Source organism: Salmo salar, chromosome ssa04, assembly GCF_905237065.1.
Source record: "Salmo salar chromosome ssa04, Ssal_v3.1, whole genome shotgun sequence".
Classification (NCBI taxonomy): domain Eukaryota; kingdom Metazoa; phylum Chordata; class Actinopteri; order Salmoniformes; family Salmonidae; genus Salmo; species Salmo salar.
This window is the reverse complement of record NC_059445.1, coordinates 3,700,916-3,773,004: the sequence shown is the minus strand read 5'-3', so window position 1 is coordinate 3,773,004 and position 72,089 is coordinate 3,700,916. Positions and strand designations below refer to the sequence as shown.

Genomic DNA, 72,089 nt, shown 5'->3' with positions numbered 1-72,089 from the left:
CTGAGATGCAGTGCCTCAGACACCTGCGCCACTTGGGAGCCCTCTGTTCACCACCGCTGACCTTCTAACTACAATGGGTTTTGAGAAGGAGGCTGGGAGAGAGAATGCGAGGAAACGCAATTGAGGTTCTCCAATTTACAAAACGATGAGTGTGGCGCCATCTAGCGGTCAAAACGGAGAAGTGTCGCTGTCAGATTAAATGCAGCCTGTAGTTCCACCGCTGGCCACTTGGTGGGAGTGTTTACCATGACTGTGGACTGGCCTCTTGACGTGGCAGCTGGGTTTCAGTCCTCAAATGGCTGTTTATTAATACAGTTGTAATCTGTGCCATCAGATTACACTAATTTCCTTAATACGTGTTCATAAAATATATATATATATATATGTGTGTTCCATTATTTATATTTGTTTTATTGAATTTGTGTAAAGATGAGATGAGAATAGCTACAATTGTGAAGAGATGAGGTTCAGTATACAGAGGGGAAGTTTTTCCATGAACGCTGTATAGGGTTAGAGTGTAGAGGGTTAAGGTTAGAGTGTAGAGGGTTAAGGTTAGAGTGTAGAGGGTTAGGGTTACGGTGTAGAGGGTTAAGGTTAGAGTGTAGAGGGTTAAGGTTAGAGTGTAGAGTGTAGAGGATTAAGGTTAGAGTGTAGAGGGTTAAGGTTAGAGTGGAGAGGGTTAAGGTTAGAGTGTAGAGGGTGAAGGTTAGAGTGTAGAGGGTTAAGGTTAGAGTGTAGAGGGTTAGGGTTACGGTGTAGAGGGTTAAGGTTAGAGTGTAGAGGGTTAAGTTTAGAGTGTAGAGGGTTAAGGTTAGAGTATAGAGGGTTAAACTGTAGAGGGTTACAGTGTAGAGGGTTACAGTGTTGAGGGTTACAGTGTAGAGGGTTACAGTGTAGAGGGTTACAGTGTTGAGGGTTACAGTGTTGAGGGTTACAGTGTAGAGGGTAATAGTGTAGAGGGTAACAGTGTATAGGGTTACAGTGTATAGGGTTAAGGTTAGAGTATAGAGGGTTACAGTGTTGAGGGTTACAGTGTAGAGGGTAATAGTGTAGAGGGTTACAGTGTATAGGGTTACAGTGTATAGGGTTAAGGTTAGAGTATAGAGGGTTACAGTGTAGAGGGTTACAGTGTAGAGGGTTTCAGTGTAGAGGGTTACAGTGTCAGTGTAGAGGGTTACAGTGTAGAGGGTTACAGTGTAGAGGGTAATTATGTAGAGGCTTACAGTGTATAGGGTTACAGTGTATAGGCTTACACTGTATAGGGTTAGGGTTACACTGTAGAGGGTAACAGTGTAGAGGGTAACAGTGTAGAGGGTTACACTGTAGAGGGTTAGGGTTACACTGTAGAGGGTAACAGTGTAGAGGGTAACAGTGTAGAGGGTTACAGTGTAGAGGGTAACAGTGTAGAGGGTTACACTGTAGAGGGTTAAAGTGTAGAGGGTTACAGTATAGAGGGTTACAGTGTAGAGGGTAACAGTATAGAGGGTTAGGGTTACACTGTAGAGGGTAACAGTGTACAGGGTTACAGTGTAGAGGGTTACACTGTAGAGGGTTACAGTGTAGAGGGTAACAGTGTAGAGGGTTACACTGTAGAGGGTTAAAGTGTAGAGGGTTACAGTATAGAGGGTTACAGTGTAGAGGGTAACAGTATAGAGGGTAACAGTGTATAGGGTTACAGTGTAGAGGGTTAAAGTGTAGAGGGTTACAGTGTAGAGGGTTACAGTGTAGAGGGTTACAGTGTTGAGGGTTACAGTGTTGAGGGTTACAGTGTTGAGGGTTACACTGTAGAGGGTTACAGTGTAGAGGGTTACAGTGTTGAGGGTTACAGTGTTGAGGGTTACAGTGTTGAGGGTTACAGTGTTGAGGGTTACACTGTAGAGGGTTACAGTGTAGAGGGTTACAGTGTTGAGGGTTACAGTGTTGAGGGTTACAGTGTTGAGGGTTACACTGTAGAGGGTTACAGTGTAGAGGGTAATAGTGTATAGGGTTACAGTGTTGAGGGTTACAGTGTAGAGGGTTACAGTGTTGAGGGTTACAGTGTAGAGGGTTACAGTGTAGAGGGTAACAGTGTATAGGGTTACAGTGTATAGGGTTACAGTGTAGAGGGTTACAGTGTATAGGGTTACAGTGTAGAGGGTTACAGTGTTGAGGGTTACAGTGTAGAGGGTTACAGTGTAGAGGGTAACAGTGTAGAGGGTTACAGTGTTGAGGGTAACAGTGTAGAGGGTAACAGTGTATAGGGTTACAGTGTAGAGGGTTACAGTGTTGAGGGTTACAGTGTAGAGGGTAATAGTGTAGAGGGTAACAGTATAGAGGGTTACAGTGTTGAGGGTTACAGTGTAGAGGGTTACAGTGTAGAGGGTTAGGGTTACACTGTAGAGGGTAACAGTGTAGAGGGTTTCAGTGTCAGTGTAGAGGGTTACAGTGTAGAGGGTTACAGTGTAGAGGGTTACAGTGTAGAGGGTTACAGTGTAGAGGGTAACAGTGTAGAGGGTAATAGTGTATAGGGTTACAGTGTAGAGGGTTACAGTGTAGAGGGTTAGGGTTACACTGTAGAGGGTAACAGTGTAGAGGGTTTCAGTGTCAGTGTAGAGGGTTACAGTGTAGAGGGTTACAGTGTAGAGGGTTACAGTGTAGAGGGTTACAGTGTAGAGGGTAATTATGTAGAGGCTTACAGTGTATAGGGTTACAGTGTATAGGCTTACACTGTATAGGGTTAGGGTTACACTGTAGAGGGTAACAGTGTAGAGGGTAACAGTGTAGAGGGTTACACTGTAGAGGGTTACAGTGTAGAGGGTTACAATGTAGAGGGTTAGGGTTACACTGTAGAGGGTAACAGTGTAGAGGGTTACAGTGTCAGTGTAGAGGGTTACAGTGTAGAGGGTTACAGTGTAGAGGGTTACAGTGTAGAGGGTTAAAGTTAGAGTATAGAGAGTTACACTGTAGAGGGTAACAGTGTAGAGGGTAACAGTATAGAGGGTTACAGTGTTGAGGGTTACAGTGTAGAGGGTTACAGTGTAGAGGGTTACAGTGTAGAGGGTAATTATGTAGAGGCTTACAGTGTATAGGGTTACAGTGTATAGGCTTACACTGTATAGGGTTAGGGTTACAGTGTAGAGGGTTACAGTGTAGAGGGTTACACTGTAGAGGGTTACAGTGTAGAGGGTTACAGTGTAGAGGGTTACAATGTAGAGGGTTACAGTGTAGAGGGTTACAATGTAGAGGGTTACAGTGTATAGGGTTACACTGTAGAGGGTTACAGTGTAGAGGGTTACAGTGTAGAGGTACAATGATTACAGTGTATGTTACACTGTAGAGGGTTACAGTGTAGAGGGTTACAGTGTAGAGGGTTACAGTGTAGAGGGTTACAGTGTAGAGTGTTACAATGTAGAGGGTTACAGTGTATAGGGTTACACTGTAGAGGGTTACAGTGTAGAGGGTTACAGTGTAGAGGGTTAAGGTTAGAGCATAGAGGGTTACACTGTAGAGGGTTACAGTGTTGAGGGTTACAGTGTAGAGGGTTAGGGTTACACTGTAGAGGGTTACAGTGTAGAGGGTTAGGGTTACACTGTAGAGGGTAACAGTGTACAGGGTTACAGTGTAGAGGGTTACAGTGTAGAGGGTTACAGTGTAGAGGGTAACAGTATAGAGGGTTACAGTGTTGAGGGTTACAGTGTAGAGGGTTACAGTGTAGAGGGTTACAGTATAGAGGGTTACAGTGTAGAGGGTTACACTGTAGAGGGTTACAGTGTAGAGGGTTACAGTGTAGAGGGTTACAGTTTGGAGGGTTACAGTATAGAGGGTTACAGTGTAGAGGGTAACAGTTTGGAGGGCTACAGTGTAGAGGGTTACAGTGTAGAGGGTAACAGTGTAGAGGGCTACAGTGTAGAGGGTTACAGTGTAGAGGGTTACAGTATAGAGGGTTACACTGTAGAGGGTTACACTGTAGAGGGTTACAGTGTAGAGGGTTACAGTGTAGAGGGTAATTATGTAGAGGCTTACAGTGTATAGGGTTACAGTGTATAGGCTTACACTGTATAGGGTTAGGGTTACACTGTAGAGGGTAACAGTGTAGAGGGTAACAGTGTAGAGGGTTACACTGTAGAGGGTTACAGTGTAGAGGGTTACAATGTAGAGGGTTACAGTGTAGAGGGTTACAGTGTAGAGGGTTACAGTGTAGAGTGTTACAATGTAGAGGGTTACAGTGTATAGGGTTACACTGTAGAGGGTTAGGGTTACACTGTAGAGGGTAACAGTGTAGAGGGTTACAGTGTCAGTGTAGAGGGTTACAGTGTAGAGGGTTACAGTGTAGAGGGTTACAGTGTAGAGGGTTAAAGTTAGAGTATAGAGAGTTACACTGTAGAGGGTAACAGTGTAGAGGGTAACAGTATAGAGGGTTACAGTGTTGAGGGTTACAGTGTAGAGGGTTACAGTGTAGAGGGTTACAGTGTAGAGGGTAATTATGTAGAGGCTTACAGTGTATAGGGTTACAGTGTATAGGCTTACACTGTATAGGGTTAGGGTTACAGTGTAGAGGGTTACAGTGTAGAGGGTTACACTGTAGAGGGTTACAGTGTATAGGGTTACAGTGTAGAGGGTTACAGTGTAGAGGGTTACAGTGTATAGGGTTACAGTGTAGAGGGTTACAGTGTAGAGGGTTACAGTGTAGAGGGTTACAGTGTAGAGGGTTACAGTGTGGAGGGTTACAGTGTAGAGGGTTACACTGTAGAGGGTTAGGGTTACTGGATGCAGCAGTTGTTAGTTAGAATGCTCACGCTCATTGAGATAATACTGTTTGGATATCAGTCTATGTCAGCAGCATAGCACCCTGCTTCCCACTGCTGGCTTGCTTCTGAAGCTAAGCAGGGTTGGTCCTGGTCAGTCCCTGGATGGGAGACCAGATGCTGCTGAAGTGGTGTTGGAGGGCCAGTAGGAGCCACTCTTTCCTCTGGTCTAAAAAATATGTATATTCCTGTGTAGGATGTTGTCTTTTGGATGAGACGTTAAACAGGAGTCCTGACTCTCTGTGGTCACTACAGATCCCAGGGTACTTATCATAGGGGTATTAACCCAGGAGTCCTGACTCTCTGTGGTCACTACAGATCCCAGGGTACTTATCATAGGGGTATTAACCCCGGAGTCCTGTCGCTCTGTGGTCACTACAGATCCCAGGGTACTTATCATAGGGGTATTAACCCCGGAGTCCTGTCTCTCTGTGGTCACTACAGATCCCAGGGTACTTATCATAGGGGTATTAACCCAGGAGTCCTGACTCTCTGTGGTCACCTCAGATCCCAGGGTACTTATCATAGGGGTATTAACCCAGGAGTCCCTACTCTCTGTGGTCACCTCAGATCCCAGGGTACTTATCATAGGGGTATTAACCCAGGAGTCCCTACTCTCTGTGGTCACCTCAGATCCCAGGGTACTTATCATAGGGGTATTAACCCAGGAGTCCTGTCTCTCTGTGGTCACTACAGATCCCAGGGTACTTATCATAGGGGTATTAACCCAGGAGTCCTGACTCTCTGTGGTCACTACAGATCCCAGGGTACTTATCATAGGGGTATTAACCCCAGAGTCCTGACTCTCTGTGGTCACTACAGATCCCAGGGTACTTATCATAGGGGTATTAACCCAGGAGTCCTGACTCTCTGTGGTCACTACAGATCCCAGGGTACTTATCATAGGGGTATTAACCCAGGAGTCCTGACTCTCTGTGGTCACTACAGATCCCAGGGTACTTATCATAGGGGTATTAACCCAGGAGTCCTGACTCTCTGTGGTCACTACAGATCCCAGGGTACTTATCATAGGGGTATTAACCCCAGAGTCCTGACTCTCTGTGGTCACTACAGAACCCAGGGTACTTATCATAGGGGTATTAACCCAGGAGTCCTGACTCTCTGTGGTCACTACAGATCCCAGGGTACTTATCATAGGGGTATTAACCCTGGTGTCCTGTCTCTCTGTGGTCACTACAGATCCCAGGGTACTTATCATAGGGGTATTAACCCAGGAGTCCTGACTCTCTGTGGTCACTACAGATCCCAGGGTACTTATCATAGGGGTATTAACCCTGGAGTCCTGACTCTCTGTGGTCACTACAGATCCCAGGGTACTTATCATAGGGGTATTAACCCAGGAGTCCTGTCTGGCCCTCATATTATCATGGTCACCTAGTGGTGGAAAATGGACCCAATTGTCATACTTGAGTAAAAGTAAAGATACCTTAATTGAAAACGACTAAAGTAAAAGTAAATATACCTTAATAGAAAATGACTCAAGTAAATGTAAAAGTCACCCAGATCAGAGGCAGTAGGGATGACCAGGGATGTTCTCTGTTTAGTGAGTCCACCAGATCAGAGGCAGTAGGGATGACCAGGGATGTTCTCTGTTTAGTGAGTCCTCCAGATCAGAGGCAGTAGGGATGACCAGGGATGTTCTCTGTTTAGTGAGTCTGCCAGATCAGAGGCAGTAGGGATGACCAGGGATGTTCTCTGTTTAGTGAGTCCTCCAGATCAGAGGCAGTAGGGATGACCAGGGATGTTCTCTGTTTAGTGAGTCCTCCAGATCAGAGGCAGTAGGGATGACCAGGGATGTTCTCTGTTTAGTGAGTCCACCAGATCAGAGGCAGTAGGGATGACCAGGGATGTTCTCTGTTTAGTGAGTCCTCCAGATCAGAGGCAGTAGGGATGACCAGGGATGTTCTCTGTTTAGTGAGTCCTCCAGATCAGAGGCAGTAGGGATGACCAGGGATGTTCTCTGTTTAGTGAGTCCTCCAGATCAGAGGCAGTAGGGATGACCAGGGATGTTCTCTGTTTAGTGAGTCCTCCAGATCAGAGGCAGTAGGGATGACCAGGGATGTTCTCTGTTTAGTGAGTCCACCAGATCAGAGGCAGTAGGGATGACCAGGGATGTTCTCTGTTTAGTGAGTCCTCCAGATCAGAGGCAGTAGGGATGACCAGGGATGTTCTCTGTTTAGTGAGTCCTCCAGATCAGAGGCAGTAGGGATGACCAGGGATGTTCTCTGTTTAGTGAGTCCTCCAGATCAGAGGCAGTAGGGAGGACCAGGGATGTTCTCTGTTTAGTGTGTGAACTAAACCATTTTCCTGTCTTGCTAAGCATTCAAAACGTGACAAGTACTTTTGGGTGTCAGGGAAAATGTAAGGAGGCCACCTAATCATCCCCAGCTTCCAATTGATCTCCTCTCCCCTGTTACTATTCCCCAGGTCATTGCTGGAAATGAGAACGTGTTCTCAGTCAATTTACCCGATTAAATAAAAAGCTAGCCGAAGAGCATTTTACTGGTTGAAGTGTTTAAAAAAAAGTATAATGCAGTCGATGATAACAAACATTACATTAAGCAGGACGTTCATACGAGTCTTACACTACATTAAGCAGGACATTCATACGAGTCTTATACTACATTAAGCAGGACATTCATACGAGTCTTACACTACATTAAGCAGGACGTTCATACGAGTCTTACACTACATTAAGCAGGACGTTCATACGAGTCTTATACTACATTAAGCAGGACATTCATACGAGTCTTACACTACAATAAGCAGGACGTTCATACGAGTCTTACATTACATTAAGCAGGACATTCATACGAGTCTTACACTACAATAAGCAGGACATTCATACGAGTCTTACACTACAATAAGCAGGACATTCATACGAGTCTTACACTACATTAAGCAGGACATTCATACGAGTCTTACATTACATTAAGCAGGACATTCATACGAGTCTTACATTACAATAAGCAGGACATTCATACGAGCCTTACACTACATTAAAACCTCTTTGGGCTAAGGGGCAGTATTTTCACATCCGGATGAAAAGCATGCCCAAAGTAAACTGCCTGCTACTCAGGCCCAGAAGCTAGGATATGCATATAATTAGTAGATTTGGATAGAAAACACTCTGAAGTTTCTAAAACTGTTAGAATAATGTCTGTGAGTATAACATAACTGATTTGGCAGGCACAACCCCGAGCACAATCCATCCAGGAAATTCTTTTTTTGAGGTCATTGTGTTTCCCAAAGGGTTTCTATTGAAAGACCTATTTATGAGGAACCTGGTTGCAGTTCCTATGGCTTCCAGTAGATGTGAACAGTCTTTAGAAATTGGTTGATGTTTTTCTTTTAAGAAATGAGGAAGTAGTGCTATTCATTGTAAGTGTCACTCCAGGTGGACTCCACTGTTTTGGTGCGCGTGAACTGGAACGCGCTTCACGTTGTTTTTATCCGGTATTAGAAACAGTTTATTCCGTCTTAAATTTGATCGATTATTTACGTTTTTACCTGAGGTTGGATTAGGAAAGTGATAAGAGAATTATCTAATAAAGGTAAATGAATCAATAAACCATTATGAATTATAAGTCATGTAGTATGGTTAATAAATAATCAATGTAATGATCGATTAGTCCCAGAAAGTCTAGTAGAGGCTGGAGAGGGAGAGAAATGTATGTGAGTATGTAGTGGGCCCAAGAGGGCAGGGGCCAGATGGTAAAGGGAGTAGAAACTTCAAGGGGTTCCTAACCTTGAGGGAAAGGAACAGGCTGAGCTGGATAGTGATAAACATTTTGGGAAGTCAATGGGGGATGTAGTTCACCAACAGTTTGTGTGTAAATGCATGTGCGTAAGTAAGCAAGAAACTATATAATGACTGTTTTGTTATCTTGACCTCAGAACGTTCTCTGAATAAAGCTACAGAAACCTTTTGCAGAAAGCTGAGTCCTTGCCTAATTATTTAACCCATTGTCTTACAAACCTTGGGCATTAGTCAAGGCGTATTGATTATTGATTATTATCATCAAGATATACAATTATTTGAACAGAAAGTTGTTTGAAATGTTTGGACTAAGTTTACAGGTAACTTATTAGATACTTTGTAGGCATGTTGGGCGAGTTGAAACTGGTGTATTTCTGAATGAAACGCGCCAAATAAATGAACATTTTTGGGACATAAAGAAGGACAATATCGAACAAAAGGACCATTTGTGATGTTTCTGGGACATTTTGGAGTGCCAACAGAAGAAGATCTTCAAAAGGTAAGGCATTAATTATATCACTATTTCTGACTTTTGTCGCGCACCTGCCTAGTTGAAATCTGATTTTCATGTGTTTGTATGCGGGGCACTGTCCTCAGATAATCGCGTGGTCTGCTTTCGCCATAAAGCCTTTTTTAAATCTGACACAGCGGCTGGATTAACAAGAAGTTAAGCTTTATTTTGATATATTACAAATATATATTTCGTGAATGTTGAATATTGATATTCCTGTAGTTTAAATTTGGCGCATTACAATTTCACTGGATGTTGTCAAATCAATCCCGCTAAAGGGAGGCGCATGAAGGGATCCATAAGAGTTAAGCAGGACATTCATACGAGCCTTACAGTCTAATTGTAACCCAGTAGTAGTGTGAGCTGCTCTCATAAAGCAACATGCAGGCTGTTTCTACAGTCTGAGAAGTCCCCTGTGTTTTCCCCCGCGGTGGAGAAATTGTGCATACCAACTTGGAATGTGTGTGTGTGTGTGTGCTCGGTGTGTGTGTGTGTGTGTGTGTTTCTATGTATGTTTCCTTAAGGTATCCCTCCATACCTCAGAAGGCTCCCTGAGTAACATACCTCACATTCCTGGCAACAATGGCTGTGTTTTTATTAGCCTGTTTAATAGAGGAGAGGGTCTTCAGAGCTGTTATCAATGGACACTAGTTTTACATTGAGTTGTATTGACAGTGACTGTGTTTGCAGGCAGAGTGAACTTTAGTATGATAAAGACATGATTGTAAAATTGTTTCAGTAGTTATTTATTAACCGTAAAAAGAATAATAATAATAATAATTTAGATGATATTCTGTGATGACTAAGGCAGCATCCCAAACGGAACACTAAACCCTACATATTCCCTATGGGCCCTGGTCAAAAGTAGTGCATCCTATTCCCTATGGGCCCTGGTCTAAAGTAGTGCACCCTATTCCCTATGGGCCCTGGTCTAAAGTAGTGCACTATATAGGACCAACAAGGTATCACGGTCCCACTTCAGAGTCAAACGTTTCAGACTGGAGGGGGCTAAACGTCTGTGTGTGAAGTGAAAGTAAACATAGATTTAAGTTTTATTCATTTAAATACCGAGTGGTTAAAACTACTACTTCTGGACGGTTGAGCTAACGTAGGCTAATGCGATTAGCATGAGGTTGTAAGAAACCAGAAAATGAAGAGGTTAAAAGTTAGTTTTTATTTAATGTTTTATTTAACCTGGCTGGTAGTGTCATTGGGGGATGCAGGGACAGACTTTTATTGTGGTTTTCCATTTTAAGTTCCGCTGTCTCCTGGACTGTCACGGGCTGGCTCGAGGAACAACAGGAGAGGTAGAGTCAGGCGCAGGAGACAGAGAGAGTTCGTGACCACCCTTCTTTATTTGAAGCACTGTACGTGGTCGACAAGGTATAGGGGCGCAGCCCCTGAACGATTCTGCGGTGGTGTACACAAAATAAAAGAAACCACTGGCAGAAGGAAAAACTAAATACACGTTCTTACGAACACACAAAACCCGGACAAGCAACACAATCACGTACAACCACATACATCCTACGCTAACCTAAATAACCCCCCCTTACTAATGACTAACCCAAAACAGGTGTGTGCCTACCTAGACCTAACCAAACGAAAGTGAAACAAAAAGGGATCGATGGTAGCTAGTAGGCCGGCGACGACGACCGCCGAGCTCCGCCCGGCCGAGGAGGGGCGCCACCATCCGTCACTGTCGTGACAGTACTCCCCCCCTGACGTGCGCCGACGCCGGCCTCGAAGACGCCCCGGAGGGCGAGGCGCAGGGCGATCCGGATGGAGGCTGTGGAACTCCCGGATGAGCGCTGGGTCCAGTATGTCCTCCACCGGTACCCAGCACCTCTCCTCCGGGCCGTACCCCTCCCAGTCCACGAGGTACTGCAGGCCCCTCGCCCGGCGTCTGGAGTCCAAGATGGACCGGACTGTGTACGCCGGGGGCCCCCCGATGTCCAGGGGGGGGTGGAGGGACCTCCCGTACCTCATTTTCCTGCAGCGGACCAGCTACCACCGGCCTGAGGAGAGACACATGAAACGAGGGGTTAATGCGATAATAAGAAGGAAGTTGTAATCTGTAACACACCTCGTTTATTCTCCTCAGGACTTTAAATGGCCCCACAAACCGCGGACCCAGCTTCCGGCAGGGCAGGCGGAGGGGCAGGTTCCGGGTCGAGAGCCAGACTCTCTCCCCTGGGGTGAACACCGGGGCCTCGCTGCGGTGCCGGTCAGCGCTCGCTTTTTGTCGTACCCTGGTTCGTTCCAGGGATTCCTGCACAGCGTTCCAGGTCTCCCTTGAGCGCTGAACCCATTCCTCCACCGCAGGGGCCTCCGTCTGGCTCTGATGCCATGGCCCCAGGACCGGCTGATAACCCAACACACATTGGAATGGTGATATGTTGGTGGAGGAGTGGCGCAAAGAGTTCTGAGCCATTTCGGCCCATGGCACGAACCTTGCCCACTCCCCTGGCCGGTCCTGGCAGTAGGACCGCAGGAACCTGCCCACCTCCTGGTTTACCCTTTCCACCTGCCCATTACTTTCGGGGTGAAACCCCGAGGTCAGACTGACCGAAACCCCCAGTCGCTCCATAAACGCCCGCCACACTCTGGACGTGAACTGGGGGCCTCGATCTGAGACGATATCCTCGGGCACCCCGTAGTGCCGGAAGACGTGGGTGAATAAGGCTTCTGCGGTCTGCAGGGCCGTAGGAAGACCGGGTAACGGAAGCAGACGGCAGGACTTAGAAAACCGGTCCACAACGACCAGGATCGTAGTGTTGCCCTGAGACGGCGGGAGATCGGTCAAGAAATCCACCGCCAGGTGGGACCATGGTCGTTGTGGAACCGGGAGGGGTTGTAATTTCCCTCTAGGCAGGTGCCTGGGAGCCTTACTCTGAGCGCACACCGAACAGGAGGAGACATAGTGCCTCACGTCCCTCACCAAGGTGGGCCACCAGTATCTCCCACTAAGACCACGCACTGTCCGCTCAACCCCTGGGTGACCCGAGGAGGGAAGCGTGTGAGCCCACCGAATCAGCCGATCGCGAACATCGAGCGGAACGTACTTACGACCCACTGGACACTGCGGAGGAGTAGGCTCCGTCCGTAACGCCCGCTCGATGTCCGCGTCCACCTCCCAGACCACCGGTGCCACCAGGCAGGAGGCTGGAAGTATGGGAGTGGGATCGGTGGACCGTTCCTCGGCGTCATGGAGACGAGACAGTGCGTCGGCCTTAGTGTTCCGGGAACCTGGGATATACGAGATGTTAAACCGAAATCTCGTAAAGAACATCGCCCACCTGGCTTGACGCGGGTTCAGTCTCCTCGCCGCCCGGATGTACTCCAGATTGCGGTGGTCAGTCCAGATGAGAAAAGGGTGACGTGCCCCCTCAAGCCAATGTCTCCACACCTTCAGGGCTCTGACCACAGCCAACAGCTCCCTGTCCCCCACATCATAGTTACGCTCCGCCGGACTCAACTTCCTAGAGAAGAAGGCGCAGGGGCGGAGCTTTGGGGGCGCCCGAGCGCTGGGACAGCACGGCCCCTACCCCAGCCTCGGACGCGTCCACCTCCACTATGAAGGGCAAAGAGGGGTCCGGGTGCGCCAGCACCGGAGCGTCGGTGAACAAAACCTTCAGACGACTAAAGGCCCTGTCCGCCTCCGCGGACCACTGCAACCGCACCGGGCCCCCCTTCAACAGTGAGGTAATGGGAGCCGCCACCTGACCAAAGCCCCGGATAAACCTCCGGTAGTAATTGGCAAATCCCAAAAACCGCTGCACCTCCTTCACCGTGGTGGGAGTCGGCCAATTACGCACGGCTGAAACGCGGTCACATTCCATCACTACCCCTGATGAGGAAATGCGATACCCCAAGAAAGAGACGGCTGGTTTGGAAAACTCACATTTCTCAGCCTTGACGTATAGGTCATGCTCCACCAGTCGCCCAAGCACTTTACGCACCAGAGACACATGCTCGGCGCGTGTAGTGGAGTAGACCAGAATGTCATCGATGTACACCACTACACCCTGACCGAGCAGGTCCCGTAGAATCTCATCCACAAAGGATTGAAAGACTGCGGGAGCATTCTTTAACCCATACGGCATGACGAGGTACTCATAATGGCCAGATGTGGTACTAAATGCCGTTTTCCACTCGTCCCCTCCTCGGATACGCACCAGATTATATGCGCTCCTGAGATCCAATTTCGTGAAGAAGCGCGCCCGTGAAATGACTCCATCGCCGAGGCGATGAGAGGTAGTGGGTAACTGAAACCCACTGTGATGGCATTTAGACCTCTATAGTCAATGCACGGGCGCAGACCTCCCTCCTTCTTCTTCACGAAAAAGAAGCTCGAGGAGACGGGTGAGTGAGATGGCCGAATGTATCCCTGCCTCAAGGACTCAGTGACGTATGTCTCCATAGCCGCTGTTTCCTCCTGAGACAGGGGATAAACGTGACTACGAGGAAGGGCAGCGCCCACCTGGAGGTTTATCGCACAGTCTCCTCGTCGATGAGGTGGTAATTGGGTCGCCTTCGTTTTACTGAAGGCGATAGCCAAATCGGCATACTCTGAGGGAATGTGCACGGTGGATACTTGGTCTGGACTCTCCACCGTAGTCGCACCGATGGAAACTCCTATGCACCTGCCCGAGCACTCATTTGACCACCCCTTAAGAGCCCTCTGTCCCCACGAAATCTTAGGGTTGTGAGTGGCTAGCCAGGGAATCCCTAGAACCACTGGAAATGCTGGGGAATCGATGAGGAAAAGACTAATCCATTCCTCATGACCCCCCCGCATTACCATGACCAGAGGCACAGTGACCTCCCTGACCAGCCCTGACCCTAGTGGTCGACTGTCTAGGGCGTGCACGGGGAAGGGTTGGTCCAACTGGACCAGGGGAATCCCTAACTTAGCCGCGACCCCACGGTCCATAAAACTCCCTGCTGCGCCTGAATCGACTAGCGCCTTAAACCGGGAGTGAGGGGAGAAACAAGGAAAGGACACTGACACATACATGTGACGGACAGGGGGCTCTGGGTGAGGCTGGTGCTGACTCACCTGAGGTGTCAAAGGAGCGCTCTGCCTGCCCTCTGGACTCCTAGGGAGTCTCCCCAGCACCGGTCCACAGTGTGCCCTCTGCGACCACATGAGGTGCAGGAGCGACCTCCCCCTCCAGTCTTCCTGGCTGCTGCCCCCCCTATCTCCATAGGCGTGGGAGCAGGAGGACTGGAGGGTGGAATGAGCAGGGCCCGGGTCGGACGTCCGCGGGCGGCCAGCAGATTGTCCAGTCGGATGGACAGATCCACCAGTTGGTCCAGTGTGTGGGTCGTGTCCCGACAGGCTAATTCCCGGCGGACGTCCTCCCTCAAACTACAACGGTAGTGATCTATAAGGGCCCTCTCATTCCACCCTGCTCCCGCGGCCAGGGTCCGGAACTCGAGAGCGAAGTCCTGCGCGCTCCTCGTCTCCTGCCTCAGGTGAAACAGCCGCTCACCCGCCGCTCTCCCCTCCGGGGGATGATCGAATACTGCCCGAAAGCGGCGGGTGAACTCTGGGTAGTTGTCCCTGGCTGAGTCCGGACTGTCCCACACGGCGTTTGCCCATTCCAGGGCCTTACCCGTGAGACAGGAGACGAGGACGCTGACGCTCTCCTCCCCCGAGGGAGAGGGACGAACGGTCGCCAGGTATAACTCCAACTGGAGCAAGAAGCCCTTACACCCAGCGGCCGTTCCATCGTACTCCCTGGGGGGAGCGAGTTTCACCCCACTGGTACTGGGTGCTGTGGGTGCTGGTGGGGGCGCAGGCTGTTGGCCTGCCGCGTTCAGGGGGCCGAGAGCGCGTCGGTCCCAGCTCTCCAGACGCGCCAACACCTGATCCATGGCGTTCCCCAGCCGGTGGAGCAGGGTGGAGTGTTGGTCTACGGTTTCCTCCATGGACATGGCTGGCGCTGAAGCTCCTGCTGACTCCATTTAGTTACGGTACGTGATTTCTGTCACGGGCTGGCTCGAGGAACAACAGGAGAGGTAGAGTCAGGCGCAGGAGACAGAGAGAGTTCGTGACCACCCTTCTTTATTTGAAGCACTGTACGTGGTCGACAAGGTATAGGGGCGCAGCCCCTGAACGATTCTGCGGTGGTGTACACAAAATAAAAGAAACCACTGGCAGAAGGAAAAACTAAATACACGTTCTTACGAACACACAAAACCCGGACAAGCAACACAATCACGTACAACCACATACATCCTACGCTAACCTAAATAACCCCCCCTTACTAATGACTAACCCAAAACAGGTGTGTGCCTACCTAGACCTAACCAAACGAAAGTGAAACAAAAAGGGATCGATGGTAGCTAGTAGGCCGGCGACGACGACCGCCGAGCTCCGCCCGGCCGAGGAGGGGCGCCACCATCCGTCACTGTCGTGACATGGACAAACTCTCTGGGGACTAGATATACTGCCAACACACTGAGATACACACCATGCACACACACACACACACACCATGCACACACACACACACACACACACACACACACACACACACACACACACACACACACCATGCACACACACACACACACACACACTATGCACACACACACACCATGCACAAACAGACCTGAAATTCCTCAGACAGCTTCCAGTAATAAGAGACGCTTCTCTCTGACGTCACAAAGTATAAACCAAGAGATCTTTACATTTAATCCACCCGTTCAACACACACAGTAAGGACATGTTCCTCTTTTGTCTTCCCGCCAACACACACACACACACACACACACACACACACACACACACACACACACACACACACACACACACACACACACACACACACACACACACACACACACACACACACACACACACACACACACACACACACACACACACACACACACACACACACACACACACACACACACACACACACACACACACACCCTGGATGTCTTCTGTAATATGATCTACTGGAAGAGTATTCTCTTGATTTTCCTGGCTGTGGGGGTTCAAGGGGAGAGGGAGAGAGGGAGAAAAGAAACGTTTTTCAACTGTGGAAGGTAGGAGAGAGACAGAGAGACAGAGAGAGAATGAGAGAGAGAGAGCGAATGAGAGCAAATGAGAGCGAATGAGAGAGAGAGAGAGAGAGAGAGAGAGAGAGAGAGAGAGAGAGAGAGAAGAAAACGTTTTCATCTGTGAGAGGTAGGAGAAAGAGAGAGAGAGAGAGAGAGAGAACTTTTTCATCTGTGGGAGGAAGGAGAGAGAGACAGAGGAATTTAATCTGTGGGAAGTAGTGTAGTGTAATTACAGAGTGTATAGCAGACCTGTTCCACTCTGTACCAATCCTGCCACATCACTATGGATGCAACGGAATACAAGACGTTTTTAACCGTTTTTACCCTCTTCAATGTCCTGTCGATATGCTGGTGTGCCCCTCAACAGTTCTGCGAGCCTGGAGAGGACGCTTCGGGTAAAGTATTCATTCATCATCTTCATGACTGGTTATGCATCATGGAGCTTTTGAAGTAAGCCACGAGGTCATTTCTGAGACAATTGTCTTTTTTTTTTTCTTCATGTGATTTTTTTATAAAAGTGGATAGTGTTTGTTTGCTACAGCCTCGCGATCTATCCAGATTAGCTACTCAGTGCTTCTACTTCTGCATGGCTTGCTGTTTGGGGTTTTATAGGCTGGGTTTCTGTATAGAAACGTTAATATGCACTGTCCCTTTAAAAATAAAACATTTACTCAAACTCAATATGAGTATTTCAAGGTTAATAGTATTTCATGTCAGGTTACTAGTATTTCAAGTCAGGTTAATAGTATTTCATGTCAGGTTACTAGTATTTCAAGTCAGGTTACTAGTATTTCAAGTCAGGTTACTAGAATTTAAAGTCAGGTTACTAGTATTTCAAGTCAGGTTACTAGTATTTCAAGTCAGGTTACTAGTATTTCAAGTCAGGTTACTAGTATTTCAAGTCAGGTTACTAGTATTTCAAGTCAGGTTAATAGTATTTCAAGTCAGGTTAATAGTATTTCAAGTCAGGTTAATAGTATTTCAAGTCAGGTTACTAGTATTTCAAGTCAGGTTACTAGTATTTCAAGTCAGGTTACTAGTATTTCAAGTCAGGTTAATAGTATTTCAAGTCAGGTTAATAGTATTTCAAGTCAGGTTAATAGTATTTCAAGTCAGGTTACTAGTATATCAAGTCAGGTTACTAGTATTTCAAGTCAGGTTAATAGTATTTCAAGTCAGGTTAATAGTATTTCAAGTCAGGTTAATAGTATTTCAAGTCAGGTTACTAGTATTTCAAGTCAGGTTACTAGTATATCAAGTCAGGTTACTAGTATTTCAAGTCAGGTTAATAGTATTTCAAGTCAGTTTAATAGTATTTCAAGTCATGTTACTAGTATTTCAAGTCAGGTTACAAGTATTTCAAGTCAGGTTAATAGTATTTCAAGTCAGGTTACTAGTATTTCAAGTCATGTTACTAGTATTTCAAGTCAGATTAATAGTATTTTGAGTCCAACCCACAGTATCCGATTATCAGTGCAATATAATTCTATAAAAAATGTCAAAGTAAATGTCACCACAGATGTCGATGCTTCGTCTGTGTTGGTGTCTGACGTTCTACAGTGGCTTGCGAAAGTATTCACCCCCCTTGGCATTTTTCCTATTTTGTTGCCTTACAACCTGGAATTAAAATAGATTTTTTGGGTGGTTTGTATCATTTGATTGACACAACATGCCTACCGCTTTGAAGATGCAACATATTTTTTTATTGTGAAACAAACAAAAAATAAGACAAAAAAACCAGAAAAATTTGGCGTGGATAACTATTCACCCTCCCAAAGTCAGTACTTTGTAGAGCCACGTTTTGCAGCAATTAGAGCTGCAAGTCTCTTGGGGTATTTCTCTATAAGCTTGGCACATCTAGCCACTGGGATTTTTGCCCATTCTTCAAGGCAAAACTGCTCCAACTCCTTCAAGTTGGATGGGTTTCGCTGGTGTACAGCAATCTTTAACTCATATCACAGATTCTCAATTGGATTGAGGTCTGGACTTTGACTAGGCCATTCTAAGACATTTAAATGTTTCCCCTTAAACTACTCGAGTGTTGCTTTAGCAGTATGCTTAGGGTCATTGTCCTGCTGGAACCTGAACCTACGTCCCAGTCTCAAGTCTCTGGAAGACTGAAACAGGTTTCCCTCAAGAATTTCCTTGTATTTAGCGCCATCCATCATTCCTTCAATTCTGACCAGTTTCCCAGTTCCTGCAGATTAAAAACATCCCCACAGCATGATGCTGCTGCCACCACCATGCTTCACTGTGGGGATGGTGTTCTCGGGGTGATGAGAGGTGTTGGGTTTGCGCCAGACATAGCGTTTTCCTTGATGGCCAAAAAGCTCAATTTTAGTCTCATCTGACCAGAGTACCTTCTTCCATATGTTTGGGGAATCTCCCACATGCCTTTTGGTGAACACCAAACGTGTTTGCTTATTTTTTTCTTTAAGCAATGGCTTTTTTCTGTCCACTCTTCCATAAAGCCCAGCTTTGTGTGGTGTACAGCTTAAAGTAGTCCCATGGACAGGTACTACAATCTCTGATGTGGAGCTTTGCAGCTCCTTCAGGGTTATCTTTGGTCTCTTTTTTGCCTCTCTGATTAATGCCCTCCTTGCTTGGTCCGTGAGTTTCGGTGGGCGGCCCTCTCTTGGCAGGTTTGTTGTGGTGCCATATTCTTTCCATTTTTTAATAATGGATTTAATGGTGCTCCGTGGGATGTTCAAAGTTTCTGATTTTTTTTTATAACCCAACTCTGATCTGTACTTCTCCACAACTTTGTCCCTGACCTGTTTGGAGAGCTCCTTGGTCTTCATGGTGCCGCTTGCTTGGTGGTGCCCCTTGCTTAGTGGTGTTGCAGACTCTGGGGCCTTTCAGAACAGGTGTACGTATACTGAGATCATGTGACACTTAGATTGAACACAGGTGGACTTTATTTAACTAAGTATGTGACTTCTGAAGGTAATAGGTTGTACCAGATCTTATTTAGGGGTTTCATAGCAAAGGGGGTGAATACAGTTGAAGCCGGAAGTTTACCTTAGCCAAATACAGTGGGCTCCAAAATGACTGGCACCCTTGACTGGCAATGCACAAACAATACTTAAACAAATATAAACAATATAATTATAGAGATAAACTCAAAATACCAACATGTGAGAAATACTGTACTTTATTAATGTTTCAATGGAACCAACCAAAATCATTTATTGATTTAATTAAAAATCAATGTCCTCCAAATCAAGGTTTCACAATTAATGGCACCCTTAAAGATTATTGTAAATAACATCTACCAAAATTAAACCACAAATTAAATTCCACTTATTTAAGTTTATCTAAGTCTTAAGGAACTATATTGAGCCATTACATCACTTCCTGTTTCACTAGGGTATAAAAATGAGGTCACACACATGCAATGTCCCGCTGTCATCCAACACCATGATGAAAACAAAAGATCTGGCAGTTCAAAAGAGACAGATGGTCGTAGACCTTCATGAATCTGGTAATGGCTACAAGAAGATCCACAAACGATTGAATATATCACTGAGCACTGTCAGGGCCATTATTAAAACATTCAAAAGATATGGAACAGTTGAAAACCTCACGGATAGAGGACGCAAATGCATTTTGCCCCCCCAGGATAGGGAGGAGGATGGTGAGAGAAGCAACAAAATCCCCAAGAATCACTGTGAAAGAATTGCAGGCCTTGGTGGCATCTTGAGGTCACCAGGTTTCAAAAAGCACCATCAGACGCCACCTCCACAACCACAGGCTCTTTGGAAGGGTTGCCAGAAGAAAGCCCTTTCAGACCCCAAGACACAGACGCAGCGCTTGGAGTTTGCCAAACGTCATTTAAATTATGACTGGAAGAATGTGCTCTGGTCAGATGAGACCAAAATGTAACGTTTTGGTCAGATACAGCATCGGCATGTTTGGAGTCGAAACAGAGATGCATACAAGGAGAGGCACCTCATACCCACGGTGAAATATGGAGGGGGTCAGTGATGTTTTGGGGCTGTTTTAATTCCAGAGGTCCAGAGGCACTGGTTAAGATTGATAGTATAATTAATTCCACCAAGTATCAGGCAATTTTGGCTGACAATCTGGTTGCCTCTGCCAGAAGGCTGGGACTTGGCCGTAGGTGGACTTTCCAACAAGACAATGACCCGAAACATACCTCAAGATCCACACAGAAATGATTCTGTGACAACAAAATCAATGTTCTGCCCTGGCCATCTCAGTCGCTGGACCTAAATCCAAACAAAAACCTGTGGGCTGAGTGGAAGAGGGCAGTTGATAAGCGCAAACCCAAGAATGTGAAGGATCTTGAAAGGATCTGCATAGAGGAATGGTACAAAATCCCTCCAAATGTGTTCCTTAACCTTGTCAAACATTACAGGAAAATACCATGCTGTTATCCATACCAGAGGTGGTGGCACTAAGTACTAAATGAGGAGTGCCAATAATTATGAAACCTTGATTTTGGTTAAATTTATTTTGTATTAAATAATTGTATGATTTTGGTTGGTTCCATTGAAACATTAATAAAGTCCAGTATTTCTCACATGTTGGTATTGAGTTAATCTCTATAATTATATTGTTTATATTTTTAAAAGTATTGTTTGTGCATTGCCAGTCAGGGGTGCCAGTAATTTTGGGGCCCACTGTACATGGTAAGTCTGGGGGTTCTCAAGGAGATGTTAGAGAACCACTGCAGTAAGCTAAGTAAAGTCTGGGGGTTCTCCAGGAGAGGTTATAGAACCACTGCAGTAGGTTACATAAAGTCTGGGGTTCTCCAGGAGAGGTTGGGGAACCACTGCAGTAGTCTACATAAAGTCTGGGGGTTCTTCAGGAGAGGTTATAGATCCACTGCAGTAGGTTACATAAAATCTGAGGGTTCTCCGGGAGAGGTTATAGAACCACTGCAGTAGGCTACATAAAGTCTGGGGGTTCTCCAGGAAATGCTGGATATCACTGCAGTAGGTTGCATAAAGTCTGGGGGTTCTTCAGGAGATGTTGGAGAACCACTGCAGTAGGCTAAATAAAGTCTGAGGGTTTTCGAGGAGAGGTTAGAGAACCACTGCAGTAGGCTGCATAAGGTCTGGGGGTTCTCCAGGAGAGGTTATAGAACCACTGCAGTCGGCTACATAACGTCTGGGGGTTCTTCAGGAGAGGTTATAGAACCACTGCAGTAGGTCACATAAAGTCTGGGGGTTCTCCAGGAGAGGTTATAGAACCACTGCAGTAGGTTACATAAAGTCTGGGGGTTCTTCAGGAGAGGTTATAGAACCACTGCAGTAGGTTACATAAAGTCTGGGGGTTCTCCAGGAGAGGTTGGAGAACCACTGCAGTAGTCTACATAAAGTCTGGGGTTCTCCAGGAGAGGTTGGAGAACCACTGCAGTAGTCTACATAAAGTCTGGGGGTTCTCCAGGAGAGGTTGGAGAACCACTGCAGTAGTCTACATAAAGTCTGGGGGTTCTCCAGGAGAGGTTGGAGAACCACTGCAATAGGTTACATAAAGTCTGGGGGTTCTCCAAGAGAGGTTATAGAACCACTGCAGTAGGCTGCATAAAGTCTGGGGGTTCTCCAGGAGAGGTTATAGAACCACTGCAGTAGGCTACATGTACTTCTGTTATGATGTGTTCTGTATTTTGTATTTTGCAGGAAGATGCAACAACGGTCCAGATGAAGAAAAACGTAAGTGGTTCACTGAAGTTTTTATTCTTATAAGAAAATAAATAAATGTAAATATGGATTGTAAAATATATCTTATGTATGATAGTCTATGTCAACCGTATAGCAGTGCACTGTAGCTTACAGTGTTTATAGTGTACATACCACATGTGGATTTGTGTCAATAGACCTACAGTTGGAGTCGGAAGTTTACATACACTGAGGTTGGAGTCATTAAAACTAGTTTTTCAACCACTCCACAAATTTCTTGTTAACAAACTATAGTTTTGGCAAGTTGGTTAGGACACCTACTTTGTGCATGACACAAGTAATTTTTCCAACAATTGTTTACAGACAGATTATTTCACTTATAATTCAATGTATCACAATTTCACTGGGTTAGACGTTTGCATACAGTAAGTTGACTGTGCCTTTAAACAGCTTGGAAAATTCCAGAAAATAATGTCATGGCTTTAGAAGCTTCTGATAGGCTAATTCACATAATTTGAGTCAATTGGAGGTGTACCTGTGGATGTATTTCAAGGCCTACTTTCAAACTCAGTGCCTCTTTGCTTGACATCATGGGAAAATCAAAAGAAATCAGCCAAGACCTCAGAAAAAAATTGTAGACATCACCAAGTCTGGTTCATCCTTGGGAGCAATTTCCAAATGCCTGAAGGTACCACGTTCATCCGTACAAACAGTAGTACGCATGTATAAACACCATGAGACCACGCAGCCGTCATACCGCTCAGGAAGGAGACGCATTCTGTCTCCTAGAGATGAACGTACTTTGGTGCGAAAAGTGCAAATCAATCCCAGAACAACAGCAAAGGACCTTGTGAAGATGCTGGAGGAAACAGGTACAAAAGTATCTATATCCACAGTAAAATTAGTCCTATATCGACATAACCTGAAAGGCCGCTCAGCAAGGAAGAAGCCGCTGCTCCAAAACTGCCATAAAAAAGCCAGACTACGGTTTGCAACTGCACATGGAGACAAAGATATTACTTTTTGGAGAAATGTCCTCTGGTTTGATGAAACAAAAATATAACTTTTTGGCCATAATGACCATCGTTATGTTTGGAGGAAAAAGAGGGAGGCTTGCAAGCCAAAGAACACCATCCCAACCATGAAGCACAGAGGGTGGCAGCATCATGTTGTGTGGGTGCTATGCGGCAGGAGAGACTGGTGCATTTCACAAAATAGATGGCATCATGAGGCAGGAAAATGATGTGGATATATTGAAGCAACATCTCGAGACATCAGTCAGGAAGTTGAAGCTTGGTCACAAGTGGGTCTTCCAAATGGACAATGACCCCAAGAATACTTCCAAAGTTGTGGCAAAATGGCTTAAAGACAACAAAGTCAAGGTATTAGAGTGGCCATCACAAAGCCCTGACCTCAATCCTATAGAAAGTGTGTGGGCAGAACTGAAAAAGCGTGTGCGAGCAAGGAGTCCTACAAACCTGACTCAGTTACACCAGCTCTGTCAGGAGGAATGGGCCAAAATTCACCCAACTTATTGTGGGGAAACTTGTGGAAGGATACCCGAAACGTTTGACCCAAGTTAAATAATTTAAAGGCAATGCTACCAAATACTAACTGAGTGTATGTAAACTTCTTACCCACTGGGAATGTGATGAATGAAATAAAATCTGAAACAAATCATTCTCTCTACTATTATTTTGACATTTCACATTCTTAAAATAAAGTGGTGATCCTAACTGACCTAAGAAGGGGAATTGTTACTCTGATTAAATGTCAGGAATTGTGAAAACTGAGTTTAAATGTATTTGGCTAAGGTGTATGTAAACTTCCCGACTTCAACTGTATATGTCTGTATATTCTGTTTATTGTCTGTGTATTCTGTTTGTTGTCTGTATATTCTGTATGTTGTCTGTATATTCTGTATGTTGTCTGTATATTCTGTATGTTGTCTGTATATTCTGTTAATTGTCTGTATGTTCTGTTTATTGTCTGTATATTCTGTATGTTGTCTGTATGTTCTGTATGTTCTGTTTATTGTCTGTATGTTCTGTTTATTGTCTGTATATTCTGTATATTCTGTTTGTTGTCTGTATATTCTGTATATTCTGTTTATTGTCTGTATGTTCTGTTTATTGTCTGTATGTTCTGTTTAATGTCTGTATATTCTGTTTATTGTCTGTATGTTCTGTATGTTCTGTTTATTGTCTGTATGTTCTGTTTATTGTCTGTATATTCTGTTTATTGTCTGTATATTCTGTTTATTGTCTGTATGTTCTGTATGTTCTGTTTATTGTCTGTATGTTCTGTTTATTGTCTGTATGTTCTGTTTATTGTCTGTATGTTCTGTTTATTGTCTGTATATTCTGTTAATTGTCTGTATGTTCTGTTTATTGTCTGTATATTCTGTTTATTGTCTGTATATTCTGTTTATTGTCTGTATATTCTGTATGTTGTCTGTATGTTCTGTATGTTCTGTTTATTGTCTGTATGTTCTGTTTATTGTCTGTATGTTCTGTTTATTGTCTGTATATTCTGTATGTTGTCTGTATTTTCTGTATGTTCTGTTTATTGTCTGTATATTCTGTATGTTGTCTGTATGTTCTGTATGTTCTGTTTATTGTCTGTATGTTCTGTTTATTGTCTGTATATTCTGTTTATTGTCTGTATGTTCTGTTTATTGTCTGTATGTTCTGTTTATTGTCTGTATATTCTGTTTATTGTCTGTATGTTCTGTTTATTGTCTGTATGTTCTGTTTATTGTCTGTATGTTCTGTTTATTGTCTATATATTCTGTTTATTGTCTGTATATTCTGTTTATTGTCTGTATATTCTGTTTGTTGTCTGTATGTTCTGTATAGTCTGTTTATTGTCTATATATTCTGTTTGTTGTCTGTATGTTCTGTTTATTGTCTATATATTCTGTTTATTGTCTGTATATTCTGTTTATTGTCTGTATATTCTGTTTGTTGTCTGTATGTTCTGTATAGTCTGTTTATTGTCTGTATATTCTGTTTGTTGTCTGTATGTTCTGTATAGTCTGTTTATTGTCTATATATTCTGTTTGTTGTCTGTATGTTCTGTTTATTGTCTGTATGTTCTGTTTATTGTCTGTATGTTCTGTTTATTGTCTGTATATTCTGTATATTCTGTTTATTGTCTATATAGTCTGTTTATTGTCTGTATGTTCTGTTTATTGTCTGTATGTTCTGTATAGTCTGTTTATTGTCTGTATGTTCTGTTTATTGTCTGTATGTTCTGTATATTCTGTTTATTGTCTGTATATTCTGTTTATTGTCTGTATGTTCTGTATGTTCTGTTTGTTGTCTGTATATTCTGTTTATTGTCTCTATATTCTGTTTGTTGTTTATTGGCAGTACCCTTTAACAGAGTCAAATTCCTTTACATGCAAATGTAGCAGGATGGAACAAGCTTGTACATAGATGTCTGTGTGCATCCCAAATGGCAGACTGTTGACCATATAGTGCACTACTTCTGCCCAGGGGCCATAGGGACTAGGGTGCCGTTTGGAACACCTCCGTAGTCTCAGAGAGGGCAGGAACATTAGTTAGGACCTGTGGGGGGGATGTTCTGTACGGTCACCTGTCTGTCTGGGATGATGTAAAATACAATTATATAGATATCACTTCAGGAGATAACAGAGATATGTACTGTTAATTTAAAAAAAAAAATTGTAACGTTCAGAGAATGATATTTAAAAACAAATTCATTCTAGGCAGAGTTGCAAATAAAAAAGCCATATCTCAGATTGGCCAATAAAAAGAAAACATTACGATGGGCAAAAGAACACAGGCACCGGACAGAGGAACTCTGCCTAGAAGGCCAGCATTCCGGAGTCGCCTCTTCACTGTTGACGTTGAGACTGGTGTTTTGCGGGTACTATTTAATGAAGCTGCCAGTTGAGGACCTGTGAGGTGTCTGTTTCTCAAACTAGACACTCAAATGTATTTGTCCTCATGCTCAGTTGTGCACCGGGGCCTCCCACTCCTCTTTCTATTCTGGTTAGAGCCAGTTTGCGCTGTTCTGTGAAGGGAGTAGTACACAGCGTTGTAAGAGATCTTCAGTTTCTTGGCAATTTCCCACATGGAATAGCCTTAATTTCTCAGAACAAGAATAGACCGACGAGTTTCAGAAGAAAGTTATTTGTTTCTGGCCATTTTGAGCCCGTAATCGAACTCCCAAATGCTGATGCTCCAGATACTCAACTAGTTTAAAGAAGGCCAGTTTTATTGCTTCTTTAAATAGGACAACAGTTTTCAGCTGGGCTAACTTAACTGCAAAAGGGGTTTCTAATGATCAATCAGCCTTTTAAAATGAACCTAACTGCAACGTTCTCAGAACCTCCCTGCAACGTTCTCAGAACCTCCCTGCAACGTTCTCAGAACCTCCCTGCAACGTTCTCAGAACCTCCCTGCAACCTAAAAATGTATGTTCCAAGAACAGGCAAAATGTTCCATTTTACATGTCAGGAAACCTATGTCTTCGTTCCCAGAACGAATGAGAAACCAAAAACGTACTTTCCCACAACTTCCAAGGATCCAAATGTGCTGCTAGCTGGGTAAAGTCCCTTAGGTCTTGAGTAAGTCCTATAACATCATTTAATCAACAAAGTAGACAGTAAAGTGTGACCAGGTTCAGTTGCCAAACGTTGTCCAACAATGCAGATAGAAATGCCATGACTACAGCCGACATGACTCCCAGTTCTACGTGTCAGATAAGCATGTTTGTTCTACATAACATATTTCTATCTGAACGTTCCAAAATGTTGTGTCCTCTTCTTACCCCTAACCCTCCTCCCTCCTCTCTCCACTGCAGCAGTGTGTTCAGAGATTAACCTGGGTTACTCCTTTTACCCCTAACCCTCCTCCCTCCTCTATCCACTGCAGCAGTGTGTTCAGAGATTAACCTGGGTTACTCCTCTTACCCCTAACCCTCCTCCCTCCTCTATCCACTGCAGCAGTGTGTTCAGAGATTAACCTGGGTTACTCCTTTTACCCCTAACCCTCCTCCCTCCTCTCTCCACTGCAGCAGTGTGTTCAGAGATTAACCTGGGTTACTGCAACGACCTGGACTACTCCAGGTGAGTCTTCAGGTTATCCTCCCTTACTATAGACAGAGTGTTGTTGTGAAAATGTAATACCGAGAGAGACTTGTTCTTGGTCATTTCTTCAAACGATCATCTTTATTTTAATATCGATTTAATTATTGCAGCAATGAGACCGTCAGCCCACCAGTCTTCACTGACTGTTAGACTGAGAGTCTAGCCTTTACAGACGATGCACAGTTTTTATATAGCTGATACCAAGATTGCTTAGTCAGTCACTTCTAACCTTCCCATAAGCCACCTTGGTTATCTACACAGGATGGTATTTTACTTAGTTTCCCAGATGCCTGGAGGATGAGACGATGAGGCATTGCTCTTAACTCTTCCAGGCTCTCTCTATCTGGAGTCACACACACCGCCTATTGTCTATAGAATGCTAACTTTTAGGTTTTTATCACCAACACAAATCATTTGTCAGCTTCAAGCTCTCTCTAGTAGAACCCATGTCCTCAACACCCAGACTAGCTGCAGGGTGCAGAGTGGAGACCATAAAACACAGCATTAGCAGGACAGAAATACCTTACTGTTCGTTAAGTAAATCATTGTTACATAGCAAACAAATAAGGTGAATACATAATTTTTCCCTCACAGTGTGCATCCCAAGTGGCACACTATTCCCTATGTAGTGCAGTACTTTTGACCAGGGCCCATAGGGGGTTCCCTCCCTTACCCTAGGGTGAAGATATTTCCCACATGGAAATGAAAGAGAATCACTTTGTTTGAGAAAAAACATGACCAATATGTCCTCATCTACTTGACTGATTCCCTGACTGATCGACAGACTGATTCACAGATTGATTGACTAACTGACTAATTGATTAATTAATTGATTGGTTGATTGACCTGATTGATTGACTGTTCAACAGACTGATCGTCAGATTGACAGATTAACAGACCACTCAAACGACGGACTGATCGACCGATCGACCAATCAACCAATTGATCAATTGCTCATCTCCTGTCTCCTAGGACCATCTTCCCTAACATTCTAGGTCAGCGGTCTCGTCATGAGGTGGAGTCTGGAGCTGAGTACCTCCTCCTCTCTGTGATCCATGGTCTCCTCAACGGGGAGTGTTCCCCTGACATCCGTCTGCTGGGGTGCTCCGTCCTCGCCCCGCGCTGCCAAGACCTACCCAACCCCGCACCCGTCAAGGTGTGTCCCAGCTAGCACATTTAGTTCCAGCCTCGCACCAGTCAAGGTGTGTCCCAGCTAGCACATTTAGTTCCAGCCTCTGACCGGTCAAGGTGTGTCCCAGCTAGCACATTTAGTTCCAGCCTCGCACCGGTCAAGGTGTGTCCCAGCTAGCACATTTAGTTCCAGCCTCGCACCGGTTAAGGTGTGTCCCAGCTAGCACATTTAGTTCCAGCCTCTCACCAGTCAAGGTGTGTCCCAGCTAGCACATTTAGTTCCAGCCTCGCACCCGTCAAGGTGTGTCCCAGCTAGCACATTTAGTTCCAGCCTCGCACCCGTCAAGGTGTGTCCCAGCTAGCACATTTAGTTCCAGCCTCGCACCCGTCAAGGTGTGTCCCAGCTAGCACATTTAGTTCCAGCCTCAAGGTGTGTCCCAGCTAACACATTTAGTTTCAGCCTCTGACCGGTCAAGGTGTGTCCCAGCTAGCACATTTAGTTCCAGCCTCTCACCAGTCAAGGTGTGTCCCAGCTAGCACATTTAGTTCCAGCCTCTGACCGGTCAAGGTGTGTCCCAGCTAGCACATTTAGTTCCAGCCTCGCACCGGTCAAGGTGTGTCCCAGATAGCACATTTAGTTCCAGCCTCTCACCAGTCAAGGTGTGTCCCAGCTAGCACATTTAGTTCCAGCCTCTGACCGGTCAAGGTGTGTCCCAGATAGCACATTTAGTTCCAGCCTCGCACCGGTCAAGGTGTGTCCCAGCTAGCACATTTAGTTCCAGCCTCGCACCCGTCAAGGTGTGTACCAGCTAGCACATTTAGTTCCAGCCTCTCACAGGTCAAGGTGTGTCCCAGCTAGCACATTTAGTTCCAGCATCGCACCGGTCAAGGTGTGTCCCAGCTAGCACATTTAGTTCCAGCCTCGCACCAGTCAAGGTGTGTCCCAGCTAGCACATTTAGTTCCAGCCTCAAGGTGTGTCCCAGCTAGCACATTTAGTTCCAGCCTCTCACCAGTCAAGGTGTGTCCCAGCTAGCACATTTAGTTCCAGCCTCTCACCGGTCAAGGTGTGTCCCAGCTAGCACATTTAGTTCCAGCCTCGCACCCGTCAAGGTGTGTCCCAGCTAGCACATTTAGTTCCAGCCTCTCACCAGTCAAGGTGTGTCCCAGCTAGCACATTTAGTTCCAGCCTCTCACCAGTCAAGGTGTGTCCCAGCTAGCACATTTAGTTCCAGCCTCTCACCGGTCAAGGTGTGTCCCAGCTAGCACATTTAGTTCCAGCCTCGCACCCGTCAAGGTGTGTCCCAGCTAACACATTTAGTTCCAGCCTCTCACAGGTCAAGGTGTGTGTGCTAGAGGGGTTGGAAACAGGATGGGTGTCCATTTCGTATGGATTAATACAGTATTCTGCTTCTCCTCCTCATATTCCCCGCTTCTTCTTCTTCTCCTTCTTCCCCCTTCTTCTTCTTCTTCTTCTTCTTCTAAAGTCATGCCGCAGTACATGTGAGGCGGTGAGGAAGGGGTGTGGCCACGCGTTCGAGGGCATCGACATGGCGTGGCCTTACTTCCTAGACTGTGACCGATTCTTCGCCAGCGAACAGGAAGGCTGTCACGACCCGCTGGCCCCGTTAAGAGGTAGCCCTACCGGAATTCTACATGTTAAAAAAAACTTGTTGAATATACAATAATTACACAATAAGAGTTTTTAATGTACTGTAACACAAATTGAATTTTAACATGTTAAACATGCATTCTACCCTGTCTTACAAAATAAGAGTTTTTACTGTACTGTAACACAAATATAATTTTTACACATTAAACATACATTCTACCTTGTCTTAGCATTCACAAATACCTGAAAAGCTAGTTTGGACGGAGTGCATTTTTAGTTCCTAAATACATTACAAATGTATTTGAAAGAGCTTATCAAGTAATTTAACATGACATGGACGAAACATCGGAGCAATCGTAATGTGTGTCCTCCCCTTTTTAAAATTTTCGCCTAAAATGACATACCCAAATCTACCTGCCTGTAGCTCAGGACCTGAAGCAAGGATATGCATATTATTGGTACCATTTGAAAGGAAACACTTTGAAGTTTGTGGAAATGTGATAGGATTGTAGGAGAGTATAACACATCAGATCTGGTAAAAGATAATACAAAGAAAAAACCAACCGTTCTTCTGTATCTTTTATGTATCATCATCTTTGAAATGCAAGAGAAAGGCCATAATGTATTATTCCAGCCCAGCTGCAATTTAGATTTTGGCCCCTAGATGGCAGCAGTGTATGTGCAAAGTTTTAGACTGATCCAATGAACATTGCATTTCTGTTTAAAATGTTGTATCAAGACTGCCCAATTGTGCCTAATTTGTTTATTAATAACTTTGCATGTTCAAAAAGGTGCACTCTCCTCAAACAATAGCATGGTATTATTTCACTGTAATAGCTACTGTAGATTAGACTGTGCAGTTAGATTAACAAGAATTTAAGCTTTCTGCCCATATCAGATATGTCTATGTTATGGGAGATGTTCTTGTTACTTACAACCTCATGCTAATCGCATTAGCCTACGTTAGCTCAACCGTCCCGTGGAAGGGACACCGATCCCGAATAAGTTTTAAAATGTGTTTCAGAAAACCAGTTATGATCAATTCAGCTAATCTCCCACCCCCTTCCTCCCTATCTCTCTCCCATCCCCTTCCTCCCTATCTCCCCCTCCCTCCTCCTTTGCCCTCCCCCTCTCAGCCAGACAGGAAGTGGCTTTCTCCAACCTGTCTCCAGACGAACCTTCCACCATCATTCAGTTCACATACCACTCCAACGCCCAGATGTACAGCGTTCTGAAGAGGACTGCTGCCAAGTGCTCTCACATCTCCCGCACCTACAGGTACTGCCTGTGTTCTGCTGCTGTTTACTTTGACAGGAAATATCCCCTCAGGGATGGATAAACTACTGATCTGTGTGTCTATATATCTACAGTATCGGACGCAGCACAGAGGGGAAAGACCTCCTGGCCATAGAGTTCACAGACAACCCCGGAGGGCACGAACTGCGTGAGTGTGTAATGATTTCTGGGGTTTGAAACGCACAGCAATGAGGCAAGTCAGCTAGGGAGCCCATTGGTTCAGGGCTAGTTGAGTATCTCCTGTGTTTTAAATCCTATTGGTACAGGGCTAGTTGAGTATCTCCTGTGTCTTAAATCCTATTGGTACAGGGCTAGTTGAGTATCTCCTGTGTCTTAAATCCTATTGGTACAGGGCTAGTTGAGTATCTCCTGTGTTTTAAATCCTATTGGTTCAGGGCTAGTTGAGTATCTCCTGTGTTTTAAATCCTATTGGTACAGGGCTAGTTGAGGATCTCCTGTGTTTTAAATCCTATTGGTACAGGGCTAGTTGAGGACCTCCTGTGTCTTAAATCCTATTGGTACAGGGCTAGTTGAGGACCTCCTGTGTCTTAAATCCTATTGGTACAGGGCTAGTTGAGTATCTCCTGTGTTTTAAATCCTATTGGTACAGGGCTAGTTGAGTACCTCCTGTGTCTTAAATCCTATTGGTACAGGGCTAGTTGAGTATCTCCTGTGTTTTAAATCCTATTGGTACAGGGCTAGTTGAGTACCTCCTGTGTCTTAAATCCTATTGGTACAGGGCTAGTTGAGTACCTCCTGTGTCTTAAATCCTATTGGTACAGGGCTAGTTGAGTACCTCCTGTGTCTTCTAACATGAACTTTGACACAGGTTTTGTCTTGAGCAATTCCTTTCCTGTGTTTCTCACCCCTCCTTACTCCCCCATCCCCCCCCCCCTCAGTGGAACCAGAGATCAAGTTGGTTGGCAACATGCATGGCAACGAGGTCCTGGGTCGTCAGTTGCTGCTCTACCTGGCCCAGTACCTGTGTTCCGAGTATCTCCTTGGCAACCAGCGTATCCAGACGCTCGTAAACACCACGCGCATCCACATCCTGGCATCCATGAACCCCGACGGTTACGAGCTGGCGGCCGCCGAGGTAGAGGATAGCAACGACCCGGAACAACAACCACACCACAACCAGGAAGTAAATCACAAATAAATAAAAAACGTCTAAGCCGGGTCCGACCAACCGCCGCGTAGAGATAGAAAGAGGCCACACCTCCTATCTTCTCCATTATATAGCGTCTGTGACAGCATGTGTTGGGGCACTCTCTTTCTAAGCCTGCCTCTTTTCCAACTGCCTATCATCTACCTGAGCTCTCCTATTGGTTCAGCCCCTCCCACTACCAGAGAGACAGAGTGATAGTGTCCTTAACCAATCAACAAAAAGCAGTCAGTAAGACTGTTGTCATGGAAATGCAGTGCCATTTATTTATTTTTGTAACTGTGTTTAACGTCGAAGAAATAACACTGATAGAAATCTCAAAAATGTTTTTCTTAAAATTACAAATAGTACGTGTTTAATAGATAGAACGTCTAGTTGTTGTTCTCCCCAACAGCTGGCAGTGGGAAGCTCTATTCTCTTCATCATCATGTTGTCAAACGAGGGATTTCTGGGCTATCTTCTTCACAGAAACAGCATGTCATGTCCTGTCCAACTACTGACAGGACTCCCGGGTGGCGCTGCCGTCTAAGGCGCTGCATCAAAGTCCCAGAAGTGTCACTACAGACACCCTGGTTCGAATCCAGGCCATATCACAACCGGCTGTGATGGGGAATCCCATAGGGCGGCGCACAATTGACCCAGCGTCGTCCAGGTTTGGCCAGTGTAGGCCGTCACTTTAAATAAGAATTTGTTCTTAACTGACTTGTCTAGTTAAGTAAAGGTTTAAATAAAAAAAAGTTTACTGGACAACTTGTTCTCTCCAGACGGATTACATAGTCTGTCCCTAAATGATGCCCTGTATAGGGAACGATCATGTGACTTGACTGGGAAAATCTCTGGGCCCTCTTCCGGGTCACATGGTCAATGAAACACTTCTGACCTCTTATATTCATCCTGTCCAATCACATTCTTCTCATCGACGTGTCTTCCATTACCCATGATGCTTCACTCTTCACTCCTCCCCGTCACGCTCCTGCAGGGTCGTGTGGTGTTGAACCATGTCTAGGGTCACGACCTTTACCCTCTGTGTGTGTTTCTACGTCTGTGTGTTTGTGTAGGGTCACGACCTTTACCCTCTGTGTGTGTCTGTGTGTTTGTGTAGGGTCACGACCTTTACCCTCTGTGTGTTTGTGTAGGGTCACGAGCTCAACGGTTGGACTGTGGGTCGCACCAACGCTCAGAACCTAGACTTGAACCGGAACTTTCCTGACCTGACGTCTATTCTCTACCGGAATCGTAGGATCAAACGGTTCCGCACCGACCACATCCCCATCCCAGACTCTTACTGGTTTGGTAAGGTATGTATCAACGTCTTGCTACATTGGTGTCGGTAGTGGGATGGCGCCAGTGAGGCCATTGGAGAGGTGTGTACACATGAGGGATCTAACTAGCATCTCTATAGCAAGTCCCTCAGGTGTAGGTACATCTCAGATCGAATGGGAAATTAGCTTTCTGTTGATGTTGGAAAGTATAGGACATTCGTACTGTTTTGGTAATCTATAGGACATTCCTACTGTTTTGGTAAGGTACAGGACATTCCTACTGTTTTGGTAATGTACAGGATATTCCTACTGTTTTGGTAAGGTACAGGACATTCCTACTGTTTTGGTAAGGTACAGGACATTCCTACTGTTTTGGTAATCTATAGGACATTCCTACTGTTTTGGTAAGGTACAGGACATTCCTACTGTTTTGGTAATCTATAGGACATTCCTACTGTTTTGGTAATGTACAGGATATTCCTACTGTTTTGGTAAGGTACAGGACATTCCTACTGTTTTGGAAAGGTACAGGGCATTCCTGCTGTTTTGGTAATGTACAGGATAATCCTACTGTTTCGGTAAGGTACAGGACATTCCTACTGTTTTGGTAAGGTACAGGACATTCCCACTGTTTTGGTAAGGTACAGGATAATCCTACTGTTTTGGTAATGTACAGGATAATCCTGCTGTTTTGGTAATGTACAGGATAATCCTACTGTTTTGGTAAGGTACAGGACATTCCTACTGTTTTGGTAATGTACAGGTAAGGTAAGGTACAGGTAAGGTAAGGTACAGGTAAGGTAAGGTACAGGACATTCCTACTGTTTTGGTAAGGTACAGGTAAGGTAAGGTACAGGACATTCCTACTGTTTTGGTAAGGTACAGGTAAGGGAAGGTACAGGTAAGGTAAGGTAAGGTAAGGGAAGGTACAGGTAAGGTACAGGACATTCCTACTGTTTTGGTAAGGTACAGGTAAGGTAAGGTACAGGTAAGGGAAGGTACAGGTAAGGTACAGGTAAGGGAAGGTACAGGTAAGGAAGGTACAGGTAAGGGAAGGTACAGGTAAGGTACAGGTAAGGGAAGGTACAGGTAAGGTAAGGTACAGGTAAGGTAAGGTACAGGTAAGGGAAGGTACAGGTAAGGGAAGGTACAGGTAAGGGAAGGTACAGGTAAGGTACAGGTAAGGGAAGGTACAGGTAAGGGAAGGTACAGGTAAGGGAAGGTACAGGTAAGGTACAGGTAAGGGAAGGTACAGGTAAGGTACAGGTAAGGGAAGGTACAGGTAAGGTAAGGTACAGGTAAGGAAGGTACAGGTAAGGGAATGTACAGGCAAGGTACAGGTAAGGGAAGGTACAGGTAAGGGAAGGTACAGGTAAGGGAAGGTACAGGTAAGGTACAGGTAAGGGAAGGTACAGGTAAGGGAAGGTACAGGTAAGGGAAGGTACAGGTAAGGGAAGGTACAGGTAAGGTACAGGTAAGGGAAGGTACAGGTAAGGGAAGGTACAGGTAAGTGATATGTGTAATTTGCCTGATCTGACAAATAATGTAAGTATTTTGGTCCTGATCTGTGAAGGGGAAAACACCCATCTCTCTCATGTCACTCAGACAGTGTGAGGTGGTCATCCTCTGAATAACTGTTGTCTGCTGTTTGTAAAGAAATAGACAGCTGATCCTGCTGCTTGGACAGGGAAAAACTCTCCTCTCTTCTCCTCTCTCATCTTCTACTCTCTCCTGTCATCTCTCAGGTAGCTTCAGAGACCTATGCAGTGATGAAGTGGATCAGGTCTGTGCCGTTTGTCCAGTCTGCTAGCCTCCATGGTGGAGAGCTGGTGATCTCTTATCCCTTTGACTTCTCTAGACACCTCTATGAAGAGAGGATGTTCTCCCCTACACCTGATGAACAGGTACCCTGTCCTGTCCTACACCTGACCAACAGGTACCCTGTCCTGTCCTCCACCTGACCAACAGGTACCCTGTCCTCCACCTGACCAACAGGTACCCTGTCCTACACCTGACCACCAGGTACCCTGTCCTGTCCTACACCTGACCAACAGGTACCCTGTCCTACACCTGACCAACAGGTACCCTGTCCTACACCTGACCAACAGGTACCCTGTCCTGTCCTACACCTGACCAACAGGTACCCTGTCCTGTCCTCCACCTGACCAACAGGTAACCTGTCCTACACCTGACCAACTGGTACCCTGTCCTGTCCTACACCTGACCAACTGGCACCCTGTCCTACACCTGACCAACAGGTACACTGTCCTACACCTGACCAACAGGTACCCTGTCCTGTCCTACACCTGACCAACAGGTACCCTGTCCTGTCCTCCACCTGACCAACAGGTAACCTGTCCTACACCTGACCAACTGGTACCCTGTCCTGTCCTACACCTGACCAACTGGCACCCTGTCCTACACCTGACCAACAGGTACACTGTCCTACACCTGACCAACAGGTACCCTGTCCTGTCCTACACCTGACCAACAGGTAACATGTCCTACACCTGACCAACAGGTACCCTGTCCTGTCCTACACCTGACCAACAGCTAACCTGTTCTATACTTGACCAACTGGTACCCTGTCCTGTCCTACACCTGACCACCAGGTACCCTGTCCTACACCTGACCACCAGGTACCCTGTCCTACACCTGACCACCAGGTACCCTGTCCTACACCTGACCAACAGGTACCCTGTCCTGTCCTGTCCTACACCTGACCACCAGGTACCCTGTCCTACACCTGACCAACAGGTACCCTGTCCTGTCCTGTCCTACACCTGACCACCAGGTACCCTGTCCTACACCTGACCAACAGGTACCCTGTCCTGTCCTACACCTGACCACCAGGTACCCTGTCCTACACCTGACCACCAGGTACCCTGTCCTACACCTGACCACCAGGTACCCTGTCCTACACCTGACCAACAGGTACCCTGTCCTGTCCTGTCCTACACCTGACCACCAGGTACCCTGTCCTACACCTGACCAACAGGTACCCTGTCCTGTCCTGTCCTACACCTGACCACCAGGTACCCTGTCCTACACCTGACCAACAGGTACCCTGTCCTGTCCTACACCTGACCAACAGGTACCCTGTCCTGTTCTACACCTGACCAACAGGTACCCTGTCCTGTCCTACACCTCACCAACAGGTACCCTGTCCTCCACCTGACCAACAGGTACCCTGTCCTCCACCTGACCAACAGGCACCCTGTCCTACACCTGACCAACAGGTACCCTGTCCTGTTCTACACCTGACCAACAGGTAACCTGTCCTACACCTGACCAACAGGCACCCTGTCCTACACCTGACCAACAGGTAACCTGTCTTTCACCTGACCAACTGGTACCCTGTCCTGTCCTACACCTGACCAACAGGTAACCTGTCCTACACCTGACCAACTGGTACCCTGTCCTACACCTGACCAACTGGTACCCTGTCCTGTCCTACACCTGACCAACAGGTAACCTGTCCTCCACCTGACCAACAGGTACCCTGTCCTGTCCTCCACCTGACCAACAGGTACCCTGTCCTGTCCTCCACCTGACCAACAGGTACCCTGTCCTGTCCTACACCTGACCAACAGGGACCCTGTCCTACACCTGACCAACAGGTACCCAGTCCTGTCCTACACCTGACCAACAGGTACCCTGTCCTACACCTGACCAACAGGTACCCTGTCCTACACCTGATGAACAGGTACCCTGTCCTACACCTCACCAACAGGTACCCTGTCTTTCAGCTGACCACCAGGTACCCTATTTCGTATTTAGTGCACTACTTTGGACCCATAGTGCTATTTGGGACGAACACATACTTTATGTCAGGTATGAAAACCTCTTCTGTTCCCAGGCCAGAAAATGCCATTCTGAAGAGTTTGACTGTGTCCCTCTCTGCAGGCGTTTAAGCAGCTGGCCCGGACGTACGCAGACTCTCACGCCAGCATGGCCGACAACAACACAGAGAGGTGATTATATTCCTAGCTATTTTTATGAATGATTATAATACCCCCTGTTACATTACCTATATATTTTATATTCTAGGTGTGGAGCGTCCTTCATCAGGAGCAGAGGTCTCCTCCTCCTCCTCCTCTCCTCCTCATAACATTACTGCTAGATGACATATATAGTGTATATTCTAGGTGTGGAGCGTCCTTCATCAGGAGCAGAGGTCTCCTCCTCCTCCTCCTCTCCTCCTCATAACATTACTGCTAGATGACATATATAGTGTATATTCTAGGTGTGGAGCGTCCTTCATCAGGAGCAGAGGTCTCCTCCTCCTCCTCCTCTCCTCCTCATAACATTACTGCTAGATGACATATATATTTTATATTCTAGGTGTGGAGCGTCCTTCATCAGGAGCAGAGGTCTCCTCCTCCTCCTCCTCTCCTCCTCATAACATTACTGCTAGATGACATATATAGTGTATATTCTAGGTGTGGAGCGTCCTTCATCAGGAGCAGAGGTCTCCTCCTCCTCCTCCTCTCCTCCTCATAACATTACTGCTAGATGACCTATATATTGTATATTCTAGTTGTGGAGCGTCCTTCATCAGGAGCGGAGGTCTCCTCCTCCTCCTCCTCTCCTCCTCATAACATTACTGCTAGATGACCTATATATTGTATATTCTAGGTGTGGAGCGTCCTTCATCAGGAGCAGAGGTCTCCTCCTCCTCCTCCTCTCCTCCTCATAACATTACTGCTAGATGACATATATATTGTATATTCTAGGTGTGGAGCGTCCTTCATCAGGAGCAGAGGTCTCCTCCTCCTCCTCCTCTCCTCCTCATAACATTACTGCTAGATGACCTATATATTGTATATTCTAGGTGTGGAGCGTCCTTCATCAGGAGCAGAGGTCTCCTCCTCCTCCTCCTCTCCTCCTCATAACATTACTGCTAGATGACATATATAGTGTATATTCTAGGTGTGGAGCGTCCTTCATCAGGAGCAGAGGTCTCCTCCTCCTCCTCCTCTCCTCCTCATAACATTACTGCTAGATGACCTATATATTGTATATTCTAGGTGTGGAGCGTCCTTCATCAGGAGCGGAGGTCTCCTCCTCCTCCTCTCCTCCTCATAACATTACTGCTAGATGACATATATATTGTATATTCTAGGTGTGGAGCGTCCTTCATCAGGAGCGGAGGTCTCCTCCTCCTCCTCTCCTCCTCGAAACATTACTGCTAGATGACCTATATATTGTATATTCTAGTTGTGGAGCGTCCTTCATCAGGTGCGGAGGTCTCCTCCTCCTCCTCCTCTCCTCCTCATAACATTACTGCTAGATGACATATATAGTGTATATTCTAGGTGTGGAGCGTCCTTCATCAGGAGCGGAGGTCTCCTCCTCCTCCTCCTCTCCTCCTCATAACATTACTGCTAGATGACATATATATTGTATATTCTAGTTGTGGAGCGTCCTTCATCAGGTGCGGAGGTCTCCTCCTCCTCCTCCTCTCCTCCTCGAAACATTACTGCTAGATGACCTATATATTGTATATTCTAGGTGTGGAGCGTCCTTCATCAGGAGCAGAGGTCTTCTCCTCCTCTCCTCCTCGAAACATTACTGCTAGATGACCTATATATTGTATATTCTAGGTGTGGAGCGTCCTTCATCAGGAGCGGAGGCATCATCAACGGAGCTCTGTGGTACAGCTTCCCAGGGGGTACGGAACCTTCTATATCTTCTCCTCTCCTCCTCAGAACATTCTGTCTCTCCTCTTCTCCTCTCCTCCTTTAACCCTCTCCTTCTCTCCTCCTCAGAACATTCTGTCTCTCCTCTTCATAACATTCTGTCTCTCCTCCTCATAACATTCTGTCTCTCCTCCTCTCCTCCTCATAACATTCTGTCTCTCCTCTTCTCCTCTCCTCCTTTAACCCTCTCCTCCTCCTCTCCTCCTCATAACATTCTGTCTCTCCTCTTCTCCTCTCCTCCTTTAACCCTCTCCTCCTCCTCTCCTCCTCATAACATTCTGTCTCTCCTCTTCTCCTCTCCTCCTTTAACCCTCTCCTTCTCTCCTCCTCATAACATTCTGTCTCTCCTCCTCTCCTCCTCTCCTCCTCATAACATTCTGTCTCTCCTCCTCTCCTCCTCCTCTCCTCCTCATAACATTCTGTCTCTCCTCCTCTCCTCCTCCTCTCCTCCTCAGAACATTCTGTCTCTCCTCTTCTCCTCTCCTCCTTTAACCCTCTCCTTCTCTCCTCCTCATAACATTCTGTCTCTCCTCCTCTCCTCCTCTCCTCCTCATAACATTCTGTCTCTCCTCCTCTCCTCCTCCTCTCCTCCTCATAACATTCTGTCTCTCCTCTTCTCCTCTCCTCCTTTAACCCTCTCCTCCTCTCTCCTCCTCCTCCTCCTCATAACATTCTGTCTCTCCTCCTCTCCTCTTCCTCTCCTTATCCTCCCCCTCTTATTCCTGCCTCGCTGTCTGTTAACTGTGTGTCTAGTCAGTACCTGTGTGTCTAGTGTATATATATATATATATATATATATATACACGGTGTGTGTGTGTGTGTGTATCCTAACTCTCTATTTCTCCGGTACCGTAAGGCATGTCAGACTTTAACTACCTCCACACTAACTGTCTGGAGATTACGGTGGAGCTGGGCTGTGACAAGTTTCCTTCTGAAGAGGAGCTCTACCCGGAGTGGCTCAGGAACAAGGAGGCCCTGCTCAGTTTCATGGAGTCGGTGGGTCTGCCTCTCTATAGCCCAGCGACCAGGCAGCCATTTTGTGCCGTAGTTATACCGTAGAAGGCTTATGTGTTATCTCATCATTTTTTTAACATGTTTGATGTCCTTATCAGTGGTGGCTGGTGGGCAGAGATATATGAGGACAGCTGGCTCTTTGTAATGGCTGGAATGGAATACATGGAACTGTACATTGAACACATGGAAAACATGTGATTGATGTGTCTGATACCATTCCATTCATTCCAATACAGTCATTATGTTAAAACCTCTTAATTAAAGATCTTCCCCTTTTTCCAATTTTCTCCTAAAATGACATACCCAAATCTAACTGCCTGCAGCTCAGGACCTGAAGCAAGGATATGCATATTATTGATACCATTTGAAAGGAAACACTTTGAGGTTTGTGAAAATGTGAAAAAAATGTAGGAGAATATAACACATTAGATCTGGTAAAAGATAATACAAAGAAAAAACAATCATTCTTTTGTACCATCATCTTTGAATTGCAAGAGAAAGGCCATAATGTATTATTCCAGCCCAACTGCAATTTAGATTTTGGCCACTAGATGGTAGCAGTGTATGTGAAAAGTTTTAGACTGATCCAATGAACCATTGCATTTCTGTTAAAAATGTTGTATCAAGAATGCCCAAATGTGGCTAATTTGTTTATTAACCTGTTTGGGCTAGGGGGCAGTATTGAGAATTTTGGAAAAAATATGTGCCCATTTTTAACTGCCTCCTACACCAACTCAGAAGCTAGAATATGCATATTATTGTTCAGGTTTGGATAGAAAACACCCTAAAGTTTCTAAAACTGTTTGAATGGTGTCTGTGAGTATAACAGAACTCCTATGGCAGGCAAAAACCTGACAAGGTTTCATGCAGGAAGTGGCCTGTCTGACAAGGAGTCGTGCGTCTTGCATCTGTTTATTGAAGAGTAAGGATCTTAGCTGTAACGTGACAATTCCCAGGGCTCCAATAGGCTCTCAGAACCCGGGAAAAACCTGAACGATGATGAGGCAGCCTCTGGCTGAAACAGATTATTGCCTTATCCAAGTGGCCGATCAGAGGACCATTGAATGAGGCGCGTGCACGATTCGCCCCCGTGGAGAAATTTCATTCGGCTGTTTAGCTTATTGCAGATTCCCGGTTGGAATATTATCGCTTTTCTACGAGATAAATGGCATAAAAATTGGTTTTAAACAGCGGTTGACATGCTTCGAAGTACGGTAATGGAATATTTAGACACTTTTTGTCACGCCATACGCCATGCGCCATGCGCACGACCGTTATTTACCATTCGTATAGTGTCTAGAACGCACGAACAAAACAGAGGATATTTGGATATAACGATGGATTATTTGGGACCAAACCTACATTTGTTATTGAAGTAGAAGTCCTGGGAGTGCATTCTGACGAAGAACAGGAAAGGTAAGAACATTTTTCTTATAGGAAATAGGATTTTGGTGAAGGCTAATCTTGCCGGGTGTCTAAATAGCTAGCCGTGATGGCTGGGCTATGTACTTAGAATATTGCAAAATGTGCTTCATCCGAAAAGCTATTTTAAAATCGGACATATCGAGTGCATAGAGGAGTAATGTATCTATAATTCTTAAAATAATTGTTATGCTTTTTGTGAACGTTTATCGTGAGTAATTTAGCAAACTGTTAGTAAATTCCCCGGAAGTTTGCGGGGGTATGCTTTTCTGAACGTCACATGCTAATGTAAAAAGCTGTTTTTTGATATAAATATGAACTTGATTGAACAGACATGCATGTATTGTATAACATAATGTCCTAGGTGTGTCATCTGATGAAGATCATAAAAGGTGAGTGCTGCATTTAGCTGTGGTTTGGGTTTTTGTGACATTATATGCTAGCTTGAAAAATGGGTGTCTGATTATTTCTGGCTGGGCACTCTCCTGACATAATCTAATGTTTTGCTTTCGTTGTAAAGCCTTTTTGAAATCGGACAGTGTGGTTAGATTAAGGAGAGTCTTGTCTTTAAATAGCTGTAAAATAGTCATATGTTTGAGAAATTGAAGTAATAGTATTTCAAACGATTCAAAAATCGCGCCACTGAATTCAGGTGGCTGTTACGTAGGTGGGACGAATTCGTCCCGCCTTGCCCATAGAGGTTAATAACTTTTCATATTCATAACTGTGCACTCTCCGAAAAACAATAGCATGGTATTATTTCACTGTAATAGCTACTGTAAATTGGACAGTGCAGTTAGATGAACAATAATTTTTAAGCCTTCTGCCAATATCAGATATGTCTATGTCCTGGGAAATTTTCTTGGTTACTTACAACCACATGCTAATCGCATTAGCCTACGTTAGCTCAACCGTCCCGTGGAAGGGACACCGATCCTGAATACGTTTTAAGCTGCCATCCTACTATATATTTCTCCGGCCCACCGGCCTCCACTGACCTTAGCATTCCCTGACATTCACTGATAGGGTTGCAAATTACGGAAACTTCCCCAAAACTTCCTGGATTTCCAGAAATCCTGGTTGGGAGAATCCTGGAATCGGGGGGAATAAGCAGTAAATCCAGGAATCCTGGAGATTCCTGGAAAACCAGGGAGTGTTGTTAAAATAACCCTATGTCATTCCCCAAGCCTGATATTCCCTGGTGTTATTCCCTGGTGTCGTTCCTTCTCTTCTCCAGGTCCACAGAGGTATTAAGGGAGTGGTGAAGGATGAGGAGGGCTATGGAATAAAGGGAGCGTCCATATCTGTCAGGGGAATACGTAAAGATGTCACCACAGGTAACCCCCGTAATAACTGATAGCCATAGTTCCGCATAATGTCTGCAACCCAAATGGCTACTTCTGAGCAGGGCCCTCTGTTAGAGCTCTATGGAGGGAGAAAGGAGCCCAAATGGCTACTTCTGAGCAGGGCCCTCTGTTAGAGCTCTATGGAGGGAGAAAGGAGCCCAAATGGCTACTTCTGAGCAGGGCCCTCTGTTAGAGCTCTATGGAGGGAGAAAGGGCCAAATGGCTCGAGGGCCCTCTGTTGACTCTATGGAGAGAAAGGAGCCATTTGGGACATAGATCATAACTGGTTTCATAACAGAGCTTTTACAGACACTCCAAGCGGTTTACATTCTATGGTGGAAATGTAGAGATGTTGTCAGTATACACGCAAGGAAAAGCAACATAAGAGCCTTTTCATTTCTCTATTTGGTTAGGTCAGGGTGTGATTTGGGTGGGCATTCTAGTTTTTCTATTTCTTTGTTGGCCGGGTATGGTTCCCAATCAGAGGCAGCTGTATATCGTTGTCTCTGATTAGGGATCATACTTAGGCAGCATTTTTTCCCACCTTAGTTTGCGGGATCTTGTTTTTGGTACTGCGCTGTGTAGCCCTACTGAACGTTACGTTTTCGTTTGTATTTGTTTTGTTTTCGGTGTTCATTTAAAAATGTAAAATGTACGCCTACCACGCTGCACCTTGGTCCGATCCTTCCATCGACGTGCGTAACACTGTCTCCTTCCTTCACTGTCTCCTTTCCTGTCTCCCTCCTGCCCTGTTTCCTTCCCTGTCTCCTTCCCTTCCCCTCCCTCCCCCTCTTCATCCCTCTCTCCCTCCATCCTAACTCCCTCCCTCTCGCACTCTCTCTCTCTCTCTCAATTCAATTCAACGGCTTTATTGGCATGGGAAACATTTGTTAACATTGCCAAAGCAAATGAAATAGATAATAAACAAAAGTGAAATAAACAGTAAAAATTACTCTCGCAGAAGTTCCAAAAGAATAAAGACATTACAAATGTCATGTTATGTCTATATACAGTGTTGTAGCGATGTGCAAATAGTTAAAGTACAAAAGGGAAAATAAGTAAACATAAATATGGGTTATATTTACAATGGTGTTTGTTCTTCACTGGTTGACCTTGTTGCATTTGCTCAGTACATTGTTTTCACTGAGGAAATGTACGAGTCTGCTGTTAATGATAATGCAGATATGCTGTTGACGCATATCCCACGGTAGTTATTGGGGTCAAATTTGTCTCCACTTTTGTGGATTGGGGTGATCAGTCCTTGGTTCCAAATATTGTGGAAGATGCCAGAGCTATGGATGATGTTAAAGAGTTTAAGAATAGCCCATTTTTCTTGTCTGTATATTTTATCATTTCATTGTGGATACCATCAACACCACAGGCCTTTTGGGTTGGAGGGTTGGTATTTTGTACTGTAGTTCATTTAATGTAATTGGAGAATCCAATGGGTTCTGGTAGTCTTTAATAGTTGATGCTAAGATTTGTATTTGATCTCTCTCTCTCTCTCTCTCTCTCTCTCTCTCTCTCCCTCCCTCCCTGTCTCCTTCCTCCCTCCCTCCATCTCTCCATCCCTCTCCCTCTCCCTGCCTCTCTCTATAGCGGAGGATGGTGATTACTGGAGGTTAATGAACTCAGGAACACACATCATAACAGCATCAGCTAAAGGTTACTCCAAGGTCAGCAAGAGAATTTACCTGCCTGCTCACCTGGAAAAAGCTGGGCGGGTCGACTTCCTGCTCAAAAAGGTACCTGTAAAGTTAGAGGTTTATCTGTGATCTGTGATGTTTCTGTGCCAGGATCAGAGTTTGAGAAATATGATGTTGATGTCAATGTCATGATATCTGAGGTGTTGACGTCAGTGTCAGGATATCTGTGATGTTGATATCTGAGGTGTTGATGTCAGTGTCGTGATATCTGAGGTGTTGATGTTAGTGTCATGATATCTGTGATGTTGATGTCAGTGTCATGATATCTGAGATGTTGATATCTGAGGTGTTGATGTCAGTGTCATGATATCTGAGGTGTTGATGTCAGTGTCGTGATTTTTGAGGTGTTGATATCAGTGTCATGATATCTGAGGTGTTGATGTTAGTGTCGTGATATCTGAGGTGTTGATATCAGTGTCATGATATCTGAGGTGTTGATGTCAGTGTCATGATATCTGAGGTGTTGATATCCGTGTCATGATATCTGAGGTGTTGATATCAGTGTCATGATATCTGAGGTGTTGATGTCAGTGTCGTGATGTCAGTGTCGTGATATCTGAGGTGTTGATATCAGTGTCATGATATCTGAGGTGTTGATGTCAGTGTCATGATATCTGAGGTGTTGATATCAGTGTCATGATATCTGAGGTGTTGATATCCGTGTCATGATATCTGAGGTGTTGATATCAGTGTCATGATATCTGAGGTGTTGATGTCAGTGTCGTGATGTCAGTGTCGTGATATCTGAGGTGTTGATATCAGTGTCATGATATCTGAGGTGTTGATGTCAGTGTCATGATATCTGAGGTGTTGATATCCGTGTCATGATATCTGAGGTGTTGATGTCAGTGTCGTGATATCTGAGGTGTTGATATCAGTGTCATGATATCTGAGGTGTTGATGTCAGTGTCATGATATCTGAGGTGTTGATGTCAGTGTCGTGATATCTGAGGTGTTGATATCAGTGTCGTGATATCTGAGGTGTTGATGTCAGTGTCATGATATCTGAGGTGTTGATATCAGTGTCATGATATCTGAGGTGTTTTATTTTTTTCACATTTCTCTTCTTCTTTCTGTATTCCACTTTTTCTGTTTCCGTTATCCTGTTTCTGCCTTCCTCTTCCCATCTTCTCCTCCTTCTCCTCACCCTGCTGTCTCCTCCCCCTCATCATCGTATTTTTCCACCCCTCCCTCTCTCCCTCCCGGTCGGAGTAGAGCAGTAGAACCTGACCTGTTATTCCCCAGCTCCTCCCTGAACGTCTGTCAGCTCCACCCATCATCATCATCATCACATTCGTCCTCTTCTCTTCCCCCTCTCCCCTCTCATCCATCCTCGTCCTCCTCGTCCTCGTCTTTCTCCCCCTCCTCGTCCTCCAAATCTGAGAACAGTAGAACCAGACTACCACCTGTTGTTCACCAGTTCCTATCTCCTCCCTCCTCCCCTCCCCTCTCCTCCCTCTCCCTCTCCTCCCTCCTCCCCTCCCCTCTCCTCCCTCTCCCTCTCCCTCTCCTCCCTCACCCCTCACCCCTCTCCCTCTCCCTCTCCTCCCTCTTCCCCTCTCTCCTCCTCCCTCTCCTCCCTCTCCTCCCTCACCCCTCTTCTCCTCCCCCCTCTCCTCCCCCTCTCCCTCTCCTCCCCCTCTCCTCCCTCTCCCTCTCCTCCCTCTCCTCCCTCTTATCCCTCTCCTCCCTCACCCTCTCCTCCCTCCTCCCCTCTCCTCCCTCCTCCCCTCTCCCTCTCCCTCTCCCTCTCCTCGCTCTTCCCCTCTCCCTCTCCCTCTCCTCCCTCCCCCCCTCTCCCTCTCCTCCCTCCTCCCGTACCTCTCATTAAAGAAAGGTATTTCTCTCCTCTCCTCTAGGTCCCTGTACAGCCAGTACGACCAGACTACCACCTGTTCCTCAGCTCCTCCCTGGACACTTACGAGCGCTTCGACCCTTACAACCAGTTCCAGAGCTACGGCCGCTCCGAGCCGGGAGAACCGAGAGAACCCAGGGAACCGGGGATGGGAGGAGAACCGGGGATGGGAGGAGAGTGGCAGGAGAAGCCCTGGTGGTGGAACTACTTTACTCAGGCAGGGGTCTCTGCTCCCACCTGGCTGCTACGGAACATCTAGAAGACTGGACAGGATAAAGACTGAAATGGCACACTATTCCCTTATTTTGTGCACTACATTTGACCAAAGCCCATAGAGCAGGAGGCCTTCTTTGTAGTTTGCATCCCAAATGGCACCCTATTCTCTATATAGTGGACCCTATTCCCTATATAGTGGACCCTATTCCCTATATAGTGCACCCTATTCCCTATATAGTGCACCCTATTCCCTATATAGTGCACCCTATTCCCTATATAGTGCACCCTGTTCCCTATATAGTCAAAAGTAGTGCGCTATAAAGGGAATGGGTGCCATGTGGAATGTCTCCTACAAGCAGAGGCATGAATTGGTTCTCAATATTTTTTGGTTTCTGTCCCCCATCGCATTTAGCTCTGGCTTTCATGTTACCAGAAGGCCTATGTTCTGATTAGTCTTCCTGTGTAGATAGGACAGGTACCCCGTCCACCAGGGGAACACCTACCTCCACTATGGACAGGAATCTGATCAAGACTCTGGGACCCCATTAACATATTGGGTGTTCTATTTAGAATGTTTCATTAAGACGTTCTGATCACAACATTCCTCCTCTGAGTTCTGTCTTCCTCAGTGTTCTATTTAGAATGTTTCATTAAGACGTTCTGATCACAACATTCCTCCTCTGAGTTCTGTCTTCCTCAGTGTTCTATTTAGAATGTTTCATTAAGACGTTCTGATCACAACATTCCTCCTCTGAGTTCTGTCTTCCCCAGTGTTCTATTTAGAATGTTTCATTAAGACGTTCTGATCACAACATTCCTCCTCTGAGTTCTGTCTTCCTCAGTGTTCTATTTAGAATGTTTCATTAAGACGTTCTGATCACAACATTCCTCCTCTGAGTTCTGTCTTCCCCAGTGTTCTATTTAGAATGTTTCATTAAGACGTTCTGATCACAACATTCCTCCTCTGAGTTCTGTCTTCCCCAGTGTTCTATTTAGAATGTTTCATTAAGACGTTCTGATCACAACATTCCTCCTCTGAGTTCTGTCTTCCTCAGTGTTCTATTTAGAATGTTTCATTAAGACGTTCTGATCACAACATTCCTCCTCTGAGTTCTGTCTTCCTCAGTGTTCTATTTAGAATGTTTCATTAAGACGTTCTGATCACAACATTCCTCCTCTGAGTTCTGTCTTCCTCAGTGTTCTATTTAGAATGTTTCATTAAGACGTTCTGATCACAACATTCCTCCTCTGAGTTCTGTCTTCCTCAGTGTTCTATTTAGAATGTTTCATTAAGACGTTCTGATCACAACATTCCTCCTCTGAGTTCTGTCTTCCTCAGTGTTCTATTTAGAATGTTTCATTAAGACGTTCTGATCACAACATTCCTCCTCTGAGTTCTGTCTTCCTCAGTGTTCTATTTAGAATGTTTCATTAAGACGTTCTGATCACAACATTCCTCCTCTGAGTTCTGTCTTCCTCAGTGTTCTATTTAGAATGTTTCATTAAGACGTTCTGATCACAACATTCCTCCTCTGAGTTCTGTCTTCCTCAGTGTTCTATTAACTCTTCTGTTTCAATGTCTTTCTGTTACAGCAAGTGGACTTGAGGATCTGACAGGTTGGGACACACACACAAACCCTAGCACACACACACACACACACACACACACACACACACACACACACACACACACACACACACACACACACACACACACACACACACACACACACACACACACACACACACACACACACACACACACACACACACACCCACACACACACACACACACACACACACACACACACACACTCCTCTTTGCCTCTTAGTGGTGGTCATTTGTCATTTTTAAGGATTGGGGGCAAATTCTAAAGACACAGGCAGCTTGTGATGACTTACTGCCTTCAAGACTCAGCATGTCTAAAGATACTCCCCTCCCCCCTACTCTCCTCCTCCTCTCCTCTCCTCTCCCCCCTCCTTTACTCTCCCCCTCTCCTCTCCTCCTCCCCCTCCTCTCCCCTCCTCTCCCCTCCTCTCCCCCTCCCCTCCTCCTCTCCTCTCCCCCCTACTCTCCTCTCCTCTCCCCCTACTCTCCTCTCCCCTCCCCCTACTCTCCTCCTCTCCTCTCCCCCCTTCTCTCCTCTCCTCTCCTCTCCTCTCCTCTCCTCTCCTCTCCTCTCCTCTCCTCTCCTCTCCTCTCCTCTCCTCTCCTCTCCTCTCCTCTCCTCTCCTCTCCTCTCCTCTCCTCTCCTCTCCTCTCCTCTCCTCTCCCCTTCCCTCTCCCCTCTCTCCTCTCCTCTACCCCTTCCCTAGTCTGCTCCTCCTCTCCTCTCCCCCTCCCCCTCCCATACTCTCCTCTCTCTTGCTCAAACTTTCTATGTCCCCTATCTATTTCCTTCACTAATGTTGACCAGGGTCTATAGGTCATGACAGAGATGTTGACCAGGGTCTATAGGTCATGACAGAGATGTTGACCAGGGTCTATAGGTCCTGAACAGAGATGTTGACCAGGGTCTATAGGTCCTGATGTTGACCAGGGTCTATAGGTCCTGATGTTGACCAGGGTCTATAGGTCCTGACAGAGATGTTTGTATACTATATGAAACAAGTCATTAGGAGAGTTAAAGTCAGCTGTGTCGGTGTTTAGCCTACCAGAATCACAACCCTCTTCATAAATCACTATTACATGTTTTTCCCTACTGATGATTATCATTTCAGATTGGATAAAAAATGTATAAAGAGATGAAGAATCCACTGGTCTTGCTATTTTCATGATTTAGGGTGTCATTACCACTGCTGGCCGCTAGACGGCGCCACAGTACACTAAATGAACCGCCAGGCTTTCACACTGTTTTGATGGGAGATGTCATTAGTTATTTTAACCACAAGAGGGCGCAACCTTACATTAAATGAAGACCAGGCCACCTTTCACCCACAGGGGTAGAAATTAAACTATTGACGGAAAATGAAAAACAAGAGAGTAGATAGATGAGAAAAAGTCCAGGCTTTCGGATTTAGAGAGAGAGATGTTATTCAAGTCTATGTGCTATAACCCAGTTATCTCTCCTTCCTCCTGAAGTGTGCACTCGATCACTAGGCCTACTGCCCACAAATGATCTTTCCTACCTCCTGAAGTGTACACTCATTCACTAGGCCTACTGCCCACATGTCTAAAATGATTGGATTGGTGTTGTGGAGACATGGGCTAGAGAGATTTTCCATATACCAGTCATTCCCTTTCAAATCTATGAAGGCAAGTGAACAAATGCTCACTTGGAGAGATAATTGGGATGCAGCCATTGTGCCAAAGTCCTGTAGACAGTCTACAGTTAGTTATTCTCCTAGCGACACAAAGGGAGGCAAGAGAATTCACTAGCTATAAAGTAGAGAGTAGCCTTATAGGCTATCTTTTCCTGGCTGTTAAATCATACTGAACACAAATATATAAAGGGGTCTCCCGAGTGGGGCAGTGGTCTAAGGCTGTGCCGCTAGGGATTCTGGGATTGAGTCCAGGCCCTGTCTCAGTGGTCTAAGGCTGTGCCGCTAGGGATTCTGGGATTGAGTCCAGGCCCTGTCTCAGTGGTCTAAGGCTGTGCCGCTAGGGATTCTGGGATTGAGTCCAGGCTCTGTCTCAGTGGTCTAAGGCTGTGCCGCTAGGGATTCTGGGATTGAGTCCAGGCCTTGTCTCAGTGGTCTAAGGCTGTGCCGCTATGGATTCTGGGATTGAGTCCAGGCCCTGTCTCAGTGGTCTAAGGCTGTGCCGCCATGGATTCTGGGATTGAGTCCAGGCCCTGTCTCAGTGGTCTAAGGCTGTGCCGCTCGGGATTCTGGGATTGAGTCCAGGCCCTGTCTCAGTGGTCTAAGGCTGTGCCGCTATGGATTCTGGGATTGAGTCCAGGCCCTGTCTCAGTGGTCTAAGGCTGTGCCGCTAGGGATTCTGGGATTGAGTCCAGGCCCTGTCTCAGTGGTCTAAGGCTGTGCCGCTAGGGATTCTGGGATTGAGTCCAGGCCCTGTCTCAGTGGTCTAAGGCTGTGCCGCTAGGGATTCTGGGATTGAGTCCAGGCCCTGTCTCAAGGCTGTGCCGCTAGGGATTCTGGGATTGAGTCCAGGCCCTGTCTCAGTGGTCTAAGGCTGTGCCGCTAGGGATTCTGGGATTGAGTCCAGGCCCTGTCTCAGTGGTCTAATGCTGTGCCGCTCGGGATTCTGGGATTGAGTCCAGGCCCTGTCTCAGTGGTCTAAGGCTGTGCCGCTAGGGATTCTGGGATTGAGTCCAGGCTCTGTCTCAGTGGTCTAATGCTGTGCCGCTCGGGATTCTGGGATTGAGTCCAGGCCCTGTCTCAGTGGTCTAAGGCTGTGCCGCTAGGGATTCTGGGATTGAGTCCAGGCCTTGTCTCAGTGGTCTAAGGCTGTGCCGCTAGGGATTCTGGGTTAGAGTCCAGGCTCTGTCACAGCCGACCGGGAGACCCATGGGGCGGCGCACAATTGGCCCAGCGTCGTCCGGGTTAGTGGAGGGTTTGGCCGGCAGGGATATCCTTGTCCCATCGTGCACTAGCAATCCTGTGGCGGGCCGGGCACAGTGCACGCTGACACGGTCACCAAGTGTACGGTGTTTCCTCCAACACATTGGTGCTGCTGGCTTCCGGGTTAAGTGGGCATTGGTTGGGTTGTGTTCTTCTTTTAAAGGAAAGAACCCCTCTTAATGGATCCTCAAATAACCCTTTGAAGAACATTTTGGGGTTCATTGTTATTATTAATAATAATCAGCGTAACAATAATATTTTTAGTAACACAACAATAACAACAACAACACATTTTAGGTGACATTTTAGGTGACAGTGTTTATTATGATTTTAGTGGCAAAGCAGAATTCAAAAATCTAAATATGAGGTAAACTCCCAGCAGAGCCCTAAGTCCAACGGGTTTATCTTCTGGTCTGTTACTGTTACTGTTCTCTATATCCTCTGTTACTGTTCTCTATATCCTCTCTTACTGTTCTCTATATCCCCTGGCGTGTTGATGTTACTGTTCTCTGTATCCATAGCCAGAATGATTTTACAGTGCACGGATCAAATAGGTTTCCTGTTATAATGATCAGAGGTGTTTGGAGGGTGAAGTCTGATAACTATACAGATAATTAACAAATATGCACATGAAAGTATTCATACCTTGTATGAAAACTGTTATACCTTGGGTAGGTATACCTGGTCCGTAATGAAGAGGCCTCTGGGATCTTCATTAAACAGGGAGGAGGAAGATGGCTGCTGTGACTGAGTCCTGGAAGGTTCTAGAGAAACCGTTCATTACAATCAACTGTAGTTGACATGTGAATATGAAATCAAATCAAATCAAATATTTGTAACATGCTGCCGAACACAACAGATGTAGACCTTACAGTGAAATGCTGAATAAAACATGTGTAGAACCTTACAGTGAAATGCTGAATACAACAGGTGTAGAACCTTACAGTGAAATGCTGAATACAACAGGTGTAGAACCTTACAGTGAAATGCTGAATACAACAGGTGTAGTAGACCTTACAGTGAAATGCTGAATACAACAGGTGTAGAACCTTACAGTGAAATGCTGAATACAACAGGTGTATAACCTGACAGTGAAATGCTGAATACAACAGGTGTAGAACCTTACAGTGAAATGCTGAATACAACAGGTGTAGAACCTTACAGTGAAATGCTGAATACAACAGGTGTAGAACCTTACAGTGAAATGCTGAATACAACAGGTGTAGAACCTTACAGTGAAATGCTTACTTACAAGCCCTTAACCAACAATGTTTTAAGAAGCTAAGAAAAATAAAATTAAAATAAATGTTAAGTAAAAAATAGAAAATAAAAGTAACAAATAATTAAACAGCAGCAATGTGGAGGCTATATACAGGGTGTTACGGTACAGAGTCAATGTGGAGGCTATATACAGGGTGTTACGGTACAGAGTCAATGTGGAGGCTATATACAGGGGGTACCGGTACAGAGTCAATGTGGAGGCTATATACAGGGGTACCGGTACAGAGTCAATGTGGAGGCTATATACAGGGGGTACTGGTACAGAGTCAATGTGGAGGCTATATACAGGGTGTTACGGTACAGAATCAATGTGGAGGCTATATACAGGGGGTACCAGTACAGAGTCAATGTGGAGGCTATATACAGGGGGTACAGAGTCAATGTGGAGGCTATATACAGGGGGTACAGAGTCAATGTGGAGGCTATATACAGGGTGTTACGGTACAGAGTCAATGTGGAGGCTATATACAGGGTGTACAGAGTCAATGTGGAGGCTATATACAGGGTGTTACGGTACAGAGTCAATGTGGAGGCTATATACAGGAAGTACCGGTACAGAGTCAATGTGGAGGCTATATACAGGGTGTTACAGTACAGAGTCAATGTGGAGGCTATATACAGTGGGTACCGGTACAGAGTCAATGTGGAGGCTATACACAGGGGGTATCGGTACAGAGTCAATGTGGAGGCTATATACAGGGTGTTACAGTACAGAGTCAATGTGGAGGCTATATACAGTGGGTACCGGTACAGAGTCAATGTGGAGGCTATATGCAGGGGGTGCCGGTACAGAGTCAATGTGGAGGCTATATACAGGGGGTACAGAGTCAATGTGGAGGCTATATACAGGGTGTTACGGTACAGAGTCAATGTGGAGGCTTTATACAGGGGGTACCAGTACAGAGTCAATGTGGAGGCTATATACAGGGGGTACCGGTACAGAGTCAATGTGGAGGCTCTATACAGGGGGTATCGGTACAGAGTCAATGTGGAGGCTATATACAGGGGGTACCAGTACAGAGTCAATGTGGAGGCTATATACAGGGGGTACCGGTACAGAGTCAATGTGGAGGCTATATACAGTGGGTACCGGTACAGAGTCAATGTGGAGGCTCTATACAGGGGGTATCGGTACAGAGTCAATGTGGAGGCTATATACAGGGTGATACGGTACAGAGTCAATGTGGAGGCTATATACAGGGGGTACCGGTACAGAGTCAATGTGGAGGCTATATACAGGGGTACCGGTACAGAGTCAATGTGGAGGCTATATACAGGGGGTACAGAGTCAATGTGGAGGCTATATACAGGGGGTACAGAGTCAATGTGGAGGCTATATACAGGGTGTTACGGTACAGAGTCAATGTGGAGGCTATATACAGGGTGTACAGAGTCAATGTGGAGGCTATATACAGGGTGTTACGGTACAGAGTCAATGTGGAGGCTATATACAGGAAGTACCGGTACAGAGTCAATGTGGAGGCTATATACAGGGTGTTACAGTACAGAGTCAATGTGGAGGCTATATACAGTGGGTACCGGTACAGAGTCAATGTGGAGGCTATACACAGGGGGTATCGGTACAGAGTCAATGTGGAGGCTATATACAGGGTGTTACAGTACAGAGTCAATGTGGAGGCTATATACAGTGGGTACCGGTACAGAGTCAATGTGGAGGCTATATGCAGGGGGTGCCGGTACAGAGTCAATGTGGAGGCTATATACAGGGGGTACAGAGCCAATGTGGAGGCTATATACAGGGTGTTACGGTACAGAGTCAATGTGGAGGCTTTATACAGGGGGTACCAGTACAGAGTCAATGTGGAGGCTATATACAGGGGGGTACCGGTACAGAGTCAATGTGGAGGCTATATACAGGGTGTTACGGTACAGAGTCAATGTGGAGGCTATATACAGGGGGTACCAGTACAGAGTCAATGTGGAGGCTATATACAGGGGGTACCGGTACAGAGTCAATGTGGAGGCTATATACAGTGGGTACCGGTACAGAGTCAATGTGGAGGCTCTATACAGGGGGTATCGGTACAGAGTCAATGTGGAGGCTATATACAGGGGGTACCAGTACAGAGTCAATGTGGAGGCTATATACAGGGGGTACCGGTACAGAGTCAATGTGGAGGCTATATACAGTGGGTACCGGTACAGAGTCAATGTGGAGGCTCTATACAGGGGGTAACGGTACAGAGTCAATGTGGAGGCTATATACAGGGGGTATCGGTACAGAGTCAATGTGGAGGCTATATACAGGGGGTACCAGTACAGAGTCAATGTGGAGGCTCTATACAGGGGGTACCAGTACAGAGTCAATGTGGAGGCTATATACAGCGGGTACCGGTACAGAGTCAATGTGGAGGCTCTATACAGTGGGGTATCGGTACAGAGTCAATGTGCAGGGGCTCTAAGGGTCGGGTAATTGAGGTAATGTGTAGCATGTATGTAGAGTTAACGACTGCATAATCATTGTGGAGGCTATATACACCAATAGTCCGTAGTACAAAATCAATGTATACAATATAGTACATAGTACAGTACATAGTACAATAGTGTACATAGTACAGTACATAGTTCAATAGTGTAGGCTATAGTACAGGGTACATAGTTCAATGTAAACATAGTACATAGTGGTGTGTGTCTGCTGAGTCAATACCTGTGAGCTATAGACAGTGATCAGTTCTGTCATCGGGGCCCAATGCAGATAACCTTCAACATATTCTTACCTCTTCGGTGATTCATATCCACTGAACTGGCTCCATTTTCTGTTTTATAATCATTTTTTAAAGGGAGAACGTGTTAAACAACACAGACATTTGCACAAATATGAAAAGATGGTTGGCGTCATAAAACAATATCAATGTAGATCATACAAGGGACAAATCTCACCTTAAATTGAGGAGATATTTTCAGTTAAGTGCCAGTTAAGTGCTGTTGTCTCAAATTCAAATCCACATTTTTCAGTTTGGCAGTTAGGTTTGTTAAGCTGCACTCGAAAAATTAGGGGTTCAACAAGGGTAAATTAGGGTTCAACAAGGGTGATTTTGGGGTTCAACAAGGGTTAATTAGGGGTTCAACAAGGTGATTTTGGGGTTCAACAAGGGTAAATTAGGGGTTCAACAAGGGTAAATTAGGGGTTCAACAAGGGTAAATTAGGGGTTCAACAAGGGTAAATTAGGGGTTCAACAAGGGTAAATTAGGGGTTCAACAAGGGTAAATTAGGGGTTCAACAAGAGTGAATTAGGGGTTCAACAAGGGTAAATTAGAGGTTCAACAAGGGTAAATTAGGGGTTCAACAAGGGTGAATTAGGGGTTCAACAAGGGTAAATTAGGGGTTCAACAATGGTAAATTAGGGGTTCAACAAGGGTGAATTAGGGGTTCAACAAGGGTATTTTAGGGGTTCAACAAGGGTAAATTAGGGTTTGGATTCTATTTGTCCCCTGAAGTTGTGTAGCTTGCTCTAATTAAACCAAGGACTTTACAAACTCTATTTCATGTCCCCAATTCTGTTTTGTCCTCCCTGAGTCAGGTCTTAGAAAGGGACATGGGTGGATCAATCCTGTTCTGCCCTCCTGAGTTCCCCATAAACACTACAGTGAATACTCCTGTAAAGTCCCTGAAAACACTACAGTAAATACTACTGTAAAGTCCCTGAAAACACTACAGTAAATACTACTGGCCTGCTCAATGTGGCAGAGATCATTTGTTTGCTTTGCAATTATTTTCCGCCAGTGGACACAAATTGATTCATACGGTACAGACAAAAACACAGTGTGTTTCACAGAGAGGGAGAGAGACCAAGAGAGAGGGAGACACAGAGGGAGAAAGAGAGAGACACAGAGAGAGAGAGGAACACAGAGAGAGAGAGGGACACAGAGAGAGAGAGAGAGGGCCGCAGAGAGAGAGGGAGACAGATGGAGAGCAAGATACACAGACGGAGAGAAAGATACACAGAGGGAGAGAGGTAGACAAAGAGGGAGAGAGAGACACACAGGGAGAAAGATGGAGACAGAGGGAGAGAGGGAGACACAGACGGAGAGAGAGAGATACACAGAGGGAGAGAGGGAGACAAAGGGAGAGAGGGAGGCACAGAGGGAGAGAGAGGGAGAGAGAGAAAGATGGAGACAATGAAAGAGGGAGAAACAGAGGGCGAGATGGAGAGAGGGAAGCTGCATTCCTGAAGAGTAGAGTAGAGAGATAAAAGCTTGACAGATCAGTACTGGGGAAGTGTACACACTATGGGACAGTTTCCTGAAGACAGATTAATGCTAATGTAAAAAGCAGTCCCCCAACAGTACACATGTTTAATGGAGATGCTCTATTGTAGTCCTCCAGTCCCCCTACACATTTTTATTGATGCCCTGGGAAAACAAACCTGATTCAAATCATCGAGGGCTTGATAATTAGTGGACAAGTAGAATGAGGTGTGCTTGTCAGTGGAGACACATTGTATATCACAGATAACAGAGAGAGAGAGACAGATAGAGACAGAGGGATGGGATGGAGAGAGACAGAGAGACACAGAGGGATGGGATGGAGAGAGACAGAGAGAGACAGAGGGATGGGATGAGAGAGAGAGAGATTGGGAGAGATGGAGAGAGACAGAGAGAGACAAAGGGATGGGATTGAGAGAGAGAGATTGAGAGAGAGAGATGGGGAGAGATTGAGAGAGCGAGATGGAGAGAGACAGAGAGAGAGAGACTGAGGGATGGGTGTGTTAGTCCAGGACCAGTCTCATTCTGTCTGGATAACACCCCTCAGTGTGTTAGTCCAGGACCAGTCTCATTCTGTCTGGATAACACCCCCTCAGTGTGTTAGTCCAGGACCAGTCTCATTCTGTCTGGATAACACCCCCTCAGTGTGTTAGTCCAGGACCAGTCTCATTCTGTCTGGATAACACCCCCTCGGTGTGTTAGTCCAGGACCAGTCTCATTCTGTCTGGATAACACCCCTCGGTGTGTTAGTCCAGGACCAGTCTCATTCTGTCTGGATAACACCCCCTCGGTGTGTTAGTCCAGGACCAGTCTCATTCTGTCTGGATAACACCCCTCGGTGTGTTGTCAACAGTCTCCTCGGTGTGTTAGTCCAGGACCAGTCTCATTCTGTCTGGATAACACCCCCTCGGTGTGTTAGTCCAGGACCAGTCTCATTCTGTCTGGATAACACCCCCTCGGTGTGTTAGTCCAGGACCAGTCTCATTCTGTCTGGATAACACCCCCTCGGTGTGTTAGTCCAGGACCAGTCTCATTCTGTCTGGATAACACCCCCTCGGTGTGTTAGTCCAGGACCAGTCTCATTCTGTCTGGATAACACCCCTCGGTGTGTTAGTCCAGGACCAGTCTCATTCTGTCTGGATAACACCCCCTCGGTGTGTTGGTCCAGGACCAGTCTCATTCTGTCTGGATAACACCCCCTCGGTGTGTTAGTCCAGGACCAGTCTCATTCTGTCTGGATAACACCCCTCAGTGTGTTAGTCCAGGACCAGTCTCATTCTGTCTGGATAACACCCCCTCGGTGTGTTAGTCCAGGACCAGTCTCATTCTGTCTGGATAACACCCCCTCAGTGTGTTAGTCCAGGACCAGTCTCATTCTGTCTGGATAACACCCCTCAGTGTGTTAGTCCAGGACCAGTCTCATTCTGTCTGGATAACACCCCCTCAGTGTGTTAGTCCAGGACCAGTCTCATTCATGAATGTCACTTCCTTCCAAAACACACATACACATTCAAACTTACCCATCTGTCCAACTCCCTCCCTCACCCATCTGTCCCCCTCCCTCCCTCACCCATCCGTCCCCCTCCCTCCCTCACCCATCTGTCCCACTCCCTTCCTCACCCATCTGCCCCCCCTCCCTCCCTCCCTCCCTCACCCATCTGTCCCCCTCCCTTCCTCACCCACCCGTCCCCCTCCCTCCCTCCTCACCCATCCGTTCCTCTCCTCACCCCCATCCTCTCTCCATGGCCGTCACAGGAGCTTATTGAAAATGTCCTGTGATGTCTCTATCCTTGGTATTGTTTTAAGGCCTCGTCCCAAATTAAACCCTATTCCATTCATAGTGCACTACATTATTCCCAGGGCACAAAGCGATGGGATCGCAAGGTTTCATAGGGTTTTGGTCAAAAGTACGGCACTATATAGGGAATAGGGTTCCATTTGGGATGCAGATGGAGATTTGTCTCCTGGGAGGCGCGATGGTGGACCGGGTCGCACTGGGGTCGGGCTGGGGGTCACGGCGACAAAAGCAGGTAGCGTCAGCTGACCCTGAAACTAATTCATTCATAATTAGAGCTACTCTTCAATAGCACAGAGTAGCATGACTCCACAATGTCACCCTATTCCCTGTATAGTGCACTACTTAAGACCAGAGGCCCTATATAGTGCAGTATTTTGAAGCGTTCCCTAGCTCCTTCTCACTTTCCTTCACTGCCTGCCTGCCTGTCTGTCTGTCTGCGTCTCTCTCTCTCTCTCTCTCTCTCTCTCTGCGTCTGTCTGCGTCTCTCTCTCTCTCTCTCTCTCTCTCTGCATCTGTCTGCGTCTCTCTCTCTCTCTCTCTGCGTCTGTCTGCGTCTCTCTCTCTCTCTCTCTCTCTCTGCGTCTGTCTGCGTCTCTCTCTCTCTCTCTCCGTCTGTCTGCGTCTCTCTCTCTCAGTCTCTCTCTCTCTCAGTCTCTCTCTCTCTCAGTCTCTCTCTCTCTCTGCGTCTCTCTCTCTCTCAGTCTCTCTCTCTCTGCGTCTCTCTCTCTCTGTCGTCTCTCTCTCTCTCTCGTCTCTCTCTCTCTCTGCGTCTCTCTCTCTCTCTCGGCGTCTCTCTCTCTCTCTCTCTGCATCTCTCTCTCTCTCTCTCTCTCTCTCTCTCTCTCTCTCCGTCTCTATCTCTCTCTGCGTCTCTCTCTCTCTCTCTGCGTCTCTCTCTCTCTCTCTCTCTGCGTCTCTCTCTCTCTCTCTCTCTGCGTCTCTCTCTCTCTCTCTCTGCGTCTCTCTCTCTCTCTCTCTGCGTCTCTCTCTCTCTCTCTCTCTCTCTGTCTCTCTCTGTCTCTCTCTCTCTCTCTCTTTCTCTCTCTCTCTCTCTCTCTCTCTCTCTCTCTCTCCTCTGTATAGCTTGTGGGACAGAGAAGGAAGGAAAATATATATTTTAAATGAATGTTTCTGTCTCTCTGTTGGGTAGCTGGAGGGATTAATATTACTGGTGACAAAGTCAGTCAGGCTCTCTGCGTTTCATTTAATGAGAAACTGTGTGTGTGTGTGTGTGTGTGTGTGTGTGTGTGTGTGTGTGTGTGTGTGTGTGTGTGTGTGTGTGTGTGTGTGTGTGTGTGTGTGTGTGTGTGTGTGTGTGTGTGTGTCGTGCGTGTGTGCGCGTGTGTGGTGAGAAATTACAATGCAAAAAGTCTCAACAATGTGTCTTTCCTGTCTGCATCAGAAGTTATTCTAGAACTCAGTCCCATAGTAATATAGTACTACTGTCTGTATCAGTACCATAGTAATATAGTACTACTGTCTGTATCAGTCCCATAGTAATACAGTACGACTGTCTGTATCAGTCCCATAGTAATACAGTACTACTGTCTGTATCAGTCCCATAGTAATACAGTACTACTGTCTGTATCAGTCCCATAGTAATAGCTACTGTCTGTATCAGTCCCTTAGTAATATAGTACTACTGTCTGTATCAGTCCCATAGTAATATAGTACTTCTGTCTGTATCAGTCCCATAGTAATACAGTACTACTGTCTGTATCAGTACCATAGTACTACTGTCTGTATCAGTCCCATAGTAATACAGTACTACTGTCTGTATCAGTATACAGTACTCTGTCTTTCAGTACCATAGTAATCTACTACTGTCTGTATCAGTCCCATAGTAATAATACTACTGTCTGTATCAGTCCCATAGTAATATAGTACTTCTGTCTGTATCAGTCCCATAGTAATATAGTACTACTGTCTGTATCAGTCCCATAGTAATACAGTACTACTGGCTGTATCAGTCCCATAGTAATATAGTACTTCTGTCTGTATCAGTCCCATAGTAATACAGTACTACTGTCTGTATCAGTCCCATAGTAATATAGTACTACTGTCTGTATCAGTCCCATAGTAATATAGTACTACTGTCTGTATCAGTACCTTAGTAATATAGTACTACTGTCTGTATCAGCACCATAGTAATATAGTACTTCTGTCTGTATCAGTCCCATAGTAATATAGTACTACTGTCTGTATCAGTCCCATGGTAATATAGTACTACTGTCTGTATCAGTACCATAGTAATACAGTACTACTGTCTGTATCAGTAATACAGTACTACTGTCTGTATCAGTACCATAGTAATATAGTACTACTGTCTGTATCAGTAATACAGTACTACTGTCTGTATCAGCACCATAGTAATATAGTGCTACTATCTGTATCAGTACCATAGTACTACTGTCTGTATCAGTACCATAGTAATATAGTACTACTGTCTGTATCAGTACCATAGTAATATAGTACTACTGTCTGTATCAGTACCATAGTAATATAGTACTATTGTCTGTATCAGTACCATAGTAATACACTACTACTGTCTGTATCAGTACCATAGTACATACTACTGTCTGTATCAGTACCATAGTAATATAGTACTTCTGTCTGTATCAGTCACATAGTAATAGAGTACTACTGTCTGTATCAGTACCATAGTAATACAGTACTACTGTCTGTATCAGTACCATAGTAATAGAGTACTACTGCTGTATCAGTCACATAGTAATATAGTACGGCTGTCTGTATCAGTACCTTAGTAATATAGTACTTCTGTCTGTATCAGTCACATAGTAATATAGTACTTCTGTCTGTATCAGTACCATAGTAATACAGTACTACTGTCTGTATCAGTACCATAGTAACTACTGTCTGTATCAGTACCATAGTAATATAGTACTACTGTCGGTATCAGTACCATAGTAATACAGTACTACTGTCTGTATCAGTACCATAGTAATACAGTACTACTGTCTGTATCAGTACCTTAGTAATATAGTACTACTGTCTGTATCAGTACCATAGTAATATAGTACTTCTGTCTGTATCAGTACCATAGTAATACAGTACTACTGTCTGTATCAGTACCATAGTAATACAGTACTACTGTCTGTATCAGTACCATAGTAATATAGTACTACTGTCTGTATCAGTACCATAGTAATACAGTACTACTGTCTGTATCAGTACCATAGTAATATATTACTACTGTCTGTATCAGTCCCATAGTAATACAGTACTACTGTCTGTATCAGTCCCATAGTAATACAGTACTACTGTCTGTATCAGTACCATAGTAATATATTACTACTGTCTGTATCAGTCCCATAGTAATACAGTACTACTGTCTGTATCAGTCCCATAGTAATACAGTACTACTGTCTGTATCAGTACCATAGTAATACAGTACTACTGTCTGTATCAGTACCATAGTAATACAGTACTACTGTCTGTATCAGTACCATAGTAATACAGTACTACTGGCTGTATCAGTACCATAGTAATACAGTACTACTGTCTGTATCAGTCCCATAGTAATACAATACTACTGTCTGTATCAGTACCATAGTAATACAATACTACTGTCTGTATCAGTACCATAGTAATACAGTACTACTGTCTGTATCAGTACCATAGTAATACAGTACTACTGTCTGTATCAGTACCATAGTAATACAGTACTACTGTCTGTATCAGTACCATAGTAATATAGTACTACTGTCTGTATCAGTACCATAGTAATACAGTACTACTGTCTGTATCAGTACCATAGTACTACTGTCTGTATCAGTACCATAGTAATATAGTACTACTGTCGGTATCAGTACCATAGTAATACAGTACTACTGTCTGTATCAGTACCATAGTAATATAGTACTACTGTCTGTATCAGTACCTTAGTAATATAGTACTACTGTCTGTATCAGTACCATAGTAATATAGTACTTCTGTCTGTATCAGTACCATAGTAATACAGTACTACTGTCTGTATCAGTACCATAGTAATACAGTACTACTGTCTGTATCAGTACCATAGTAATACAGTACTACTGTCTGTATCAGTACCATAGTAATATAGTACTACTGTCTGTATCAGTACCATAGTAATACAGTACTACTGTCTGTATTTGTACCATAGTACTACTGTCTGTATCAGTCCCATAGTAATATAGTACTACTGTCTGTATCAGTCCCATAGTAATACAGTACTACTGTCTGTATCAGTACCATAGTAATATATTACTACTGTCTGTATCAGTCCCATAGTAATATAGTACTACTGTCTGTATCAGTCCCATAGTAATACACTACTACTGTCTGTATCAGTACCATAGTAATACAGTACTACTGTCTGTATCAGTACCATAGTAATACAGTACTACTGTCTGTATCAGTACCATAGTAATATAGTACTACTGGCTGTATCAGTACCATAGTAATACAGTACTACTGTCTGTATCAGTCCCATAGTAATACAATACTACTGTCTGTATCAGTACCATAGTAATACAATACTACTGTCTGTATCAGTACCATAGTAATACAGTACTACTGTCTGTATCAGTACCATAGTAATACAGTACTACTGTCTGTATCAGTACCATAGTAATACAGTACTACTGTCTGTATCAGTACCATAGTAATATAGTACTACTGTCTGTATCAGTACCATAGTAATATAGTACTACTGTCTGTATCAGTACCATAGTAATACAGTACTACTGTAGACTTTCTACCTCTTAGTCCATGAGACATTTTGTATTTTCATATTGTAAATGAGATTTTCAGCCACAATCCAAGTCGTAGAAGTGTGAATTTGAAACACGGACACAGGGACACACACGCACACACACACACGCGCACACACACACACACACACACACACACACACACACACACACACACACGCAGACAGACAGCAGAAGTTTTGATTCAGTAGTCGTTTGCTTTGCGGCGTGGCGACGGCCCTCTCTGGTTGCAGTGAGAGCTCAGGGGTCAAGACAGAATCGCCCTGGGCCCGGTGCTGTGCCTAACAGGACCCAGCCAGTCACTGCTTCATGTGTCTGTGAGTATGTGTGTGTGTGTGTGTTAATATTGTATTTCTTCCTCAGGGTGACTTCTGTCATCACACACATCACTACATCTAATATAGACACAACTGTTGAGGTAATGACTAGGCTATGGTCCCTGTTACACACCACTACATCTAATATAGAGACAACTGTTGAGGTAATGACTAGGCTATGATCCCTGTTACACACCACTACATCTAATATAGAGACAACTGTTGAGGTAATGACTAGGCTATGAACCCTGTTACACACCACTACATCTAATATAGTGACAACTGTTGAGGTAATGACTAGGCTATGGTCCCTGTTACACACCACTACATCTAATATAGAGACAACTGTTGAGGTAATGACTAGGCTATGAACCCTGTTACACACCACTACATCTATTATAGTGACAACTGTTGAGGTAATGACTAGGCAGACTTAGTGGGCAGACTTAACATATTTAGAGCTCTATGGGTCCTGGTCAACAGCAGAGCTCTATGGGTCCTGGTCAACAGCAGAGCTCTATGAGTCCTGGTCAACAGTAGAGCTCTATGGGTCCTGGTCAACAGCAGAGCTCTATGGGTCCTGGTCAACAGTAGAGCTCTATGAGTCCTGGTCAACAGTAGAGCTCTATGTGTCCAGGTCAACAGTAGAGCTCTATGGGTCCTGGTCAACAGTAGAGCTCTATGGGTCCTGGTCAACAGTAGAGCTCTATGGGTCCTGGTCAACAGTAGAGCTCTATTGGTCTGGTCAACAGTAGAGCTCTATGGGTCCTGGTCAACAGTAGAGCTCTATGGGTCCTGGTCAACAGTAGAGCTCTATTGGTCTGGTCAACAGTAGAGCTCTATGTGTCCTGGTCAACAGTAGAGCTCTATGTGTCCTGGTCAACAGTAGAGCTCTATGGGTCCTGGTCAACAGTAGAGCTCTATGGGTCCTGGTCAACAGTAGAGCTCTATGGGTCCTGGTCAACAGTAGAGCTCTATGGGTCCTGGTCAACAGTAGAGCTCTATGGGTCCTGGTCAACAGCAGAGCTCTATGGGTCCTGGTCAACAGTAGAGCTCTATTGGTCCTGGTCAACAGTAGAGCTCTATGGGTCCTGGTCAACAGCAGAGCTCTATGGGTCCTGGTCAACAGTAGAGCTCTATGGGTCCTGGTCAACAGTAGAGGTCTATGGGTCCTGGTCAACAGTAGAGCTCTATTGGTCTGGTCAACAGTAGAGCTCTATGGGTCCTGGTCAACAGTAGAGCTCTATTGGTCCTGGTCAACAGTAGAGGTCTATTGGTCCTGGTCAACAGTAGAGCTCTATGGGTCCTGGTCAACAGTAGAGCTCTATTGGTCCTGGTCAACAGTAGAGCTCTATGGGTCCTGGTCAACAGTAGAGCTCTATGGGTCCTGGTCAACAGTAGAGCTCTATGGGTCCTGGTCAACAGTAGAGCTCTATGGGTCCTGGTCAACAGTAGAGCTCTATGGGTCCTGGTCAACAGTAGAGCTCTATGGGTCCTGGACAACATGTTGCGACATGGGTCAATTAAGGTGAACATATTCCAGTGAATTAAAGAATTATATGATCTCTCTAAATCCCACATTGTTGGGCTGAACCACCAATGTGATCCAGGTCACTGAGACAGTGGACAGTACCTGTCTTACTTCCTCTAGTCTGTCTGTTTGACTACTGAAAGGTGAGTCCAGGTCACTGAGATAGTAGACAGTACCTGTCTTACTTCCTCTAGTCTGTCTGTTTGACTACTGAAAGGTAAGTCCAGGTCACTGAGACAGTGGACAGTACCTGTCTTACTTCTTCTAGTCTGTCTGTTTGACTACTGAAAGGTGAGTCCAGGTCACTGAGACAGTAGACAGTACCTGTCTTACTTCCTCTAGTCTGTCTGTTTGACAGGTGAAAGGTGAGTCCAGGTCACTGAGACAGTGGACAGTACCTGTCTTACTTCCTCTAGTCTGTCTGTTTGACTACTGAAAGGTGAGTCCAGGTCACTGAGACAGTAGACAGTATCTGTCTTACTTCCTCTAGTCTGTCTGTTTGACTACTGAAAGGTGAGTCCAGGTCACTGAGACAGTAGACAGTACCTGTCTTACTTCCTCTAGTCTGTCTGTTTGACAGGTGAAAGGTGAGTCCAGGTCACTGAGACAGTGGACAGTACCTGTCTTACTTCCTCTAGTCTGTCTGTCTGACTGGTGAAAGGTAAGTCCAGGTCACTGAGACAGTACCTGTCTTACTACCTTTAGTCTGTCTGTCTGACTACTGAAAGGTGAGTCCAGGTCACTGAGACAGTAGACAGTACCTGTCTTACTTCCTCTAGTCTCTCTGTATGACTACTGAAAGGTAAGTCCAGGTCACTGAGACAGTGGACAGTACCTGTCTTACTTCCTCTAGTCTAAAGTAGTGCATTATAGGAAATAGGATGCCACTTAGTGTGTCCCAATAATATCTCCTGTCTCCTGAAGTGTACCCTCGTTCACTACTCCCCACTAATTTACAAACTGGACTGGTCACAGAATGGGTTAAAAGGGACTTTCCATGTACCAATCATTTCCTTTCCAATCCATGAAGGGAAGTGAACAAGTGAGAAAGGAGAGATTGTTGAGATGCAGCCTGTGTTCAGTGGTGCATCTACATCCTCTGGGCTGACAGCTAAAGTGTGTGTGTGTGTGTGTGTGTGTGTGTGTGTGTGTGTGTGTGTGTGTGTGTGTGTGTGTGTGTGTGTGTGTGTGTGTGTTAACATCCTCTGGGCTGACAGCTAAAGTGTGTGTGTGTGTGTGTGCGCGTGTGTGTGTGTGTGTGTGTGTGTGTGTGTGTGTGTGTGTGTGTGTGTGTGTGTGTGTGTGTGTGTGTGTGTGTGTGTGTGTGTGTGTGTGTTTAACATCCTCTGGCCTGACAGCTAAAGTAGCACAGCAATGTCCCCGACTATATGCCTCCGGACATTTACTTCTCTCTCTCTCCCTCTACCTCTTTAAGTGTTTTCTCTCTCTCTCTCTCCTCTCTTTTTAAGTGTTTTCTCTCTCTCTCTCTCCTCTCATTTTCTTCTCTCCATCTCTTTTCTTTTCCGCCTGTAGAGATACGGGGTGCTTTAAAAAACAAAGCAACTTATTTCAGTGTGTGTGTGTGTGTGTGTGTGTGTGTGTGTGTGTGTGTGTGTGTGTGTGTGTGTGTGTGTGTGTGTGTGTGTGTGTGTGTGTGTGTGTGTGTGTGTGTGTGTGTGTGTGTGTGTGTGTGTGTGTGTGTGTGTGTGTGTGTGTGTGTGTGTGTGTGTGTGTGTGTGTGTGTGTGTTGTGGTGCCTGATCTCATGAATCTAGATCTATTATTAAATACGGTTGTACAGGTTCTCTTCAATGCTTTTCAATGAGGAACGTTTGGAATTGGGTTTATTTTCCTGAGTTGAGAAGGAACTGACCCTCAACCCTGATTGAATCATACATTGTTGAATTGTACTGTTACAGGCTGCAGTGTGTTCACAGTGTGTTTACAGCGATGTGTGTCAAGACCCCCCCAAAAAATCTATCCATCCAGAGCAAACTGCAACTATCCCAGTAGCATCCCAATATTCCTGTCCAAACTGTAAACGTTATGTACAAGCATATACAATCTGACATGATTATACCACTGTAAACGTTATGTACAAGCATATACAATCTGACATGATTATACCACTGTAAACGTTATGTACAAGCATATACAATCTGACATGATTATACCACTGGAAACGTTATGTACAAGCATATACAATCTGACATGATTATACCACTGTAAACGTTATGTACAAGCACATACAATCTGACATGATTATACCACTGTAAACGTTATGTACAAGCATATACAATCTGACATGATTATACCACTGGAAACGTTATGTACAAGCACATACAATCTGACATGATTATACCACTGTAAACGTTATGTACAAGCATATACAATCTGACATGATTATACCACTGTAAACGTTATGTACAAGCATATACAATCTGACATGATTATACCACTGGAAACGTTATGTACAAGCATATACAATCTGACATGATTATACCACTGTAAACGTTATGTACAAGCATATACAATCTGACATGATTATACCACTGTAAACGTTATGTACAAGCATATACAATCTGACATGATTATACCACTGTAAACGTTATGTACAAGCATATACAATCTGACATGATTATACCACTGTAAACGTTATGTACAAGCATATACAATCTGACATGATTATACCACTGTAAACGTTATGTACAAGCATATACAATCTGACATGATTATACCACTGTAAACGTTATGTACAAGCATATACAATCTGACATGATTATACCACTGTAAACGTTATGTACAAGCACATACAATCTGACATGATTATACCACTGGAAACGTTATGTACAAGCATATACAATCTGACATGATTATACCACTGTAAACGGAGGAACATGGACATGAATCTAATGGCTTCTTGTTGTATTTGTCACAATTGAATCAACTCAAAGTTCTGTCAAAGTCACGACACCAGTAGTTTGCTGTAGTCTAGTTTAAATGTAGCCACAGAGTATTCTGAGGTAATTGGCCTATAGCTTGGTGAGTATTTCTTTTAGCTTCATTTTGACTTAAAGATGTAACCCAGCTTGTTAGTCCTTCCACCTGGCTATCAGGGTGATGAGGGGAGGTTTCTCTCTCCTTCCACCTGGCTATCAGGGTGATGAGGGGAGGTTTCTCTCTCCTTCCACCTGGCTATCAGGGTGATGAGGGGAGGTTTCTCTCTCCTTCCACCTGGCTATCAGGGTGATGAGGGGAGGTTTCTCTCTCCTTCCACCTGGCTATCAGGGTGATGAGGGGAGGTTTCTCTCTCCTTCCACCTGGCTATCAGGGTGATGAGGGGAGGTTTCTCTCTCCTTCCACCTGGCTATCAGGGTGATGAGGGGAGGTTTCTCTCTCCTTCCACCTGGCTATCAGGGTGATGAGGGGAGGTTTCTCTCTCCTTCCACCTGGCTATCAGGGTGATGAGGGGAGGTTTCTCTCTCCTTCCACCTGGCTATCAGGGTGATGAGGGGAGGTTTCTCTCTCCTTCCACCTGGCTATCAGGGTGATGAGGGGAGGTTTCTCTCTCCTTCCACCTGGCTATCAGGGTGATGAGGGGAGGTTTCTCTCTCCTTCCACCTGGCTATCAGGGTGATGAGGGGAGGTTTCTCTCTCCTTCCACCTGGCTATCAGGGTGATGAGGGAGGTTTCTCTCTCCTTCCACCTGGCTATCAGGGTGATGAGGGAGGTTTCTCTCTCCTTCCACCTGGCTATCAGGGTGATGAGGGGAGGTTTCTCTCTCCTTCCACCTGGCTATCAGGGTGATGAGGGGAGGTTTATCTCTCCTTCCACCTGGCTATCAGGGTGATGAGGGGAGGTTTCTCTCTCCTTCCACCTGGCTATCAGGGTGATGAGGGAGGTTTCTCTCTCCTTCCACCTGGCTATCAGGGTGATGAGGGGAGGTTTCTCTCTCCTTCCACCTGGCTATCAGGGTGATGAGGGGAGGTTTCTCTCTCCTTCCACCTGGCTATCAGGGTGATGAGGGGAGGTTTATCTCTCCTTCCACCTGGCTATCAGGGTGATGAGGGGAGGTTTCTCTCTCCTTCCACCTGGCTATCAGGGTGATGAGGGGAGGTTTCTCTCTCCTTCCACCTGGCTATCAGGGTGAGGGAGGTTTCTCTCTCCTTCCACCTGGCTATCAGGGTGATGAGGGGAGGTTTCTCTCTCCTTCCACCTGGCTATCAGGGTGATGAGGGGAGGTTTCTCTCTCCTTCCACCTGGCTATCAGGGTGATGAGGGGAGGTTTCTCTCTCCTTCCACCTGGCTATCAGGGTGATGAGGGGAGGTTTCTCTCTCCTTCCACCTGGCTATCAGGGTGATGAGGGGAGGTTTCTCTCTCCTTCCACCTGGCTATCAGGGTGATGAGGGGAGGTTTCTCTCTCCTTCCACCTGGCTATCAGGGTGATGAGGGGAGGTTTCTCTCTCCTTCCACCTGGCTATCAGGGTGATGAGGGGAGGTTTCTCTCTCCTTCCACCTGGCTATCAGGGTGAGGGGAGGTTTCTCTCTCCTTCCACCTGGCTATCAGGGTGATGAGGGGAGGTTTCTCTCTCCTTCCACCTGGCTATCAGGGTGATGAGGGGAGGTTTCTCTCTCCTTCCACCTGGCTATCAGGGTGATGAGGGGAGGTTTATCTCTCCTTCCACCTGGCTATCAGGGTGATGAGGGGAGGTTTCTCTCTCCTTCCACCTGGCTATCAGGGTGATGAGGGAGGTTTCTCTCTCCTTCCACCTGGCTATCAGGGTGATGAGGGGAGGTTTCTCTCTCCTTCCACCTGGCTATCAGGGTGATGAGGGGAGGTTTCTCTCTCCTTCCACCTGGCTATCAGGGTGATGAGGGGAGGTTTCTCTCTCCTTCCACCTGGCTATCAGGGTGATGAGGGGAGGTTTCTCTCTCCTTCCACCTGGCTATCAGGGTGATGAGGGGAGGTTTCTCTCTCCTTCCACCTGGCTATCAGGGTGATGAGGGGAGGTTTCTCTCTCCTTCCACCGGGCTATCAGGGTGATGAGGGAGGATTCTCTCTCCTTCCACCTGGCTATCAGGGTGATGAGGGGAGGTTTCTCTCTCCTTCCACCTGGCTATCAGGGTGATGAGGGGAGGTTTCTCTCTCCTTCCACCTGGCTATCAGGGTGATGAGGGGAGGTTTCTCTCTCCTTCCACCGGGCTATCAGGGTGATGAGGGAGGATTCTCTCTCCTTCCACCGGGCTATCAGGGTGATGAGGGAGGTTTCTCTCTCCTTCCACCGGGCTATCAGGGTGATGAGGGGAGGTTTCTCTCTCCTTCCACCTGGCTATCAGGGTGATGAGGGGAGGTTTCTCTTTCCTTCCACCTGGCTATCAGGGTGATGAGGGGAGGTTTCTCTCTCCTTCCACCTGGCTATCAGGGTGATGAGGGGAGGTTTCTCTCTCCTTCCACCTGGCTATCAGGGTGATGAGGGGAGGTTTCTCTCTCCTTCCACCTGGCTATCAGGGTGATGAGGGGAGGTTTCTCTCTCCTTCCACCTGGCTATCAGGGTGATGAGGGGAGGTTTCTCTCTCCTTCCACCTGGCTATCAGGGTGATGAGGGGAGGTTTCTCTCTCCTTCCACCTGGCTCAGGGTGATGAGGGGAGGTTTCTCTCTCCTTCCACCTGGCTATCAGGGTGATGAGGGAGGTTTCTCTCTCCTTCCACCTGGCTATCAGGGTGATGAGGGGAGGTTTATCTCTCCTTCCACCTGGCTATCAGGGTGATGAGGGGAGGTTTCTCTCTCCTTCCACCTGGCTATCAGGGTGATGAGGGGAGGTTTCTCTCTCCTTCCACCTGGCTATCAGGGTGATGAGGGGAGGTTTCTCTCTCCTTCCACCTGGCTATCAGGGTGATGAGGGAGGTTTCTCTCTCCTTCCACCTGGCTATCAGGGTGATGAGGGGAGGTTTCTCTCTCCTTCCACCTGGCTATCAGGGTGATGAAGGAGGTTTCTCTCTCCTTCCACCTGGCTATCAGGGTGATGAGGGGAGGTTTATCTCTCCTTCCACCTGGCTATCAGGGTGATGAGGGGAGGTTTCTCTCTCCTTCCACCTGGCTATCAGGGTGATGAGGGGAGGTTTCTCTCTCCTTCCACCTGGCTATCAGGGTGATGAGGGGAGGTTTCTCTCTCCTTCCACCTGGCTATCAGGGTGATGAGGGGAGGTTTCTCTCTCCTTCCACCTGGCTATCAGGGTGAGGGAGGTTTCTCTCTCCTTCCACCTGGCTATCAGGGTGATGAGGGGAGGTTTCTCTCTCCTTCCACCTGGCTATCAGGGTGATGAGGGGAGGTTTCTCTCTCCTTCCACCTGGCTATCAGGGTGATGAGGGGAGGTTTCTCTCTCCTTCCACCTGGCTATCAGGGTGATTAGGGGAGGTTTCTCTCTCCTTCCACCTGGCTATCAGGGTGATGAGGGGAGGTTTCTCTCTCCTTCCACCTGGCTATCAGGGTGAGGGAGGTTTCTCTCTCCTTCCACCTGGCTATCAGGGTGATGAGGGGAGGTTTCTCTCAGGACAGATTCAGGATAGATTCAGTTAGATTCAGCTCCATGAATGTATTCAGGATAGAATCAGCTCCATGGATAGATTCAAGATAGATTCAGGATTGATTCAGCTCCATGGATAGTTTCAGGATAGATTGAGCTTCATTGACAGATTCAACTACATGGATAGATTCATGATAGATTCAACTACATGGATAGTTTCAGGATAGATTCAGCTCCATGGATAGATTCAGGATAGATTCAGCTCCATGGATAGATTCAGGATATATTCAGGATAGATTCAGGATAGATTGAGGATAGATTGAGGTTAGATTCAGCTCCATGGATAGATTCAGGATAGATTCAGCTCCATGGATAGATTCAGGATAGATTGAGGATAGATTGAGGATAGATTGAGGATAGATTGAGGATAGATTCAGCTCCATGGATAGATTTAGGATAGATTCAGCTTCATGGACAGATTCA

At 45.8% G+C, this 72,089-nt stretch overlaps 1 protein-coding gene and 1 long non-coding RNA gene across 6 annotated transcripts; one reads left to right on the top strand and one right to left on the bottom strand.

Annotated features, from left to right (window-relative positions):
• The first annotated feature begins 16,250 nt into the window (after positions 1-16,250).
• LOC106602129 (carboxypeptidase Z) lies at positions 16,251-48,175 on the top strand. Of its 5 annotated transcripts, none has more exons than XM_045716315.1 (16): positions 16,251-16,551; positions 21,805-21,837; positions 26,854-26,902; positions 27,896-28,079; positions 29,540-29,687; positions 30,801-30,942; positions 31,035-31,108; positions 31,860-32,104; positions 33,262-33,423; positions 35,133-35,291; positions 37,294-37,361; positions 38,994-39,061; positions 39,946-40,085; positions 42,763-42,862; positions 44,471-44,616; positions 46,437-48,175. In XM_045716315.1, the coding sequence occupies exons 1-16, from the start codon at positions 16,440-16,442 to the stop codon at positions 46,689-46,691; spliced, it is 2,085 nt and encodes a 694-aa protein (XP_045572271.1). In that variant the 5' UTR covers positions 16,251-16,439; the 3' UTR covers positions 46,692-48,175. The 5 variants fall into 5 exon arrangements, with proteins under 5 accessions (XP_045572271.1, XP_045572273.1, XP_045572272.1 ...); XM_045716317.1 differs by having other exon boundaries at positions 26,851-26,902; positions 31,860-32,056; XM_045716316.1 differs by having other exon boundaries at positions 26,851-26,902; positions 39,955-40,085.
• Positions 36,336-36,793, bottom strand: LOC123742384 (uncharacterized). Its single transcript, XR_006769513.1, has 3 exons — positions 36,777-36,793; positions 36,412-36,464; positions 36,336-36,374 (listed from the first exon to the last, which is right to left on the bottom strand). It is a non-coding gene; the product is annotated as an uncharacterized lncRNA (long non-coding RNA).
• Positions 48,176-72,089: the final 23,914 nt, after the last annotated feature.

Excerpts from the sequence above, each read along its gene's own strand:
- LOC106602129 (XM_045716314.1), top strand. The coding sequence starts at position 16,440 with ATGGATGCAACGGAATACAAGACGTTTTTAACCGTTTTTACCCTCTTC. Across the intron at positions 35,292-37,293 it reads CCCCTACACCTGATGAACAG|GCGTTTAAGCAGCTGGCCCG; the intron begins GTACCCTGTCCT and ends CCCTCTCTGCAG. Across the intron at positions 42,863-44,470 it reads ACGTAAAGATGTCACCACAG|CGGAGGATGGTGATTACTGG; the intron begins GTAACCCCCGTA and ends CTCTCTCTATAG.